The sequence below is a fragment of the Hyla sarda genome, chromosome 7, assembly GCF_029499605.1.
Source record: "Hyla sarda isolate aHylSar1 chromosome 7, aHylSar1.hap1, whole genome shotgun sequence".
Lineage (NCBI taxonomy): Eukaryota > Metazoa > Chordata > Amphibia > Anura > Hylidae > Hyla > Hyla sarda.
Window position 1 is genome coordinate 183,003,358 of NC_079195.1, and position 69,273 is coordinate 183,072,630.

At 43.6% G+C, this 69,273-nt stretch overlaps 2 protein-coding genes across 7 annotated transcripts in view; both read left to right on the plus strand.

Moving 5' to 3' along the window:
- The window catches only part of LOC130282841 (oocyte zinc finger protein XlCOF8.4-like), a 15,590-nt gene extending 5,089 nt beyond the window's left edge, over positions 1-10,501 (plus strand). For all 3 annotated transcript variants that reach the window (XM_056531684.1, XM_056531683.1, XM_056531685.1), the window contains 4 exons: positions 438-555; positions 3,322-3,480; positions 4,277-4,400; positions 9,447-10,501. In XM_056531684.1, coding sequence (XP_056387659.1) covers positions 478-555; positions 3,322-3,480; positions 4,277-4,400; positions 9,447-10,264 — 1,179 coding nt within the window. In that variant the 5' untranslated portion in view covers positions 438-477 and the 3' untranslated portion in view covers positions 10,265-10,501. The remainder of the gene's footprint in view (positions 1-437; positions 556-3,321; positions 3,481-4,276; positions 4,401-9,446) is intronic.
- Positions 10,502-31,033: 20,532 nt separating this feature from the next.
- On the plus strand, positions 31,034-51,711 carry LOC130282790 (zinc finger protein OZF-like). 4 transcript variants are annotated; one of them, XM_056531527.1, is made up of 9 exons: positions 31,310-31,394; positions 31,725-31,865; positions 33,294-33,458; positions 33,530-33,653; positions 39,344-39,453; positions 45,133-45,279; positions 45,353-45,452; positions 50,217-50,601; positions 50,671-51,711. In XM_056531527.1, exons 2-9 carry the CDS (start codon positions 31,788-31,790, stop codon positions 51,632-51,634), a joined length of 2,073 nt encoding a protein of 690 aa, XP_056387502.1. In that variant the 5' UTR covers positions 31,310-31,394; positions 31,725-31,787; the 3' UTR covers positions 51,635-51,711. The 4 variants fall into 4 exon arrangements, with proteins under 4 accessions (XP_056387501.1, XP_056387502.1, XP_056387500.1 ...); XM_056531526.1 differs by lacking the exon at positions 31,310-31,394 and adding an exon at positions 31,034-31,127 and having other exon boundaries at positions 50,217-51,711; XM_056531525.1 differs by having other exon boundaries at positions 50,217-51,711.
- Positions 51,712-69,273: the final 17,562 nt, after the last annotated feature.

Below are 69,273 nucleotides of genomic sequence, written 5' to 3' on the forward strand. Positions count from 1 at the left end.
AGATTTTGCATTTTGTCTTGGCTTTCCATGCCTTTTTGCACCTCCCTTTCTTCACGTGTTAAATACTTTTTCCATATGTCTTTTCACATTATTACACATAACATAATTTCTGAGCTTATTTGCTTTGATTTCTTTGTATGTACTATCTCACCCACTGTATGTACTTCCATCATCTCTATAGTCTATATCAGTGGTCTCCAACCTGCTGACCTTCAGATGTTTCAAAACTACAACTCCCATCATGCCCGGACAGCCGTTGGCTGTCCGGGCATGCTGGGAGTTGTAGTTTTGCAACATCTGGAGGTCCGCAGGTTGGAGACCACTGGTCTATATTATAGCCTATATAATACCTAATATAGAGGTATATGTTATTCCTACCCTAGTATATACTCCCATCATCCAGTCACTGTTTAATAACTATAAAAACTATATTAAAGGTTCATTGATCTGGAGTAAGATCGGACAGAATTACCGAGGATGGAGACTGAGAAGAGTTACATAAGTGCCAGTATATTACAATTCACCCTGGAGATCGTCTACCTGCTGACTGGAGAGGTGAGGGATTCTGGGAATATCTCAGTCACATGACTTCTAGAGATGAGCGAACTTACAGTAAATTTGATTCGTCACGAACTTCTCGGCTCGGCAGTTGATAACTTTTCCTGCATAAATTAGTTCAGCTTTCAGGTGCTCCGGTGGGCTGGAAAAGGTGGATACAGTCCTAGGAAAGAGTCTCCTAGGACTGTATCCACCTTTTCCAGCCCACCGGAGCACCGGAAAGCTGAACTCATTTACGCAGGAAAAGTCATCAACTGCCGAGCCGAGAAGTTTGTGACGAATCGAATTTACTGTAAGTTGGCTCATCTCTAATGGCTTCTATCTATATTTATAATGCATAATCATAGTAGAGAGGTGAGCGGTAGAGATGAGCGAACTTACAGTAAATTTGATTCGTCACGAACTTCTCGGCTCGGCAGTTGATGACTTATCCTGCATAAATGAGTTCAGCTTTCAGGTGCTCCGGTGGGCTGGAAAAGGTGGATACAGTCCTAGGAGACTCTTTCCTAGGACTGTATCCACCTTTTCCAGCCCACCGGAGCACCTGAAAGCTGAACTAATTTATGCAGGATAAGTCATCAACCGCCGAGCCGAGAAGTTCGTGACGAATCAAATTTACTGTTAGTTCGCTCATCTCTAGTGAGCGGCTCTGAAAAGTGAAGGTCTCATGTATTTTATGTTATTGAAGCATATTGCTGCCCGAGAAGTAAGAGCTTCCACCACATTATATAGGGTACATGTTATGTTTTGGTTACATTCATTATTCAGATTCCTCGGTTAAAGTGATCAGAAAGGTGTACACTGAAATTGAAAATAGTCTCATTTTCAGCACTCATACAGTGGGCACAAGGCAAATACCACGTGTGGTTACCACATTGTAGGGGCACCCTTATTGAGGCATGCGCTATAGAACAGGCTATGGGAGACATCTAGTAAAAAAAAATGTTAAAAATAAGAAAGAAGCGGAACAGAGAGGAGATGCTACATGTGCCGTTAACCTGGGTAACACAGGGTCAGTCCGTGGTCAGTATAGATGTACGCTCACCTCAGTGTGTCGTGCTTTGGGCATGACCCAAGCAATGGCCTTGAGTTAAATCAATTATTGGGTGCAGCGAGCACCAGTCTGGAAGGTTCTGAAAAAAAGGCAATGTTTTGTCGCATGAGACTTGAGAGAGACACAGACACATTGAAACGTGTTGTACATTTTTTTGCTTTTAACCCCTTAACGACCACGGACGTATATTTACGTCCTGTGGCCGGCTCCCGATCTGTGAAGCGCGCTCAGAAGCTGAGCGCACTTCTTATCGGCTAATACCAGACACCGCCGATCAGGCTGATGTTCGGTATTAACCTTTTAGATGCCGCAATCTAAGTTAATCACGGCGTCTAAAACGGGAGAATACACTGGCGGGAAGCTCAGTGGAGCTGTTCACCCCCCCCCCCCTTTTCCCATAGAAAAAAAAAAAAGTGTGTAAATAAAAATAAAAACAAACATATGTGGTATCGCCGCGTGCGAAAATGTCCGAACTATGAAAAATATCGTTAATTAAACCGCGCTGTCAATGGCGTACGCGCAAAAAAATTCCAAAGTCCAAAATAGCGAATTTTTGGTCACTTTTTATACCATCAAATTTTTTATACAAAGCGATCAAAAAGTCTGATCAAAACAAAAATGGTACCGATAAAAAGTTCAGATGGCGCAAAAAATGAGCCCTCACTCTGCCCCGTTCATGGAAAAATAAAAAAGTTATAGGGGTCAGAAAATGACAATTTTAAACGTATACATTTTCGTGCAGGTAGTTATGATTTTTTACAGAAGTACAACAAAATCAAACCTATATAAGGCTGGGTTCACACTACGTTTTGTCCCATACGGGAGCGCATACGGCAGGGGGGAGCTAAAACCTCGCGCTCCCGTATGTCACCGTATGCGCTCCCGTATGTCATTCATTTCAATGAGCCGACCGGAGTGAAACGTTCGGTCCGGTCGGCTCATTTTTGCGCCGTATGCGCTTTTACAACCGGACCTAAAACCGTGGTTGACCACAGTTTTAGGTCCGGTTGTAAAAGCGCATACGGCGCAAAAATGAGCCGACCGGACCGAACGTTTCACTCCGGTCGGCTCATTGAAATGAATGACATACGGGAGCGCATACTGTGACATACGGGAGCGCGAGCTTTTAGCTCCCCCCTGCCGTATGCGCTCCCGTATGGGACAAAACGTAGTGTGAACCCAGCCTTAGTAGGGTATCATTTTAATCGTATGGACCTACAGAATAAAGATAAGGTGTAATTTTTACCGAAATATGCACTGTGTAGAAACGGAAGCCCCCAAATTTACAAAATGGTGTTTTTTCTTCAATTTTGTCGCACAATGATTTTTTTTTTCCCGTCTTGCTGTAGAATTTTGGGTAAAATGACTGACATCATTACAAAGTAGAATTGGTGGCGCAAAAAATAAGCCATCATATGGATTTTTAGGTGCAAAATTGAAAGGGTTATGATTTTTAAAATGTAAGGAGGAAAAAACGAAAGTGCAAAAACACTTGGTCCTTAAGGGGTTAAATACTGTCCTTTCTTGTTACTCCCACACTACCTGAGGTATCTGAGGATAGTCTACCCCAGTCAGCCCTATTCTTCTCCCGGGATCCTGGGAATTGACTACTACAAGTTTTTCATCTTCTCCTTCTCTTCTGTAGGAATGCTTGCATTTGTCTTGTTGTGTTACCAAACCAAGAATTTTTACATTATCTCTTTCTGCAGGAGTATATTATGGTAAAGAAAGCCAGGGATATTGTCCAACCAGGGGTGAGAAGGAGCCCCATCATGAATCCTCCACCTCCATCCCTGAACGAAGGGAGAAAAAATGATGATAAGATCCTAGACCTCACCAATAAGATCATTCATCTGCTGACTGGAGAGGTGAGCGCTGCTAAGAGTCCTGAGACATTATATACCGTATTTTTCGCCCTATAGGATGCTCCGGCATATAAGACGCACCCAATTTTAAATGAGGAAAATCTAGAATACAATGTAAAGTATAGGTCACCCTGATCTTCAACCAGCGGACCTCCAGATGTTGCAAAACTACAACTCCCAGCATGCCAGGAGTTGTAGTTTTGCAACATCTGGAGGTCCGCAGGTTGAAGTCCACTGGTATAGGAGGTAATACTCACGTGTCCCCATCACTGCTAGTCACCGCTGCCCTGGATGTCGCCCTCCATCGCTGTCGCCACGTCCCCGGGGAGTCCCCGCTGCTCCGGAACGTCTCTGCTGCCCCGTATCCTCGATCTCCGTCGCCGCCATCACGTCGCTACGCACGCCACTCCTATTGGATGACGGGGCGGCTTGCGCGACGACGTGATGACGACGATGAAGGAAAGCGCCGGCCATGCAGAGGATCCCGGCACAGAGCAGACAAAGAGGGGGCAGGTAAGGTCCCTCCCGATGCAGCCGGGTTACTGTCACTTTCGCTTCAGACGCGGCGGTCAGCTTTGATTGCCACATCTGAAGGGTTAATTCAGGACATCACCGCGATCGGTGATGTCCTGTATTAGCCGCAGGGACCGCCGCGATAGGTGTGTATTCGCCGTATAAGACGTACCAACTTTTCCCCCCTAGTTTTGGGGAACAAAAAGTGTGTCTTATACGGCGAAAAATACGGTAATACCGAGGGATAATTATCAGTCTGGATGATGACTATCATTGTGTCTGTCAGGTTCCTATAAGATATGAGGACATCACGGTCAGTTTCACCATGGAGGAGTGGGATTATGTAGAAGAACACAAGGATCTCTACAAACATATCCTGATGGAGGATCACCAACCCATGAGCTCACAAAGTAAGCGTCTGCTTCATTACTATCTTTATGCCTTATCCGTATACAGCATGGTAAGAGGGAGGACAGACTGTAGGAGGTCAGACTTATTTACAAAAAGAGTTTTAAAGAGGATTTCTAGGAAAATACAAAGTTGTCCGTAGGACAGGATCTGATCCCCAGGATCTCCACTGATCAGCAGAATGAAGGGCTGGTGTTTATCCAGGCATAGCAGCCATTCGGTACAACTGGATGTGCCTGGTACTGAAGCTTAGTCTTATTCAGGTACAGTGGACCCTCCACTTTGCTGATTGTTGTGGGGGGTTTGGCCCCCACCAGTCACACTTTTTTGGCCTTTCAGTCTCATGCTCAACAAGTCCCCACTTACCTCCTCTTCCTGGCCCTGTGTCAATACACAGGAAATGCCCACTTATGCACTGGTTGTAATGGCGACCCATCTGAGCAGGTGATTGGCTTGATCATTTCTTTTCAGTATGTTAAAGGGGTTATCCAGGAATAGAAAAACAGAGCTACTTTCTACAAAAAAACACTCCCGTCTGTCTCCAGGTTGGGTGTGGTTCCGAAGCTCAGTTCCATTGAAGTGAATGGTGCAGAGTTGTAAAACCCCACCCAACCTGGAGACAGACGTGGAGCTGTGCTTGAAAGAAATTAGCTGTGTTTTTCTATTCCTGGATAACCCATTTAAGAGGAAACTAGGAAGCAGGGACTTATGGGGAGATTTATCAAAACCCATCCAGAGGAAAAGTTGCCGAGTTGCCCATAGCAGCCAATCAGATCACTTCTTTCATATTTCACCACCCTTTTTAAAAATGAAAGAACTTTTCCACTGGACAGGTTTTGATAAATCTCCCCCTCAGTGTGGATCAGTACAATAGCAGCAGGGAATTGGTCAGGGTAATAAAGCCTATTTATTTAAGAGCCAGTCTGCCCCTTTAACCCCTTGGGGACGGAGCCCATTATGAGCCTAAGAACGGGAGCATTTTTGCAAATCTGACCACTGTCACTGTAAGCATTAATAACTCTGGGATGCTTTTACTTATAAATGTGATTCCGAGATTGTTTTTTGTGACATATTCTACTTTATGTTACTGGTAAATTTTCGTCGATACTCGCATCATTTCTTGGTGAAAAATTCAAAAATGTTATAAAAAATGTGAAAATTTTGCATTTTTCTAACTTTGAAGCTCTCTGCTTGTAAGGAAAATAGACATTCCAAATAAATTATATATTGATTCACATATACAATATGTCTTCTTTATATTTGCATCATAAAGTTGACAGGTTTTTACTTTTGGAAGACATCAGAGGGCTTCAAAGTTCAGAAGCAATTTTCCAGTTTTTCACAAAATTTTCAAAATCTGTATTTTTCAGGGACCAGTTCAGGTTTGAAGTGGATTTGAAGGGTCTTCATATTAGAAATAACCCATAAATGACCCCATTATAAAAACTGCACCCCCTAAGTATTCAAAATGACATTCAGTAAGTGTGTTAACCCTTTAGGTGTTTCACAGGAATAGCAGCAAAGTGAAGGATAAAATTCAAAATCTTCATTTTTTACACTCGCATGTTCTTGTAGACCCAGTTTTTGAATTTTTACAAGGGGTAAAACTCTCGAGTAAGAAAATACCTCATATGTGTATGTCAAGTGTTCGGCGGGCGCAGTAGAGGGCTCAGAAGGGAAGGAGCAACAATGGGATTTTGGAGAGTGACTTTTTGTGAAATGGTTTTTGGGGGGCATGTCACATTTAGGAAGCCCCTATGGTGCCAGGACAGCAAACCCCCTCCCACATCGCACACTATTATGGAAACTACACCCCACAAGGAACGTAACAAAGGGTACGGTGCGCCTTAACACCCCACAGGTGTTTGACAACTTTTTGTTAAAGTTGGATGTGTAAATGAAAAAAAAAAATTTTTCACAAAAATGCTGCTTTTCCCCAAATTTTACTTTTTTACAAGGGGTAATAGGAGAAAATGCCCCCCAAAATTTGTAACCCCATTGCTTCTGAGTATGGAAATACCCCATGTGTGGATGTCAAGTGCACTGCGAGCAAACTACAATGCTCAGAAGAGAAGGAGCGCCATTGAGCTTTTAGAGAGATAATTTGTTTGGAATGGAAGTCAGGGGCCATGTGCATTTACAAAGCCCCCGTGGTGCCAGAACAGTGGACCCCCCCACATGTGACCCCATTTTGGAAACTACACACCTCACGGAATGTAATAAGGGGTACAGTGAGCATTTACACCCTACTGGCGTTTGACAGATCTTTGGAACAGTGGGCTGTGCAAACAAAAAATTACATTTTTCATTTACACGGACCACTGTTCCAAAAATCTGTCAGACACCTGTGGGGCGTAAATGCTCACTGTACCCCTTATTACATCCCGTCAGGAGTGTAGTTTCTAAAATGGGGTCACATGTGGGGGAGGTTCCTTGTTCTGGCACTATGGGGGCTTTGTAAACATACGTGGCCTTGAATTCCAGACACATTTTCTCTCCAAAATCCCAATTACGCTCTTTCTCTTCTGAGCATTGTAGTTCGCCCGTAGAGCACTTTACATCCTCATCCACTCAGAAGACTTGGGGTTACAAATTTTGGGGGGCTTTTTTCCCTATTTTCCCTTGTGAAAATGAAAAATTTAGGGTAACACAAGCATTTTAGTGAAATTATTTTTATTTTTTTTCCCATTCAACTTTAATGAAAATTCGTCAAACACCTGTGGGGTGTTAAAGTTCACTATACCCCTTGTTACATTCCATGAGGGGTGTAGTTTCCAAAATAGGGTCACATGTGGGTATTTATTTTTTTGCGTTTATGTCAAAACCACTTTAAAATCAGCCACCCCTGTGCAAATCACCAATTTAGGCCTCAAATGTACATGGTGCGCTCTCAATCCTGAGCCATTTTACGCCCACATATGGGGTATTTCCGTACTCAGGAGAATTGCGTTACAAATTTTGGGGGTCTTTTTTTCCTTTTACCTCTTGAGAAAATAAAAAGTAAAGGGCAACACCAGCATGTTAGTGTTTTTACACTAACAGGCTGGTGTAGACCCCAACTTTTCCTTTTCATAAGGGGTAAAAGGAGAAAAAGCCCCCCAAAATTTGTAGTGCACTTTCTCCCGAGTACGGAAATACCCCATATGTGGCACTAAACTGTTTCCTTGAAATACGACAGGGCTCCGAAGTGAGAGAGCGCCATGCGCATTTGAGGACTAAATTAGGGATTGCATAAGGGTGGACATAGGGGTATTCTACGCCAGTGATTTCCAAACAGGGTTCCTCCAGCTGTTGCTAAACTCCCAGCATGCCTGGACAGTCAGTGGCTGTCCGGAAATGCGTGGAGTTGTTGCAGCAGCTGGAGGCTCCGTTTTGGAAACACTGCCATACAATTTTAAGATTTTTATTGGGGGGGCAGTGTAAGGGGGTGTATATGTAGTGTTTTACCCTTTATTATGTGTTAGTGTAGTGTAGTGTTTTTAGGGTACATTTGCACTGGCGTGTTACGGTGAGTTTCCCTCTAGGAATTTGCGGTGCGGCGAAAAATTTGCCGCAGCTCATACTTGAAGCAGGAAACTTACTGTAAACCTGCCTGTGTGAATGTACCCTGTACGTTCACATGGGGGGGATGGGCAAACCTCCAGCTGTTGCAAAACTACAACTCCCAGCATGTACTGACAGACCGTGCATGCTGGGAGTTGTAGTTTTGCAACAGCTGGAGGCACTCTGGTTGAAAAACCTTCTGTTTCTGTTACCTAACTCAGTATTTTCCAACCAGTGTGCCTCCAGCTGTTGCAAAACTACTTCCCATGTACTGATGCTTGGAGATGTAGTTATGCAACAGCTGGAGGTACGCAACTACAACTCCCAGCATGCCGAGACAGCTGTTTGCTGTTTGAGCATGCTAGGATTTGCAGTTTTGCATCATCTGGAGGGCTACAATTTAGAGACCACTGAACAGTGATCTCCAAACTGTGGACCTCCAGATGTTGCAAAACTACAAATCCCAGCATGCCCAGACAGCAAAGAGCTTTGTGGGCATGCTAGGAGTTGTAGTTTTGCAAGATCTAGAGGGCGACAGTATAGTTATCACTGTCCAGTGGTCTCTAAACTGTAGACCTCCAGCTGTTGCAAAACTACAAATCCCAGCATGCCCAAACAGCTGTCTGGGCATGCTGGGAGTTGTAGTTTTGCAACATCTGGAGGGCTGCAGTCTAGAGACCACTATAGTGGTCTCAGACTGTAGCACTCTAGATGTTGCTAGGCAACTTACCGGCTTCCGTTGGATACAGGGAGCCGTCCTCTTCTGCCGCACGCCGATCACCGTCGCTCCGCTGCCTCCGGACGGGTAAGTGGACGTCGGCGCCCGGTCCTCTTCGTTTTCCCTGTTCTGGCCCGCCTATTGTGGGTGGGCAGAACGGGGAAAACGAAAGTAAAGCCCCCCCCCCGCCCCCGATCTGGTATTGGTGGTCGCGTCTAGACCACCAATAGCAGGGATAGAAGGGGTGGCACCCCTGCCACCTCACTCCTATCCCTTCAGGGGGATCGTGGGTGTCTTAGACAACCGCGATTCCCCTTATATTCCGGGTCACCATAGACCCGTATGCCCCGGAATCGGCGCAAATCCTAAGTGTGAATTCACTTGCGATTTGCGCCGATCGCCGACATGGGGGGTCTAATGATATCAGCAGTCACTCCGGTTCGGTCTCCACCCGGCGGGGACCGAAATTCCCACGGGCATATGGATATGCCCTTCGTCCTTAAGTACCAGGACGCAAGGGCGTATGCATACGCCCTTCGTCCCCAACAGGTTAAAAAAAAAATATATATATATTTCCCCACAGACAACCCCTTAAGGGCAAAGTTTTATGGTGACTGGAGCTGTACGCTATTTGAGTCTGTCCCATTAGACACACTGACCTTTAACAGCTTAAAATCCTCATAAAAAGGTCAATTTGATATGTAAAGCACAGTATATCATTATTACTTTTCAGATATTATGCAGTTTTATATCTGTACTATATTAAAGGATTATTTTTTTTGAACAGGTGTGTCACCGGACGAAGTACACATAAGCGACTTTTCTAGCAACTTCGACTCAAACTACAATATAAATGTCCCATCTGATACTATTGAAATGTGTATGAGTATGAACGGAATCGGAGAACCTTGGGGCGTGCCTGATTTCCATATCAAAGAGGAAACCATGTTACACGAGCAAGGAATTCCCGAAGACCTCTTCATGTTCCCTTCTTACCCTTTAGATGTTGCAGCTCAGTTAAGTCTTCTACATGGGAATCCTCACTTACCTGTGGAACCTAGCTTTAGAGAACAAGTCACAAATGACCTGGTCAAACAAAAGACATCAGTCATTTGTACATATTGTGGGAAGGCTTTTAGTAACCAATACAGACTTTGTGTCCACCAGAGAACACACACTGGGGAGAAACCATACCAGTGCGCAGAATGTGGGAAATGTTTTGCTCGACGCTCTGGTCTATTAATGCATCGAAGGATTCATACAAATGAAAAGCCCTTCATTTGTCCAGAGTGTGGTAAATCCTTTAAGCAGCCAACAGCTCTAACTAATCATCTGCGGACTCATACGGGGGAGAAACCATATTCTTGTCCGGAATGTGGTAAATGTTTTTCACTAAATTCTAGCATGGTCATACACATGAGGAGCCACACAGGAGAAAGACCATACATGTGCTCAGAGTGTGGCAAAAGCTTTGGGTATAAAAGTAGTCTTCTCGACCACCAGAGGGGTCACCGGAATGAGAGGTCTTTGTCATGTCAACAGTGCGGTAAATGTTTTATATACAAGACAAACCTTTTTAGGCATCAGAGGAGCCACAGACAATAGGAGCTATTTACTTACAGCAAGAACCAATGAAGGTTTTCCTTAATCTCTGCTTTGACAACCTAATAAAAAAGGGGATATTCTACAGCACCAGAAGGTCGAACAACTTTTCATATCTCCCTTAGGTTCTATTCACACGTAGTTTACATCGAAATCTGCAGCAGTGCATCCTGCACAGGATACTATATGTGTAAATAACCCTTAAAGGGGTACTCCACTGGCCAGCGTTCGGAACATTTAGTTCCGAATGCTGTGAGCGTGCTGCAGTGGTCGGTCACACCCCTAGTGATGTCATGCCACGCCCCCTCAATGCAAGTCTATGGGAGGGGGCATGACTGTCCTCACGCCCCCTCCCAAAGACTTGCATTGAGGGGGCGTGGCATGACTGCAAAAGGGGGCGTGACCAACCCTGCAGTGCGTACACAGCGTTCCGAACCAAACATTCCGAACGCTGCACAGTAGAGTACCCCTTTAAAGGGCAACTGTTATATGAGATTTTACCCCCTAAAACTAAGCCCAGTATGTGAAAGTTGTATAGAAGTGTAATGCAGCCATATATTTGGTTAATTATTGAAGTCTTTATAATCCTAAAGCTCGCTCACTCTCTGCCTCTAGCATAACGCTGGCACACTGCGCTGGGAGGCACTCGCTCAGAGATCGCGCCATAGAAGAGATGGAGGCGCAATCACTGAGGACTTGTGTGTCAATCACACAGCAGTCCTGGTGCTGACGTACAGTACATTTACTACCAAAAAGATAGAGAAACAGAGGGAAAAAAAGATTGTCTTGTCTTGGTTTTAGCTTTTTATATATGATAAACCATATTGTATAGTAGGAGGTAGGACAGATGTGAGGGGCACCGAAGGATGTTCACAAAGGACTCAATACTAAGAAGTTTCTATATTTTAATGCATTTGAATTCAGGAGTTTACAATAGCCGATATCACCCTTACCTGGTAGCTCTTCTTTATGACTGCAGTCTTGTAATCACATAATTTAGGCTATTTATTACCATATGGAATAGTGCAGCTGGCTGCGTTATCCCATAGAGCAGCATGCAGTAAAAAAAAAGTATACCACGGGGTTACGCATTTTGTTAACATTGGTCAACCAAGGAAATCCTGCGCATACAATTTTTAAGGCATTGTCTTATTTTCTGACAATATACCTTGCAGTCTAATCTATGAGGTAGTCCAGGTTGTGCAGCATAGACAAGGCCAACAATGCCGTGCCAACCTTGACAATGTTATCATTTATATTGTTTTTTTATTCTCAAGTCTATACACATGACAGCATCCAGGACTGGACTAAAAGGAGCATATGTTCTTATTTTTAAAATGCAGCAAAGTAACTTGAAGTTCTGGGCTCCCAAATGCTGAATCTACAGTCATGAGAAAATGTTCACGCTCTTTAAATTCTATGGTTTTATGTATCAGGACACAATAAAAAAAACATCTGGCTTTAGAAGGTCTTAGAATTAGGTAAATACAACCTCAGATGAACACATGACAAATTACAGTGTGTCTGTTACGCCTAGCGCTCCGGGTCCCCGCTCCTCCCCGGAGCGCTCACGGCGTCTCTTTCCCTGCAGCTCCCCGGTCAGTCCCGCTGACCGGGAGCGCTGCTCTGTCATGGCCGTTGGGGATGCGATTCGCACAGCGGGACGCGCCCGCTCGCGAATCGCATCCCAGGTCACTTACCCGTTCCCGTCCCCTGCTGTCATGTGCTGGCGCGCGCGGCTCCGCTCTCTAGGGCGCGCGCGCGCCAGCTCCCTGAGACTTAAAGGGCCAGTGCACCAATGATTGGTGCCTGGCCCAATTAGCTTAATTGGTTCCCACCTGTTCCCTGGCTATATCTAGTCTCCTCCCTTGCACTCCCTCGCCGGATCTTGTTGCCTTAGTGCCAGTGAAAGCGTATTGTGTGTTTTATAGCCTGTGTACCAGTACCTTTGCTATCTCCCCTGACTACGAACCTTGCCGCCTGCCCCCGACCTTCTGCTACGTCCGACCTTGCTACTGCCTACTCCCTTGTACCTCGCCTTTTTTCAGTATCTTCAGCAGCCAGAGAGGTGAGCCGTTGCTAGTGGATACGACCTGGTCACTACCGCCGCAGCAAGACCATCCCGCTTTGCGGCGGGCTCTGGTGAAAACCTGTAGTGGCTTAGAACCGGTCCACTAGCGCGGTCCTAGCCAATCCCTCTCTGGCACAGAGGATCCACCTCCTGCCAGCCGGCATCGTGACAGTAGATCCGGCCATGGATCCCGCTGAGGTTCCCCTGCCAGTTGCCTCTGATATCACCACGGTGGTCGCCCAGCAAGCCCGACAGATCGCCCATCTAACCCACCAGATGTCAGAAATGTCCACCATTGTGCACCAACTTCAGTCGCAACTTCATCAGCAATCATCTCCTCCGCCAGCTCCTGCACCCCTTCCGCAGCGAGTGGCCACTCCTAGCCTCCGCCTGTCTTTGCCGGACAAATTTAATGGGGACTCTAAGTTTTGCCGTGGCTTCCTTTCGCAATGTTCTCTGCACTTGGAGATGATGTCGGACCTGTTTCCTACTGAAAGGTCTAAGGTGGCTTTCGTAGTCAGCCTTCTGTCTGGAAAAGCCCTGTCATGGGCCACACCGCTCTGGGACCGCAATGACCCCGTCACTGCCTCTGTACACTCCTTCTTCTCGGAAATTCGAAGTGTCTTTGAGGAACCTGCCCGAGCCTCTTCTGCTGAGACTGCCCTGCTGAACCTGGTCCAGGGTAATTCCTCCGTTGGCGAGTACGCCATACAATTCCGTACTCTTGCTTCTGAACTATCCTGGAATAATGAGGCTCTCTGCGCGACCTTTAAAAAAGGCCTATCCAGCAACATTAAAGATGTTCTGGCCGCACGAGAGACTCCTGCTAGCCTGCATGAACTCATTCATCTAGCCACTCGCATTGACATGCGTTTTTCTGAGAGGCATCAAGAGCTCCGCCAGGAAAAAGACTTAGATCTCTGGCCACCTCTCCCACAGTCTCCACTGCAATCTGCGCCTAGGCCTCCCGCCGAGGAGGCCATGCAAGTGGATCGGTCTCGCCTGACCCTGGAAGAGAGGAATCGCCGTAAGGAAGAGAATCTTTGTCTGTACTGTGCCAGTACTGAACATTTTCTGGTGGATTGCCCAATCCGTCCTCCACGTCTGGGAAACGCACGCTCGCACTCAGCTCTCGTGGGTGTGGCGTCTCTTGATGCCAAGTCGGCTTCTCCACGTCTCACGGTACCTGTTCGGATTTCCACTTCAGCCAGCTCTCCCCTCTCAGCCGTGGCCTGCCTGGACTCTGGAGCTTCTGGGAATTTTATTCGGGACTCCTTTGTGAATAAATTCCGTATTCCGGTGACCCGTCTTGTCAAGCCACTCCACATTTCCGCGGTCAACGGAGCCAGGTTGGACTGTACCATACGTTTCCGCACGGAGCCCCTTCTTATGAGCATCGGATCTCACCACGAGAGGATTGAACTTTTGGTCCTCCCCAATTGCACCTCGGAAATTCTCCTTGGACTTCCCTGGCTTCAACTTCATTCCCCAACCCTGGATTGGTCCACTGGGGAGATCAAGAGTTGGGGGTCCTCTTGTTCCAAGAACTGTCTAAAACCGGTTCCCAGTAACCCTTGCCGTAACTCTGTGGTTCCTCCTGTATTTGGTCCCCCTAAGGTCATTAAGGACTCTGCCTGCCACAGGAAATGCCCCTCCCCCCCTCCCAGTTCCATCAGGCAAGCTTCTGTGTCCCCTCATGGCCCTCGTCCTGGTGTCACACTGCCCCGTGCCAGGTCCCGCCCTCTGCCCTCTCTCCCCATTCCTACTCCTGCGGTTCTGCCTGCCGTTGAGGAATCCCTCCATCCTTTCCCGGTGTCCTCATCCCAGGGGAGGCAGTTACCCGATAAAGAGAAGGGGAGACCTAAGGGGGGGGGTACTGTTACGCCTAGCGCTCCGGGTCCCCGCTCCTCCCCGGAGCGCTCACGGCGTCTCTTTCCCTGCAGCTCCCCGGTCAGTCCCGCTGACCGGGAGCGCTGCTCTGTCATGGCCGTTGGGGATGCGATTCGCACAGCGGGACGCGCCCGCTCGCGAATCGCATCCCAGGTCACTTACCCGTTCCCGTCCCCTGCTGTCATGTGCTGGCGCGCGCGGCTCCGCTCTCTAGGGCGCGCGCGCGCCAGCTCCCTGAGACTTAAAGGGCCAGTGCACCAATGATTGGTGCCTGGCCCAATTAGCTTAATTGGTTCCCACCTGTTCCCTGGCTATATCTAGTCTCCTCCCTTGCACTCCCTCGCCGGATCTTGTTGCCTTAGTGCCAGTGAAAGCGTATTGTGTGTTTTATAGCCTGTGTACCAGTACCTTTGCTATCTCCCCTGACTACGAACCTTGCCGCCTGCCCCCGACCTTCTGCTACGTCCGACCTTGCTACTGCCTACTCCCTTGTACCTCGCCTTTCTTCAGTATCTTCAGCAGCCAGAGAGGTGAGCCGTTGCTAGTGGATACGACCTGGTCACTACCGCCGCAGCAAGACCATCCCGCTTTGCGGCGGGCTCTGGTGAAAACCTGTAGTGGCTTAGAACCGGTCCACTAGCGCGGTCCTAGCCAATCCCTCTCTGGCACAGAGGATCCACCTCCTGCCAGCCGGCATCGTGACAGTGTCGTTATTTAAATAAATAAAAAAAACTAGTTCAGAATGAAAAAGCAACGTGAGCAATTAAGTACACCTGTATTGCAACCACAGGAATTAGGAGGGTAAGTAGCAGCCAGATGCTGCTAATATAATAATCAGCAGCAAGTGTGACCATCTATATTAAGGGTGCGTTCAGACTACGGAATTCCACAAGCGGAACTCCGCAAGCGGAATTCCGCGGTGTGAACTTAACATTAGTGTGAATGGGTCTCCGTGGAATTTCCGTGGTGGACAATTCAGCCGCTGAAATTGTTCCTCGCAAAAAAAGAACTTATTCATTCTTTGCGTGGATTCCGCGAGCACTGCACAGCCGTCAATGGTGACGGCTCAGTGCCCCGCGGCCCTAGCGCCAGGCGGAATCTCTGCTCGTGGAATTCAGCGAGCGGAGATTCCGCAATGTGAACGCACCCTTAAGCAGAAGTTTTTGCAGTTTTCTGTTGTAGAGCACTCAGGTGTTAGGGTACGTTCACACGAGCGGAACCCCAGTGCGTATTACGCTGCGGATCCACAGCTGAAGGACCGCTGTATGCTGCCTTTACAGGTGCCTGCTCGGAGCGGCCACTACGAGCAGACACACTGCGATTTGCGATTTGCCTTGCGGATGTGCAGTATACTTGCACATCCCGGCAGCTCTCGGGCTAGCTCATAGAGCAGGGGGAGCGGCCGTGATGTGTGAGAGTACACCGCGCATGCGCAGCAACTCGCACATCGCCTCAGTGTGTCTGCTTGTAGTGGTGTAAAGGCAGCATACAGGGGTCCTTCAGCGGCGGATCCACAGCATAATATGCACTGAGGTTCCGCTTGTATGAACGTACCCTTAAGGAGGGAAGGCATGAACAATGATCTTATAGAAGCAACTGTTCCTGCCCATCAATCTGAAAAGGGTTAAAAGGTTATTTCTAGGCCTGCACAATTTTATTGCAAAAACAATCAAGTTGTGATTATAAGCCATATGCGAGTAATGTGATTATTACCTTGCATTTACATTTTGGCAGCGGTCTGGCCCCCAGGTCCGACCCTCGTGTGTGTGTAATATGGAGTTGGGGATCTGATGTGTACCTAGCCCTCGTCTGCCACAGATCCCGTTTAACTTTGTTTGGTCCAGGTGTCTTTTGTGCTTCCTTTTCAGAGACAAGCAGATTGCTGTAGAACCTTCCTGCACAGCCAATCACTCGCTGCAGCAGTGTCCTGTCTTGGCCAGTGATTGGCTGAGCGGAAAGGCCCTGAAAGTGCAACCAGCTGCTTGTTTTCAAGAAAGAATAACAGAAGACATTAGGACCGGAGGAGGAGAACAGGATCTGCAAAAATCTACGGGGGGAGCGAGACCCAGAGGTCTCATAAGTGGGCAAAGTAATTGTAGGGGAGACCAATTAGGAAATATTATAGGAATGCTTGAAGGGATGTGTTTTTAGTGCATGTTTAATTTTGAGGGTTCGTGGTATTGTATCCAGAGAACTGGTGCAGCACAAGCAGAGTCCTAGATGCGGGAGTGAGAGGTTCGGTTGTAGAAGATGTTAGTTTTAGATGATTAGCAGAGCGGAGAGCAGGTATAAGATGGTTGACAGAAATGAGGGAGGAGATGTAGGAAGGTGCAGCACTGTGAAGAGCTTCTTCCTGCTATCGCTGAATAACCCCTTTAAGGCATCAAGGTGTTGCATTGGGTCAGTCAAGTCCAAATCACAAACTAGTTAAAATACTGTTGCGGGACTTTAAAGGGTACCTATTAATGTCAGAGGTTTTGAGCAGTAGGGGTCCGGGTGCTGAGACCTCCATCAATGCCTGAAATCAACAGCATCGCTCTGATATGTGAACGGTGTTTGGATTGACAGGAACCCCTAGAAGATCTAGTATCACATATTGAGCAAAACCAAGCGGTGATGATCAGAAATGGATAGGCACAGCTCATCTATGAAGGATTTTTTTTTAATGTTTTTTCCTTTAAAGAGATTATTACCTTTTAAAGGGGTTCTCCACTGGAAAACCTTTTTTTTTTTTTTTTTTTTTTTTTTTTTTTTTAAACCAACTGGTGCCAGAAACTTAAACAGATTTGTGAATTAGCAAAAATTGGTTTATTAGTCCTCAGCTCAATATCAAAAAGATTAAATGGTAGATGTCTGGTGTCAAATAGAACAAAAAAGATAACTGATAAATTATATGTTATTTAATATAAGATGAATAATAAATGCTGAATAATAAATGCGTTACCTGCAGGGCCCTACGGTAGTGCACAAATGGTTAAAAAGATACAATAAAATGCATAAATGGATTTCTTTTCTGTTCGCTATGGGGATTTTCTCCTGCTCTGGACAGTTCCTTACATGGACAGAGGTGTCATCAGAGAGCGCTGTGGGCGTGACAGAAAAGAAATCCAAAAAGAAAAGAATTTCCTCTGTAGTATACAGCCGCTAAAAAGTACTGGAAGGATTAAGATTTTTTTAATAGAAGTAATTTACAAATCTGATTAACTTTCTGGCATCAGTTGATTTAATGAAAAAAGTTTTCCACCAGAGTACCCTTTAAGAAAAGTAGACCAAAATTTCTCCAGAATGATGTGAGACACTAAAGTCATAACTTTAGGTTATTACTGCTAAAGGTAGTTCTCTGAGCTATCAAGTTGTGGGGTGTACTTTGTTTTTCACACATGGCTTTGCGATTTTGGCTTCATTTTTATTAAATAACTAGCTGAGTACCCGGCGTTACCCGGTTTTTCCTTCCTAATCCTTGTTCAGGAGTAAAATCAAGAAAATGGGAAGCTTTTGACTTCATATCCCATCCTCATATATTGTTGCCATATCCCGACCTCCTATCTCGACCACATATCCCATCCTCATATATTGTTGCCATATCCCGACCTCCTATCTCGACCACATATCCTGTCCCCATATCCCGTCCCCATATCGCGACCTCATATGCTATCCTCATATCCCGTCTTCATATCCCATCCTCATATACCATCCTCACATCCTGTCCTCATGTCCCGATCTCATATCCCGACCTCATATCCCATGCTCATATACCATCCTCACATCCCGTCCTCATGTCCCGACCTCATATCCCATCCTCATATACCATCCTCACATCCTGTCCTCATGTCCCGACCTTATATCCCGACCTCATATCCCAACCTCCTATCCCGTCCTCATGTCCCGACCTCATATCCCGTCCTCATGTACCGTCCTTATATCCTGACCTCATATCCCGTCTTCATATACTGTCCTTATGTCCCTTCCTCATATCCTGTCCTCAGGTGGGACTGCTTTGTGATGAAGATATTGTAAGTTGAAAATAGAAGGGGACGTGGCTTTGTGGGATTGGGCTTGATTTGCAAGCCAGACGATGCACAAAAAGGATAGAGAATAAAAGGAGAGGGGCTTAAACAGTGGGCATGTCTTTGTGAGATGGGGTATAGCTTGCAAGCCAGACAGCCACATTCACCAGGAGATGCAGAGCGGAGCTTGTGGAGAAAGGTACTGGAAGTCCCATATACTTGCATGGGACTTGAAACAAAAACCTATCATTTATATAAGGATGTATGTAAGGGTTAATTTAACTGTCATATTTTTTATTTGACATATAAGTAATATGTGTACCAGGTATTATTGAAATTTCTCCAGCCGTATTGGAAGTTATGTGGGAAAATACATTTCCCATTGATTTACATGGGACTTTAAACAAAAACCCTGACCTTCACAAATGGGGGTAGTTAAGGGTTAAATTAACTATCCTTTATTTTAAGTGGACATATAAGTAACATGTGACCAAGTATTGTCGAAATATCTCCAGCCGTTTGGAAGTTATGCAGTAACATATATTTCCCATAGTCTTGATGGGACTTTAAACAAAAACCCCGACCCTGGCAAATGGGGGTGAGTAAGGGTTAAATCACCTATCCTATGTTTGGTGTTGACATATAAGTAACATGTGTGCCAAGTTTCATGTTAATATCTTTAGCCATTTGGACGTGATGCTGGAACATACACACATACACAGATATATATATATACATACATATATACATACATACACACACATATATACATATATACACACATACATACACACATACATATATACATACATACACACACATACACACATACATACACACACATACACACATACATACACACACATACAAACACACACATACATACATACACACATATATACATACATACATACACACACATACATACACACATATATACATACATACATACACACATACAAACACACACACACACACATACATACATACATACATGCACACATTGGCCCTCATTTACTAACAGCAGTCTGACTCTTTTTGTTGGGTTGTGCGCGTAAATTCTGAATGTGGGACAGAAAAAAACCAACAGAATCAGAAACACTCAGAGTGAAAAAAGAACCCTACAAATTGGGCGTGGTTTTCAGGAAAAGAGGCGCGTTCCCTACACTTCATTTTAAATCACTCGTTTTTTCTGAAAATCATGTGAATTTTCTGTTAAGAAACCCCTACACTTTAAAGCATGTATAAAGTTTCCAAAAGCGGAGTAAATTAGTAAATACCATGGAAAAAAGGTCGGAACAGCAAAAAAAACACAACAAAACCTACACTCCACTCTTAGTAAATCAGGGCCATTGCGTTTTATATATATATATATATAGATGACATGGTGGAATCTGTTGTTGTTCATCCAAGGTTGTATTTACCTAATTTTAAGACCTACTAAGGACCACATGTATTTAATATCATGCGCTGATACATAGGAATCAAAGGGAATGTACTTTCTTTTTCTCATGACTGTATTAGAGGTTTCTCTCCTACCGGCTGCCATTTACCCTACTAGGGTCTACTTATGTGACAAAAGGGCCTTCGGGCCTCTTCAGACACCAGGGCTTGGGTGCAACCTGTGCACCACATATAGCTACGCACCTTGTGGTGGGTATATTATTTGAGGGCTCAATATACTTTTACGGTTTTCTATTTCTTAATATGTTTTAATAAACAAAGACTCTAAGTCTGATGTATGTTGTTTTTATTTGAATTCAGGAAAAGTAAAAATGTACCAAGTATTACAAAACTGTAAAAAAAAAAAAAAAAGAATGGAAAAAAAAAACTTATGTATACATATATACCCAGTCACTGAAATGTAATAAAGGACAGAAAATACACACCCACTTCTATTGAACCCAAGTGGCCAAGAATAAGTGATTTACAATGGCTTTCAGGTGGCCATATACCATTAACCCCTTAACGACGAAGGACGTAAATGTACGTCCTGGTGATGCGGTACTTAACGCACCAGGAAGTACATTTACGTCCTGAGCATAACCGTGAGCATCGGAGCGATGTCCGGATCATGCACGGCAGGTCCCGGCTGTTGATCGCAGCCAGGGACCCGCCGGTAATGGCGGACATCCGCGATCCCGCGGATGTCCGCCATTAACCCCTCAGATGTCGTGATCAATACCGATCATGGCATCTGCAGCATCGTGGTCGCTTAATTAGATGATCGGATCGCCCACAGCGCTGCCGCGGTGATCCGATCATCCAGCACGGCAGCCGGAGGTCCCCTCACCTGCCTCCGCTGTCTTCCCGGGAGTCTTCTGCTCTGATCTGCCTTCCCGCAGACCAGAATAGAAGATGACCGATAACCCTGATCAGTGCTGTGTCCTATACATAGCACTGAACAGGATTAGCAATTGAGTGATTGCTATAAATAGTCCCCTATGGGGACTATAAGAGTGTAAAAATAAAAGTAAAAAAAAGCCCCTCCCCCAATAAAAACGTAAATTGCCCCATTTTCCCTATTTCAACCCCAAAAAGTGTTAAATTTTTTTTTATATACATATTTAGTATCGCTGCGTGCGTAAATATCTGAACTATTAAAATAAAATGTTAATGATACTGTATGGTGAACGGCGTGAACGTAAAAAAAAGTCCAAAATAGCTGCTTTTTTATAACATTTTATTCCCCAAAAAATTAATAAAAAATGTATTAACAGTTTTATAAAAGCAAATATGGTATTAATAAAAAGTACAGATTAACAAAATGAGCCCTCCTACCACCGCTTATACGGAAAAATGAAAAAGTTATAGGTCTTCAAAATAGGGGGATCTTAAACGTACTAATTTGGTTAAAAAGTTTGTGATTTTTTTTAAGCACAACAGTAATAGAAAAGTATGTTATCATGGGAATCACTTTAATCGTATTGACCCAAAGAATAAAGAACACATGTCACTTTTACCATAAATTGTACGGGTGTACATTTTATGGTAAAGTGAGTGATGGCATTACAACGGACAACTGGTCGCGCAAAAAACAAACCCTCATACTAGTCTGTGGATGAAAATATAAGAGTTATGATTTTTTTAAGGCGAGGAGGAAAAAATGAAAATGGAAAAATAAAATTTTCTGCGTCCTTAACCTCTTCAGGACGCAGGGCGTATGGATACGCCCTGCATTCCGAGTCCTTGAGGACGCAGGGCGTATCCATACGCCCGTGGGAATTCCGGTCCCCACCGCTAGCTGGTTGGGGACCGGAGCCGGATGCCTGCTGAAATCGTTCAACAGGCATCCCGGCATATCGCCCAGGGGGGTCATTATGCCCCCTCCATGTCGGTGATGGGCGCAGATCGCTGGACAATTCAGTCCAGCGATCTGTGGCGATTCCGGGTCAATCGGGTCTCCAGTGACCCGGAATTACTGGCTGATCTGGGCCGTCTCTGACGGCCCCGAACAGCCAGAGCCAGCAGGGGTGAGGTGGCACTGGTGCCACCTCACAATCGCCCTGATTCGTCGGCCGGTTTACCGGCCGACCAATCAGGGCGCCTGCTACCGGTGTCACTCCCGCAACCCGCTCCGCCCCTCTTCCGGAGGACATGAGCGGGTGCGGGAAGAAGACCCCGGGTGCTGGGGACCCCGATCCCCGGCGTCCCTGTTGGGATCGGGGCCCCAGGAGCGACGACCGCGGCGGGGGACTGTATTGCAGCGGAGCAGCAGCAGGAGGTGAGTGACAGCCTCCTGCTGTTGCTTAGCATGCCCTTTTTGCATGCTGGGAGCTTTAGTTATGCAACAGCAGGAGGCAGACCACCACAACTGCCAGCATTCCCTTATGGGCATGCTGGGACTTATAGTTTTGCAACAGCTGGAGGCACATTTTTTCTATGGAAAAGTGTACCTTCAGCTGTTGTATAACTACAACTCCCAGCTTGCACAGACAGCTAAAGTGCATGCTGGGAGTTGTAGTGGTGCATCTGCTGGTTGCATAACTACAACTCCCAGCATGCCCATTGGCTGTCGGTGACTGCTGAGAGTTGTAGTTTTGCAACAGCTGAAGGCACACTGGTTGGGAAACTTTTTTTTACCTTACTCAGTGTTTCACGACCGGTGTGCCTCCAGCTGTTGCAAACTACAACTCCCAGCAGTCACCTTACACCATGCACCGTATATGCTGGGAGTTGTAGTTTTGCAACAGCTGGAGGCACACTGGTTGTGAAACACCGAGTAAGGTCACAAACTCAGTGATACATAACCAGTGTGCCTACAGCTGTTGCAAAACAAAGACTCTCAGCATGTACAGTCTGTCAGCGCATGCTGGGAGTTGTAGTTTTGCAACAGCTGGATGTTCCCCCCCCCCCCCCCCCCCAATGTGAATGTACAGGGTACACTCACATGGGCGGAGGTTTACAGTAAGTATCCGGCTGCAAGTTTGAGCTGCGGCAAATTTTCTGCCGCAGCTCAAACTGCCAGCGAGAAACTACTGTGAACCCCCGCCCGTGCGACTGTACCCTAAAAACACTACACTACACTAACACAAAATAAAATAAAAAACACTACATATACACATACCCCTATACAGCCCCCTCCCCTCCCCAATAAAAATGAAAAACGTCTGGTACGCCACGGTTTCCAAAACGGAGCCTCCAGCTGTTGCAAAACAACTACTCCCAGTATTACCAGACAGTCACTGACTGTCTAGGCATGCTGGGAGTTTTACAACAGCTGGAGGCACCCTGTTTGGGAATCACTGGCGTAGAATACCCTATGTCCACCCCTATGCAATCCCTTATTTAGGCCTCAAATGTGCATGGCGCTCTCACTTTAAAGCCCTGTCATATTTCAAGGCAACAGTTTAGGGCCACATATGGGGTATCGCCGTACTCGGGAGAAATTGTGTTACAAATTTTGGGGGGTATTTTCTGCTTTTACCCTTTTTAAAAATGTAAAATTTTTGGGAAACCAAGCATTTTAGGTAAATTTTTTATTTTTTTTTACATATGCAAAAGTTGTGAAACCCCTGTGGGGTATTAAGGTTCACTTTACCCCTTGTTATGTTCCCCGAGGGGTCTAGTTTCCAAAATGGTATGCCATGTGGGTTTTTTTTTGCTGTCCTGGCACCATAGGGGCTTCCTAAATGCGGCATGCCCCCAGAGCAAAATTTCCTTCAAAAAAGCCAAATGTGACTCCTTCTATTCTGAGACCTGTAGTGCGCCAGCAGAGCACTTTTCACCCCCATATGGGGTGTTTTCTCAATCGGGAGAAATTGGGCTTCAAATTTTGGGGGGTATTTTCTGCTATTACCCTTTTTAAAAATGTAAAAGTTTTGGGAAACCAAGCATTTTAGGTAAAAAAAATTTATTTTTTTTTTTACATATGCAAAAGTCGTGAATCACCTGTGGGGTATTAAGGTTTACTTTACCCCTTGTTATGTTCCCCGAGGGGTCTAGTTTCCAAAATGGTATGCCATGGTTTTTTTTTTTCTGTTCTGGCACCATAGGGGCTTCCTAAAGGTGACATGCCCCCCAAAAACCATTTGTCGCTCCTTCCCTTCTGAGCCCTCTACTGCGCCCGCCGAACAATTAACATAGACATATGAGGTATGTGCTTACTCGAGAGAAATTGGGTTTCAAATACAAGTAAAAATTTTCTCCTTTTTACCCCTTGCAAAAATTCAAAAATTGAAGATTGTGAATTTTCTCCTTCACTTTGCTGCTATTCCTGTAAAACCCCTAAAGGGTTAAAACACTGACTGAATGTCATTTTGAATACTTTGGGGGGTGCAGTTTTTATAATGGGGAATTTTTGGGGTATTTCTAATATGAAGACCCTTCAAATCCACTTCAAACCTGAACTGGTCCCTGAAAAAAAGCGAGTTTCAAAATTTTGTGAAAAATTGGAAAATTGCTGCTGAACTTTGAAGCCCTCTGGTGTCTTCCAAAAGTAAAAACTCATCAATTTTAGGATGCAAACATAAAGTAGACATATTGTATATGTGAATAAAAAAAAATTATTTGGAATATCCATTTTCCTTACAAGCAGAGAGCTTCAAAGTTAGAAAAATGCTAAATTTTTCATCAAATTTGGGGATTTTTCACCAAGAAAGGATGCAAGTTACCACAAAATTTTACCACTATGTTAAAGTGGAATATGTCACGAAAAAACATTCTCAGAATCAGAATGATAACTAAAAGCATTCCAGAGTTATTAATGTTTAAAGTGACAGTGGTCAGATGTGCAAAAAATGGCCGAGTCCTTAAGGTGAAAAAGGGCTCAGTCCTTAAGGGGTTGAAGGACATCTGCAGCGTTACAAACACTTATCTCCTATCCTCAAGATAGGGGACAAGTGTTTGATCACGGGGGGTCCGAACGCTGGGACCCCCTGTGATCTCCTGTATGGGGCCATGGCTGTCCCATGCAGGGGGCGTACCAGCCACAGCATGACGTTGCGGCCGGCACGCCTCCTCCATACATCTCTATGGGAGAGGCGGGGAGGCAGCATTCGTGCCTTCCCGCATCCCCCATAGAACTGTATGGGGACGGGGAGGAGACGGGGCGTCACCGTCGACCTCTAGATCGACGCTACGCGCCTTAGCGCTCACCATGAGCACTTATGGCGTTAGGGAGATCGGGGGGGTCCCAGCGGTCGGACCCCCCGCGATCAAACACTTATCCCCTACCCTGTGGATAGGGGATAAGTGTAATGCCACTGCAGTTGTCCTTTAAGGCCCAAATGGGCTGCGTCCTTAAGGGGTTAAAGGGGTACTCCCCTGGAAAACTTTTTTTTTTTTTAAATCAACTGGTGCCAGAAAGTTAAACAGATTTGTAAATTACTTCTATTTAAAAAATCTTAATACTTCTACAAGCAGCTTCTATTTGCTCCACAGAAAGTTATTTTCTTTTTGAATTTCCTTTCTGTCTGACTACAGTGCTCTCTGCTGACACCTCTGTCCATGTCAGGAACTGTCTGGAGCAGCAGAGGTTTGCTATGGGGATTTTCTCCTACTCTGGACAGTTCCTAAAATGAACAAAGATGTCAGCAGAGAGCACTGTAGTATGTTAATTATCCCATCCCAACGTCGTAAACATAATTTTTTTTTTTTTAAGTCCAAAATTGCTGCTTTTTTATCACATTTTATTCCCCAAAAAATTTATAAAAAGTAAAACCTAAGCAAAAGTGGTACTGATAAAAACTACAGATCATGGCGCAAAAAATGAGCCTTCGTATCGCCCCATACACGGAAAAATGAGAAAGTTATATGTGGTCAAAATAGGGCAATTTCAAACATATTAATTTTGTTAAAATGGTGTGAGATTTTTTTTAAGCGGTACAATTATAGAAAGCATATAACATGGGTAGCATTTTAATCGTATTGACCCACAGAATCAAGAAAACCTGTCATTTTTACCGGAAATTGTACAGCATGAAAAAAAACCTTCCAAAATTTGCTAAATTGCGGTTTTCTTTTCAATTTTCCCACATAAATAATATTTGTTTGGTTGCGCCGTACATTTTATGGTAAAATAAGTGATGTAATTACAAAGTACAATTGGTGACGGAAAAAACAATCCCTCATATGGGTCTGTGGACGGAAATATAAGAGAGTTATGATTTTTAGAAGGCGAGGAGGAAAAAACGAAAATGCAAAAATAAAATTGGTCTGGTCCTTAAGGCCAAAATGGGCCTGGTCCTTGAGGGGTTAAGATAAAAAAAAAAAAAAGTATGTGTTTTTGTAGTGTTGTTTTCTCACATTCTTCAGTATAAATCATGAAATAACCAGGCTTGTAATAAGAAAAAAGCAACTGAACGCCACAAAAGATGTAAAAAAAAATGACTGTATATGCAAAAAATATGTGTGAAAGAAGCCTAAGGCCTTATTCACACGGCAGAATCTCCACTCATCCGCCCCAATTCCGCTTCCGCTTTTGAGGATTTTCTGCTGAATTAGTGCGGAATCCAAGCAGAAATTCTGCAGAAGTGTGAATGGGAGTGTGGACTCTCATAGAAGTGTATTAAAGGGGCACTCCGCTGCTCAGCGTTTGGAACAAACTGTTCTGAACGCTAGAGTCGGGAGATCGTGATGTCATAGCCCCACCCCCTCATGATGTCACGGCTGTCACGCCCCCTCCCACAGACTTGCATTGAAGGGGCAAGGTGTGAAATAATGAGGGGGCGGGCTATGACATCACGGGTGCCGGCTCCAGCGTTCGATACAGTTTGTTCCAAATGCTGAGCAGCGGAGTACCCCTTTAAGCTTTCATTTGATGTGGAATTCCGCTTGAGGAAATTCTGCCGTGTGAATAGGGCCTCAGGCTATATTCACACAAAATTCCATTGTAGCAGCCCTTGATTTCCATAAGATTCTGCTGTTCTGTGCACAGAAATTCCATGCCAAAGACATCTGGCGTGAAAATTCAAATTTCGGTGTCTGCAGAAAATAGACATGTCAATTCTTTCTGTGGACTCTGCACGGAAATGCATTGCCGTCTATGAGACGGTGCATTTCCAAGTGGTCCTAGTGCCGGCATGTTCTGCTGGAGCTCTGCTGTCAGGGCAATGTTCGCTATGAGATATTCATGGAGCCACTTAGTGTCTCTGTTCAGGACATCTGCGCTATTTTATGCAGACTCAAAAGTACGGACTGCTGTGCTTTTGAGTCCTGTTACAATAGCGCATAGGTCCTGAACACGTTGCAGGTTCAGGACAATATCCTGCATACATACAAGGCCATGGAATCATTTCTTCAGTCCTGCAGGTCTCCCTATACAGTGATCCCTCAACTTACAATGGCCTCAACATACAATAGTTTCAACATACAATGGTCTTTTCTGGACCATTGTAACTTGAAACCAGACTCAACATACAATGCTACTAGAGATGAGCGAACTTACAGTAAATTCGATTCGTCACGAACTTCTCGGCTCGGCAGTTGATGACTTTTCCTGCATAAATTAGTTCAGCTTTCCGGTGCTCCGGTGGGCTGTAAAAGGTGGATACAGTCCTAGGAGACTCTTTCCTAGGAATGTATCCACCTTTTCCAGCCCACCGGAGTACCTGAAAGCTGAACTAATTTACGCAGGAAAAGTCATCAACTGCCGAGCCGAGAAGTTCGTGACGAATCGAATTTACTGTAAGTTCGCTCATCTCTAAATGCTACGGACAGTCCAGATCTGCGAAATGTGTCAATGGCTGGAAGAACTGACCAATCAGAATGGACATTCACAGGTAAAACCTCTGTATTACTGAAGTGCATGCACTGACTGGTCTCTGGTAGCGCCCCCTACAGTACAGGGAGGTATTACATGTTCTGTACTCTTAACCTGTGCCAGGGTTAGCTGCTCCCTTGGACACCAGGTGAGGGCGGTTCCATTTTACATTTTTAGGACATTGCATGTACTGTACAGGACCCTGAAGAAGCTCCTGTCCTCTACATAGACAAGCGTTTCCCAACCAGGGTGCCTCCAGCGGTTGCAAAACTACAACTCCCAGCATGCCCGGACAGCCTTTGGCTGTCCGGGCATGCTGGGAGTTGTAGTTTTGCAACCGCTGGAGGCACCCTGGTTAGGAAATGCTGACATAGACAGTAGAGATGAGCGAACTTACAGTAAATTCGATTCGTCACGAACTTCTCGGCTCGGCAGTTGATGACCTTTCCTGCATAAATGAGTTCAGCTTTCAGGTGCTCCGGTGGGCTGGAAAAGGTGGATACAGTCCTAGGAGACTCTTTCCTAGGACTGTATCCACCTTTTCCAGCCCACCGGAGCACCTGAAGGCTGAACTAATTTACGCAGGAAAAGCCATCAACTGCCGAGCCGAGAAGTTCGTGACGGATCGAATTTACTGTAAGTTCGCTCATCTCTAATAGACAGTGATTACAGCTCCCAGCAGATCCTTCTTACTTTTATATGTAAGGATTTGCTTTATCTAGATTAGTTATCTACTTATTTTTGTTTAATCCTCACTTTTTCCTATTTTTTGGATGACATTTTGGTGGCTTCAGAACCAATTCCCAGGTTTCCATAGAGTTCTGGTCTCAACATACAATGGTCTCAACATACAATGGTCGTCCTGGAACCGATTAATATTGTAACTTGAGGGACCACTGTATTGCAGCTTTCAAGCTGGGGCTAGTTACCCTAAGTGCCTTAAAAATGGCATCTGTGACCCATCAACTAATCAAAGCCAAGATTCCCTGTCCAGAGGAACCAAGTGTGCACAGGCTGTGTAAGTACTTCTGGGGTAGGTTACTAATATTCAGGTATATCATAATCATTATTTATGGTATATAAATGAATTAGAAAATAGCATAAATGTGACCTCCCTAATCTAGTAAAGTCGGTTTAAGGCTAGGTTCACACGTTGTAGCAGAAGCTGCACTGACATACAAGGTGGCGCTGTTGTTCAGCTGACTGCAGGGAAGAGAAGTTTGTTACTGGCTGCCCGGTGTGGGGGGGGTGTGTGTTGTAAGTAAAACAGCTATGTAACTATTAGGCTAGGTTCACATTGCGTCATTGCTTCCGTCAGTTGCTGATGTACACTGGACAGTAGACGGCGGGAATTTTAAGTGCCAAAACCTAGTGTGGACTTAGCCGTGTCCTGGGTTTACACTGCGTTTTTGCTTAAATTAATCGGAAGCTAAAAATGGACTCCAATGACCTACCCGTGCAACAGAGTCAATTGTTTTGCTGTATACAATAGCGCAGCTGACTAGGATTTTGTATACAGCAAGTTAAAGAAATGGCTTCGGTGTGATGCAAACAAAAAGCGCTGTATGAAGCTAGCCTTAACACGCTTTCAGCAGCAGTCAGTTCGAAAATAGCGCCGCTCTGAAATTTACATTGTTTCTGCAAGGTATGTACCCAAATGTTGCCACATTCCAACACCCATAGATTTTTTATTTTTTTTTTATTGATAGAGCTGGGTGGACTTTTTTTTGCAGAAAAGTTTTTGCGGGTACCATTTTCATATACATACAACTTTTACTATTTTTAGGAAGTGGACTGACAAAAATACTGCCTTTGTTACTTTTTTTTTTTTACATTTATTTATGTATTTACAGCGTTCTCTATGCAGGATAAATTATATTTTTTTTATCGTCTGTGCCATTATGGACTTGGCAATACCAAATATGTAAAGGTTTTGTTTTTTTTTTTTTCTGGCCCCAAAAAATGCAAGAAAAAACGCCAGAAAAAAACACCACGTCATTTTCCTGTTTGTCATTTTTATGTTGCTTTTTTTTGCCCCTTTTGGCGTTTTTTTTTTTTTTTTAATTTTTTCCAAAATTTGTTGGGTACCAAAAATAAAAAGCTGCAGTACGGATGGAACAAATTGTATTTAACAAAATGTATATTTTTTTTATAACAAAACTTTTACTCATTTTTAAACGGAGATGAATTTATGTTGGTGGGCAGGGACCTAAGAGTGTAGCCAACAATAATAAAAATGTAGAAAGGTACCATTTAATTTTAAAAATATTTTTTATAATTTTGTTAAACTTTTGTTTAGTAATGTATTCTAATAGTGTTTTATTTTTTTTAATCATTTTTTAAGGTAGTACTACTACTACTACTCCCAGCATGGAACAGACTGTTCCATGCTGGGAGTTGTACTACCTGTACTAATAGACAGATCGCCCCGTTGCGATCCTCCTATATAATGGCTGCTTCTCCCCTCCCCTGCACTGTACTCTGTGATGTGAAGTTCTCGTCACATCACAGATTCATATTTCCCGCAGAGAGCTCTGATTGGCCAGCTGCTCCTATAGCCATGTTTTCTGTATGTATCCTCCATGTCTGCCGTATGTATCCTCCATGTCTGCCGTATGTATCCTCCATGTCTGCCGTATGTATCCTCCATGTCTGCCGTATGTATCCTCCATGTCTGCCGTATGTATCCACACTCTGCTCCATGCTGGGAGCAGTAGCACCTGCATTAATAGACAGATCACAGCCGGTGTCACTCCTGCAATTGTCCTGTATAAGCTATATACATAGCACTATACTGTATATATAAAGGAGACATGGAGGATACATATAGGAGACATGGCTATAGAACGTCCGGCCGCTCTTCTCTGGTCACCTGCACTGTAATCTGTCATGTGAAGTTATCTTCACATCACAGATTCGTATATGCTGCTGAGAGTTGTGATTGGCTGGAACCATCCGGCCAATCACAGCTCTCTGCGGTAAATATGAATCTGTGATGTGAAGAGAACTTCACATCGCAGAATACAGTGCAGGGGACCAGAGAAGAGCGGCCGTGCTGCCCGCTTCTATACATTATATAGGAGGATCGCAGAAGGTGTCAGAATGGCGTTTTTCTTGGCATTTTTCCCCCCCTCTTATAGACTTCTATAGGTAAAAACGCCATAATCTCAACATGCTGAAATTATGAAAAACTGCCAAGGGACAGGAAAATGCCAAAAGGATTTAAAAAAATGCCAAACTAAAAAAATTCCTAGTGGAAAAGGAATTTTGCGATTACTCATTGATTTACAGCTAACCTCTGGCCGCAGTGTTTTTTCACTGAAAAAACGCCATTGAACAGATTTGGCGTTTTTCTTTGTGTTTTTGCTATAAAAATAAATAAATAAATAAATAAAAATGAAAACTTAGCCTAAAGGGGGACTTTGGTACAGAACATCTTTTTCCCTATCCACAGATAGCCGGATGCTGTATCTCCCATAGAGCTACATGGAGAGGCGTGAGAGACGCTGCTTTGTGCCGTGGTCAACTGTAATCTGTGCACGGAGTGGAGGTTGCTCTGTGCATGGGGAGAAACTGGGTGCTCCGCGGGGGAGGACCCCCAGCAGCCGAACCCCAAGCGATCAGACACTTCTCCCCTACCCTGTGGCTAGGGGGATAACATGTTCTGTACCGGAGTTCCCCTTTTTCCCTTTAAGGGTAGGGTCACAGTTAACGGATATACAGCGTATCTTACGCTGTGGATCGACCAGTGACCAGACCCATAGTGTGTCTCTAGCTGTGGCCACCCACCCTGCCCCCCTGGCCTGCTCGCAGGGGCAATTCGCCACTCTGAGCAGCCACACCGGGGCCTGCGAGTCACCGCGCGCATGCGCAGTGTACTCAGACATTGCAGCTGCTCTACGATGTCTGAGTGCACTGGGCTACTCCCAGGCTCCTGTGTGGCTGCTTGTGGCAGGCCAAGGGGTGAGGCAGGGTGGTGGGGGCACTGGCAATAGCTGGAAGCACACTATGGGTCGGGTCAACGGCGGATCCCCAGCGTAAAATATGTCTTTTATATAGGGAATTCATGCATTTTTTTTATTTTGGTGGGGGATATAAAAAAATTAAAAAACTTTAACTATTCCTAATAGGGGGGGCTTCCACCAATGATCTTTTGATCACTTTCATAATACACTGTACTACTACGGCTCTGTGCAGGCATGTCCATGGCATACCTGGGGGCCTTTATAAGACCCCTGGCTGCCATGGAAACCCCTTGGCAAATTGAGTTTATGTATTTGTTTTATATTTCAGCTTTAGGATACAATACATACAGAGGCCTCAAGTCCATATAAAGTGCATTCAGCATCTCTGAAGATGGACGGGGATGTGGTTTCCAAAGCTGATCAAATAATGAACTTCACCTTGGAGATCATCAGCCTGCTGAGTGGAGAGGTGAATGGGAAATTAATTAGGACTTATCTACTGTGTATTACTAAAGAATAGGAACAGCAAAAAATGTACGCGTCCATTATATGGACAAAAGTATTGGGACCCCTGCACATCACACCTACAGGAGCTTTTAGGACATCGTACTCAAAATCCATAGGCAATAGAGGGCACTCAACTTCATCATGGTACTTAGGATGTTGTGTCCTGTACTGCAGGCTACTTAGTGGTAGTCACTCGGGGAGGTAGATGATAATGTTCAGGAGTGTACCTAGAATATTTGGCAAACGGAGCAGATCCAGTATTTGGCATCTGCCCTTCCATGCATCTTAAAAAAAACACAATGCGTGCTTTTATGTTTGCTTTTTTTCTGATGGCCCCCCCCCCAATTTTCATTAGATCTCATGCCAAAAAAACGTATCCCCTATCCGAAAAATGTATCCCCTCTCCACAGATAGTTTTAGGGACTCCCTCCCCGGTGACCTCCTGTATGGAGCCAAGGCTCTCTACTGAAGCGGCACGTCACAACCCACACCCAGAGCGGGGGCTGCCACCCATTTCCATGGCAGAGCCTGTAGAGATACATATAGAGAGGACATGGTGGCCCTGCTTCGTGTGGGAGCTGTAATGCCCCGCTCCAGAGAGAGCCGGGGCTGCATAGAGGAAATCGTGGGGGGACCCTGCAGTTGAACACCCCCCCCCCCCCCCATCTAAAACTTATACGTTGTCCAGCATGAGACTACTCCTTTGAGATGTTTCCCAATACTTCTGTCCAAAAAGTGTATATGAACATATACCTGCTCAAAGGAGGCCAACCAAAAGTGAATGAAGGTCAGGTGAATGAAGCCCTATAGATACATTTGATGTACAGAACAAATACAGAGCTCAGACAAAATGTGAACATAGCATAACATTTACTACACATAACACATTGTGTTATGTCACATTCGCACTTAAATGGGCACTCTCATTAAAACTAATTTTTGCTATTGCACTCCTTATGGTAAATGAAAAATATTTCTAATATACTTTGTTTAAATTTTTTTTCGTTTTCTATGTTTTATTTGTGCTTAAAAAAGCTCAAGAGCACATTTTCCCCCCAACTGATACACAGACTTTGGACCAAAGTCCGAACACAGGAAGTGCCGCCTGGAGTGCTGAGGGGGGGGGGGGGGGGGGGGGGGACACCACCCCCCCCCTCAGCACTCCAGGCGGCACTTCCTGTGTTCGGACTTTGGTCCAAAGTCTGTGTATCAGTTGGGGAAAAATGTGCTCTTGAGCTTTTTTTAAGCACAAATAAAACATAGAAAACTTCATTTTTTTTTAAACAAAGTATATTAGAAATATTTTTCATTTACCATAAGGAGTGCAATAGCAAAATTAGTTTTAATGAGAGTGACCCTTTAACTGAGGTAGTCTTATCCCATGATTTAGGAACCTGTAAAAAGGAAAAGGCCTGGTCATGTCTCACGCAAAAGTAATACCAGGGTAAGCAGGAGCCAGAGCCTCATCACAGTGCCACAACTTCTACCTGAGACACAGAATGAAGCGAAGATCTTAGAACTCACCAACAAGATCACCGAGCTGCTAACTGGAGAGGTGAGCACATGGGGCTTTATACAGTAACTCCAAGAGGTGTTTGGATGAGGACTGTATCATTGTTTTGGCAGGTTCCTATAAGAGATGAGGACATCATGGTTAGTTTCACCATGAATGAGTGGGAGTATGTAGAAGGACACAAGGCACTTTACAAGAATGTCATTATGAAGGGACACCAGGTCCATGAATCATCAGGTAAGTGAAACAAACATTTTACATTGTATTGGTGAATAGTTAGTGTGGTGAGCTTGAGGGGTAATGGTGTCTAGGGTGTTGCGGAGTGGTAGTATAGGGTATAGGATTAACAAGTAATTGTCGTGACGCCAGGGTGAGCGTTCCTCAAAGCAACAGTCCTACTGCCACCTGTCCCACAAACGATAGGGAGGAATAAAGCAATGTCCACAGCAGAAGTTGAAGTAAACCAGGAATAACTTTACTACATATTTTATGCAACTTCAGATAACAGACAGTCTTTTGTAGGAGGACTATGGTACAGGCTCTTCACAGGTTTGCTGGGACTTTTGAGTTGAATGAGCTTGGATTTTGCTAGCCACTGTGCTACTGAATTTAGGGGTAATTTGGGTTCAGTAGTCACACAGGATTTGTAGGTTTTTAGCTGGAGTAACTCACGTTTTGTGGCTGCTGAAGAATAGGCTCCAGGCCTAGCTTGAATTGTGGTAGATGATACCGATCTGCTTGCTTTGAAGTGCAGGAACTGAAAGAGATGTTACTGCTTTTGAGTTCAGCACGAAGAGAGAATTTTGTGGCAGCAGCCCCTTATATAAGGAGGGGGCAGGTACAAAGCTCACTGGTTCTGCAAACCGGTCAGTCCTGACCTAAGGAACTATGGGTATGTCACATGACCCAAAGGTCCTTGAACCAAAGCATTACATAATTTATTTAAAGTCACATGACCCAAAGGTCCTGTACATGAACACACTATAATACAATATAATAAATATATACATTTCTAGACCTTATTGAGAGGCGACTAGGGGTTAGCCCTCTAGGAGAGCCCTACTAGCATGGAGGGACTCTGGCTGAGGGAACTACTGACAAAGGGACAGGACCAAGTCCTGTATGGGACACCACAATTGGTATTGGATTTACCAATTACCTGTTAAAGGGGTTCTCCACTGCCTTAACCTACTTTTGGCAGTTAGTTAGCTCTGGGGCTATATGTTATTATGGCTTTTTTTCATGTTGCTAACAGTTCTGTATGTGGTGTTTTACTTACCTTTTTTCCAGACCCAGAAGCTGGTTTCTTAATTTGCTTCCTGCCTTGCCTCGACCACTTTGTTTCTTTTCTTCCGCCGCCATCTTGCCATCGGGACGTCACCGTGGAGGGTGGTGTGTGGGAGGCCGGCCTGCCCCTCGCTCCGTACGTGCCCACCATGGAATCCGTACGTGCCCGCGACGGAATCCTCTGTCGTCATCAGCGTGCACCCTCCTTACTTTCAGCTTCTTCTAAGCTGAATGCGGATTGGGCTGCTTTCAGCGAATCTGATGCCGTGATGGGCACATGCGCAGGTGGTCCTCGCTCCGGAGGATCATCTGCGCATGTGCCATAGTGATGTCAGCATCGGGCCTGACGCACTGGGGGTTAGTTAACCCTAACCTGGCCAGAGCTGAGTTCCGGAGCGTTGGACAGCTCCTGAAGGTTTGCTATGGCAGTGTTTCCCAACCAGGGTGCCTCCAGCTGTTGCAAAACTACAACTCCCAGCATGCCCAGACATCGGAAGGCCCAATCCATATTCAGCTTAGAAGAAGCTAAAAGTAAGGAGGGTGCGTGCTGATGACGACAGAGGATTCCGTCGCGCGGGAGGCGGGCACGTACAACACACCACCCTCCACGGTGACGTCCCGATGGCAAGATGGCGGCAGAAGAAAAGAAAAAAAGGCAAGGCAGGAAGCAAATGAAGAAACCAGCTTCCGGGTCTGGAAAAAAGGTAAGCAAAACACCACATACAGAACCGTTAGCAACATGAAAAAAAGCCATAATAACATATAGCCACAGAACGAACTAACTGCCAGAAGTAGGTTAAGGAAGTGGAGAACCCCTTTAAGGCGTTAGAGAGGATTTTTCCCATAACTTGGTGATCTTGCTGCATCCTGGTGATCAAATCATAGACATTCCTTTTTGTTGGCCTATCTCTGGGTTCTGACCACAACAGAAGTCTTTTGGAGAGATGAATCAAAACTGGCACAACAAAAAGTGCAAAATTATGGCCCATGAAAACAACTAGGTTGCTTATTTCATTTTCCTCTGGGATATCCCCCTTTTCACCAGTTTTGATAAATCTCCCCTGTTTTTGTTGGAATATAGAAAGGAACACAGTCCTATATTGTACCTATATTATCCATAATGCAGACCCCCCCCCCCCCTTCTTGCTGGTTTGGGGGTCCATAGAAGTTATCTCTACAGCAGGGTAGGAAAGATTTTTGGGGTTCCTTCATAATTAAAACATTTGTGGGGAAAATAAAACTAAACTATCTGCCAGTTCACGATAAAACTGGCAGCAAGTTTACTATAGAAATTTCTGAAAAGACAGATGGACAGACTTTTAATGATTTAAGCCATACTATGAATGGACCCCCTAAATTCCAGCCCCTTGTGTAACTTATTGAATACAGACTTTAAAAAAAAAAGGGAGTTTTGTGCTGCTAAAAGAAAATTAAATTAGCTTTCTAAATTGTAAACTCCCCTTATGTCCTATCAGGAGCACAAATAGCGGGGGATGTAGATAGAAGAATCGTCTAGGGAGGTATCTCCTAGATCTTTAAAAAAAAAAACAAAAAAAAAAAAAACATAAGGTGGAATTATGGGGGCTCATTTTACAGTATGGCTTAATCCATTAAATGTTTCATCTGTCCTATGAGTCCACAGGATGGAGAAATCCCCACTATTTGCACTACTGATAGAACGTATCTCCTCAACCTAAATTCTCATTGACAAAACTATACAGACAGAATTGAATGTCGGCAAGGACTTTTTAAGCAGAAGAAACAGCGGGCACTTCTTTGACACAAAATCCCATGTACTGTTGACAGAACATTTGACAGGAGATTTTTGTTCAAACAGATTTGGGGAGCTTTATGAAAGCCTGTCCAGAAGAAGAGTTGGAGACTTCTGACGGGAGCTGCAGGTTTGAGGTACGGCGCTGAAAGGAACAACCAACAGGTATGATGTATTGATTTAATCTAAAACAGTGTAACGATGCAACGAGTTTCACCGCGCATGCGCGGCTTCATCAGGCATATCAGTACAAGGTGAGAGTCTTGTTAAAGAACAGCAGTTTAACACTTTAATTTCCAGGCAGAATCAGATGTTCTATATCAAAAAGAACCTATATATACAAACATAAATCCTACACTCCAAAGCTTTGGACCCATGTGCAAATATGCAAAGGTAATGAACTAATAAGAATTTATACTATCTTAACAAACATGACTATGCAGTAAAAAACAAACCTCATTAGGTGTAATGAAAGTCATGAAAATCATGAAAGTGCAGTGCGTTAATCAAACTGGCGAATCATATGAAAAGGTTTTTATATGTATGTGGGCGATACTATATAACTCTCAAGACTGGTGTTTTAACCAATATACGGATTATATATATATATATATATATATATATATATATATATATATATATATATATATATATATAATTTTTTTTTTTTTTTTTTTTTACAGTGAAGGTAGTAGAAGGATGCACTCACCCGGTAAACTTGCTTGGAGGAATATTTATTCACAAACAGCAAATAAACGTACAGCGGGTAGAAACAGAAGCGGCCTCACAGCGACACTTTCCTGCGTGTATCAATTTATAAAATTGTTCCATCTTTTTACCCAATTAAATGTAAAAAATCTTGTTTCTTTCTAGTCTACATATCCGTATTTTTGTAAATAACAGTTTTGCTTTAATATCTCCACCTGCCCGCAGCTGTTTGAATTCAGTCTAATTTTCCATGTAAAAAGCCAAACCCTTTATTATTTTTTTTTATGTCCTATAAATAGCAAGGTGTGGCTGAATTATCTAACCCTTTGACAAAGAAGAATTGCTGTGTTGCCCTTAGTGTTTTCTGATTTTAGATTGTGGTGTCCATTTAAAAAAAAAATGTTCTGTGGAAAATGCCTGTGCTTTTTGGCAGCTCAAAGTGCTTTCTGAGGTAATAAAAAGATATGCAATATTTATCAAGTCTGTGCGCCTTTTTTTGTAAATCAGGCGCACGATCATCAAAAAGAACGCAAAAAAAAAAGGAAAAAAAAAAGCTGCTTCTCACAGATAACATTGATAAATCTCCCCCAGTCTGTTCACTAGTCACATCACATTATTATTATTTTTATAATATTCACAAATAAAAAAATCCCATGCATTGGATGTTATTCACTTGATTTATATTGTTCATTCGTATAATTTTCATACAAAAGAATATGTAGACGTATTTATTGTATATATTATTCACATATCGTGTGTATGTATATATTATATAATATATATATATATATATATATATATATATATATATATATATATATATATATATATATGTGTGTGTGTTCAGTTACATTGTTTTAGTGATTCCTTTTTAATTATAATTAGATAAAATATATTTATATTATCTGTATATTGGTTATAATACCAGTCTTGAGTTACCATATAGTATCGCCCACATACATATAAAAACTTTTCATATGATTCCCATTCAGTCTGATTTAACGTACACTGCACTTTCTGCGCAATGTGCTCTAACACCTAATGGTGTGTTTTTATTTTTTACTGCATAGTCATGTTTATTATATACATATATTTTTTGTTTAGATAGTATAAATTATTATTAATGCATTACCTTTGCATATTTGCACACTGGTCCAAAGCAGGTTTTGTGTGTGTGTGTGTATATATGTGTATATGTGTGTGTGTATATGTATATATATATATATATATATATATATATATATATATATATATATATATATATATATATATATATATATATATATATATATATATATATATTATATTGTGTGTATTTCATTTATTTTTGAGGTTCCTTTTTGATATGGAACATCTGATTCTGCCCGGAAATGAAAGTGTTTAACTGCTCTTCTTTAACGAGACTCTCGCCTGGTACTGATATGCCTGATGAAGCCGCGCATGCATGGTGAAACGCTTTGCATTGTTACTTTGTTTTAGATTAAATCCTACCTCTTACCTGTTGGTGGTTCCTGATAGCGCCGTACTTCAAACCTGCAGCTCCCATCAGAAGTCTCAGATTTGTCTGTTCATGTTGAGCAGGAGGGCCGCAGATCGAACCTTTTCATCCCACTCACTCAGTACATCGTTGTATATGTGTGTTCACACAACCACCTCCGGTAAGCAAAAACCTTCCCCGTATTGGGCCTTTCCACTGGTGGTATTTCACTATGGAGCGCCTTTTTATGCTTTTATTTTCAGAAGAAAAGTTGCCCATAGCAACCAATTTAAATTGCTACTTTTATTTTTCATAGGCTGCTTCTTGCATTTCTTAAAAAAAATAAAAAAAAATATCTGGTTGCTATGGGCAACTGCACCTCTCTTCCTCTACACAGGTTTTGATAAATTTCCCTAAAAGCTATGTGTTATGGGGCATCAGGGCTCCCTTTTTTTTTTTTTTTAGGCTAAAGGCAGCTTTCTCAAAAATTGCATGAGATCCTGCGTCAAAGTATTGCCCCTGTTTAAGGTTATCACCAACCAACCATTTGTGTCATCTGTAAGACCTATAAGGCCCTGTTGCTCTTTTTAGTTGGCTATTCTGCATAATTGACAAAACCATGTCATATGCCATTTATGTACTTGTAAATTGTTCTGATTTCTTAAATGTTTTTTTTTTTTTCAGGTTTTAATCTCCATCGATGGTATTTCCCAAAGACTGTACATAGAAAGGGTCCTTTGAATAATGAAGTGTTAAGTCTTTCTCAGGAAATTCTACATCAACTTACTGGAAAGGTGAACATTTTTAGACTATCCTATTGGTTAAGTTCATAATACTTAATAGATTTTTTTGGAAAACCAGTTAGAGACAGATACTAAAACTTCTTCGTAATTGGTTTCTGTTTTCCAATTAATTTTTTCATTTATAGTAGTTTTTTTTTTTTTTTTTTAAGTGGGCAGCCATTTTTCCTCATGTTTTTTTTTTTTACAGCATTTAGAGAAATGCTTTACAGCAAGCCCCATGGACATAGACACAGTGGTCTGGGGCAGAGCCTAGTCTTTTTAGGGTAGGGTCACATGCAGCACATCTGCAGTGTCAAATGTGCTGATGATCATCCCTAGAGTGAGCCTCCTGCTGTTCCCTACTGTGGTGTGCCACTGCGGTGAATGGCGGGACCACGGGTGTTGTGGTGGGATCAGATGTTATTAATCCCGGGGGTCGGATGGTATTAACCCCTGTGTGTTTGTGATGCCAGTGTGGTTTTTGGGTTTTGGAACACCACCCGCCCAAATTCTCCGCTATCCCACGGGCTAGTATTGAATAAAGAGTCCACAACCAGGCTTTACTGAATAGAAAACAGGTGTAATTATCTTCACAGCTATGGCCAGAATTCCCAGAGAGGTGACCAGTACCCAGCCGACCTCGCAGCTCGCTGGACCAATATACTTGTAACTAACTTGACTTTGACTTGTAATTAGACTTGACTTGACTATGTTCAGGACTTGACTAGATGTAGTGACAGCAGACATAGACTTGTAGACTTACTGTATAGACTTGTAGCTTTGTGGCCTCCAGATGCTGAACACTTGTCCTGAGATCTCTGGTAGCTGCTTCAGCAAAGACTTCGATGTTACAGCTATGAGCACATAACTCAAAGAGACTGAATTAATATGGCCGCCCCTTTATATAGTGGTGGGGCTGGACTATAGCCCATTGGTCAAGCTGTGGGTCATAGGTTAAGATGGTGCTCTCTGGGAGTACATGTTACAACAAATCATGTAACTACATAACATAACATGTGACAGGCTTACTCACAGGTCCTTGAGACCTCCCACAGGTCCTGTATACTATCTAGACATGACATTCCGTCTATGCATTAAAGGAACAAACACACATTTTATTAAACCAACAGGAGAACAAGGGGAGACCCTGCAGGGAAGCCCCCAGGTCACTTGACAGGGCCTACAGGTAGTACAGGACCATGTACCTGTACTGGGACATCACACTACGTTATCTGCTCGTAGCAGCAATCCAACGCTACCAGTAGACACATGGGGATCTGCGAGTTGCCGCAAGCATGCGCAGTTTACTTTACATTGCGGACACTCTCGGCCAAGCTCAGGAAGCAGGGAGGAGTGGTCGCGATGTATGCTAGTACACTGTTAATGCACGCGGCTCCCAGATCCCTGTGTGTCTGCAGTGGGTTCACTCTAGGGATGGTCAGCAGCATCAATTATGCTGCGGATGCGCTAGGTGTGACCCTACCCTTCATGGAAGGGTTTTCTAGGCATGCTCTGCAGGGAGGGGAGGCTAAACTCTGATCATCACGCAGGCCCGTCGCTACAGGACAGGCAAACCAAGCAATTGCTTGGGGCCCCGAGCTGGCTGGGGGCCCCCAAGCACAGCCAGTGCTTGCCCGTCCTGTAGTGATTAACAATCGTGCTCTTGGAGTTTGTGCTCCGGGCCCCAGGCACCCAGTCAAACAAGAGGGCCCCCCGCTACACTTGGTATCTTCCCTCAGCCCGAACTCTTCTCTCAGCCGTCTGAGCAGGAGGAGGGGGAGGGGGGAGGAGAGAGATGTGAGGAAAGGAGACCGCAGGGGCTGTTCAACATGGAGCCTGACTAACGTAGGTGTCCCTGCATGTATTTGTGTATAAGCGTGTGTGTGTGTGTGCAGATATATATATATATATATATATATATATATATATATATATATATATATATATATATATATATATATATGTGTGTGTATATGTACTGTGTGTGTGTGTTACTACTGTGGATGACTATATGTAAAGTGCATGTGTGTATCTATACCAGTGTTTCCCAACCAGGGTGCCTCCAGTTGTTGCAAAACTACAACTCCTAGCATGCCCAGACAGCCAAAGGCTGTCTGGGCATGCTGGGAGTTGTAGTTTTGCAACCTCTGTAGGCATCCTTGTTGGGAAACACTAATCTATTCTATCTGTGTGTGCATGAAGCATGTATAGTATGTAATGTGTACAGTATGTGTGTGTATAATGCATGTACAGTGTGTTGTGTGTATAATGCATGTACAGTATGTAATGTGTATAATGTGTGTGTGTGTGAAGCATGTATAGTATGTAATGTGTACAGTGTGTATATATGATGCATGTACAGTATGTCTGTATGATGCATGTACAGTCTGTAATGTGTACAGTATGTTGTGTGTATGATACATGTAGTCTGTAATCTGTACAGTATCTGTGTATGAAGCATGTACAGTATGTAATGTGAACAGTATCTGTGTGTATGATGTGTGTATGATGCATGCACAGTATGTAATGTGTACAGTGTGTGTGTATGATGCATGTACAGTGTGTGTGTGTATATAATGCATGCAGTGGCAGATCCAGGGGGGGGGGGGGGGGGGGGGGGAAGCGGGGCATTTGCCCCATCCCTTGCGTGTGCCCATTGGAAAGCAACGCGGAGGAGCGGAGCAGCGAACAGGACATGCGCTGGCCAGCATGGTAAGTGACCAGCGGCACATCCAGCTTCAGTGCTCCGACCACCGCTCCTCCAGTCCCGGGACCTACTGCTATGGTGGCCGGACCAGAGGAGCAGTGGTCGGAGCACTGAAGTAGGGCAGTAATCGGGCATACAGCCTCCAGCCATACACTGTAGAGCTGGATGCTGTATGTCTGTGGGGGAACATACTACACCTAATGTGGGGAACTATACTGCATCTAATGTGAGGAGAACTCTGCCGCACCCAACGTGGGGAGAACTCTGCCGCACCTAACGTGGGGAGAACTCTGCCGCACCTAACGTGGGGAGAACTCTGCCGCACCTAACGTGGGGAGAACTCTGCCGCACCTAACGTGGGGAGAACTCTGCCGCACCTAACGTGGGGAGAACTCTGCCGCACCTAATGTGTGTGTGTGTGTGTGTGTGTGTGTGTGTGGGGGGGGGAAACTGTGCCGCACCTTGGGGTTGGGGGGGGCACTCCATGTCCATTTTGCTTGGGGCCCCCAAATTCCTTCAAATGGCCCAGAGCATCAGCATTTATTAATGGTGTCTTGTCTAGAAACTGTTGTCACCTTTCCCTGTCTGTGATAAAAAGGAGCAGGAATGCTGTAAAGTGATCTGTATGAAACTGGAATGGTCAGCTTGTTATCAGGCCTAGTGGTTAGAAAAAAGATTTTTGGATTATCTTAAAATATAGATAGTAAAAAGCTAAATTTGAAAAAATCACCAAAAATGGAGAGGTGGTTTGTAGGAAAAAACAGTGTGGGAGATTATTAAAACTGTCTGCACTAAAAACCCTAGTTTTGGGGTTTAGACACTTTGGGGGAGATTTATCAAAACCGGTCCAGATAACTATCAGCAGCAAACATCTGACGGTAATGACGGACATTACAGATCACGATGTTATTCTGGTAAATGGTAAAATGCAGCGATCTATACAGATCACGGCATTTGGTGTCTAAGGGTCCCACCGGCAACCCAGCAATGTGCGGATGGGTTGTTGGGGAAGCCTGGGGCCTTACCTGCCCCTCAGTGTCTTTTTCTGGCTCAGAGATTGTTATAGTAGGTGATAGCAAAAGCACAAAGAACATAATCTATGTAATGCAAAAATTAGTTTATTTATTTTTTTAAAGTTTTTAAAAAGTATTTGGAAAAAAAAAAAAAATCCCCCCTCATAGTTAAGTCACCCCCCCCCCTTCCCATTTTTTTCCAGAGAGAAACACTGTAAAAAAAGAAATAAATAAATAAATAAATTATAAAAACTTATTTGATATTACCAAACTATTAAATTCCTAATCCGGGCACTGTCTACTGATCCATGGAGTAAAAGTTATCATGTACGTTTTACTGTATTGTAAACTCCGAAAAATGAGTGCCCCACAAAATTGCGCAACGGTCACTCTGACCATTTCGTTTCGGGAGGGATTAGTCTGCATCAGAGCAGTGTGGCTGTGGCTTACCCCTCCCTATAGACAACACAACTCAGCTGTGCCAAACATTTGTGTGGGGAGGGCAAAATAGAGAACTATCAGCGAAAGATTCATTCAACTCACTTTTATTAAGAATGAAGGCCCACCTTAAAATTTTACTAAAATATATATAATCTTCCACAGTATGTTTAAAAAGAAATGTTGGGTAGTAAAAATTTTGTTTCCCTTTATGGGTAAGGCTTGGTCCTTAATTTGGCATAATCATATATGTTATTATTTACAATAGGGTAGGTTTGGCACATGTATTTGGAGTTTAAAAAAAGAAATATGAGGCACTCCAACTGGGGAAGAAAGGAGACCTTTTCGGTGATATGATATACCTTGCAGTCAGTTTCTATGGATTTACTTGCATAAGATGAAATCATATGGGAAGAGAATTGACCTAAAGTACATACCGTGTTTCTCCGAAAATAAGACCGGGTCTTATATTCCTTTTAGTCACAAAAAACACACTAGGGCTTTTTTTCAGGGTAGGGCTTATTTATTTATGTACCTTGAACAACATGGGGGCTGTAGCAGTGTGGAGGATGGGGGGGGGGGGCTGTAGCAGTGTGGAGGATGCGGCACCCCCCCATCTTCCACACTGCTACAGCCCCCCATCCTCCACACTGCTACAGCCCCCCCATCCTCCACACTCCTACAGCCCCCCCCATCCTCCACACTCCTACAGCCCCCCCCATCCTCCACACTCCTACAGCCCCCCCCATCCTCCACACTGCTACAGCCCCCCCCATCCTCCACACTGCTACAGCCCCCCCCATCCTCCACACTGCTACAGCCCCCCCATCCTCCACACTGCTACAGCCCCCCATCCTCCCCTTCTCCTGTCCTCCACACTCCTACAGTGCCCCCCAACCCTCTGCCATAGTAAACTACGGTACACATTTCATCCCCAGCGGAGACCAGCCCTTCCCCACCTTCATACGGTAGCTTCCGTAACTTGTACTGTACGGAAGCTGCAGCTCTCGGCGGCGGCGGGATCTCCTTCTGTTGCTTAGCAGCCGGGGGCAGGGACACGTCCGTGACGTCGGCCGTGCATACGTGCGGACGTTTTAAAGCGATGGGGGGGGTTTGTGGGCATTACTGGCGGCCGCGGTCTGGATCTGGACCGCCATCTGCCAGTTGATTGCCCCTGGCCTAGGTCTTATTTTCGGGGTAGGGCTTATATTGCAGCCCACCCTGATAATCCTGCTTGGGCTTACTTTCGGGGTAGGGTTTATTTCCGGGGAAACGGGGTAGATCCGATCTTCTTTGACCAGTATGAAAGTGGGGATGGCACCTACATATAAGAGCATGGTAAGAATGGAGAGAAGGAGCTATCATGGGAGCACAGTTTGTAAATAACGTAGAGAAACCTGGATATGGCACTGAGGGATGGACTGTGTATTAGGAGTTGAGGATTAATCGGTGATGTGTATTGCAGAAATGGCTAATTTTGTGTGATTTGAGATTTTACAGTGTTTTTGTATCACAATATTATTTTATATGTAGGATTACATGGCTGTGAAGAAGACGGGTGATAAGGGTAGAGCTCAAATCTCCATAGTGGATTCTTGGCCTCCCTCACAGATACTTGATGGAAATAATGAGAACATCCTGGATCTTACCAACAAGATAAGACGGCTGCTGACTGGAGAGGTGAATGCTGCTGGGAATGCTGGGACATTAGGTTATCAATGGAATACCTCACGACTGTTTCTTTGCATGTCAGGTTCCTATAAGGTATGAAGACATCACAATCTGTTTCTCCATGGAGGAGTGGAAGTTTGTAGAAGAACATAAGAATTCTTATAATATATTGTTTTTGCCAGGTAAGATCTATCATTACATTATGTATGTCAAGTATAGAATTTCTTTTTCTGATCCAGTAAGACCCCCATTAGTCTGCACAGTGTATGATTCCAACAATAGCCCTCCACAGGTAGAGGTTCTGGTTTCAACTTACAATGGTCCAGAAAATATATTGTATATCTTGTATATCTATTGTATGTTGAAGCCATTGTAAGTTGAGGGATCACTGTATTGTATTATACAGATGCCTGAAAATACCTGGTGATGTTTTATATCTGCTGCACTGTTATCTATCCAGTGTTTAATATGGTAGGAAATCACTGATTCTGATGTCTAGGAAGTCATAAATAGATTTTTCAAAACTCCACCTATTTTTTTTTTTTTTTTTTTTTTTTTTTTTATAAGTAAGACAGTATATAATGTGTAAGTAATTTGAAGGAAATACCAGTATAACACCACATGATTTGGTTTTATCAACAGGGAGATATCAAATGCTTACAGTAGCTGGAAGTGACCAAGAATAAACATTTAAAGCAATATTGACAGAATATCCCCCCAAAAAATAGTTCAAAGTTTAGAGTTGTCTGGGAATATATACATTTATTTCTTGTGAATTTTCGGTTCCTCTGTGCAACACAGACCTATTCTATTCATACGCCCCTCACCACCAGTAGATGTGAGACCTACAGAGACCTTTAACTAGTAAGCGCCTTTGGGACCCTTCCCCTTAGTAATTGGAGGACCAAAGTCAATGTAAATCTCTTCCCTCTATGACTTCAAATTAGTTTTTCCTCTAAACAAATAAAACAAGGGCGGCTGAGTTCTGCATTTGAACTTTTTTAGTAGCTGCATAGTGATATACAAAATTACCCGCAGTGGCCCACATTTAGAAAGACTGGCACATTTTGTCAGTCTAACAAAAGATGTAGTTGTTGTTCTAAAATTTTTGAAAATGGAATCTATGCCTGTTATAAAAAATAGTTTGAACCAAAAATATATACCTAATTTTCAGGCTTTCATCTTAAAGGGTACCTCTCATCAAATAAACTTTTGATATAGTATAGATTAATGTATGCAGAATAACTTTCCAATTGCAGGTTAATGAAAAATATGCTTCTTTCTCTTGTATTTTTCCCGATCAGTCCTGTCGGCAAGCATTTCTGACTCATTCTGGAATCCTAAACACTCAGAGCTGCCAGCCTGCTTTGTTCACAGCCAAACAGGCTGTGAACAAAGCAGGCTGGCAGCTCTGAGTGTTCTCCTTTGTGAACAAAGCAGACTGGCAGCTCGTAGTGTTTAGGACTCCAGCATGAGTCTGAAATGCTTGCTGCCAGGACTGGTAGGGAGACCCCTAGTGGTCATTTCTTCAAAGTGGAAAATTAAATAGAAAGAAGCATATTTTTTTATAACATGCAATTGTAAAGTTATTCTGCGTACATTAATCTATAATATATCAAAAGTTTTTTTTGATGAGAGGTACCCTTTAAAGGGATTATCTCTAGATTTAAACTTCTATGCAAAGGATAGGGCATAGGTATCTGATCCGTGCCAGTCCAGTTGCTGAAACCCTTACCAATTGTGTTAAAGGGGTACTCCTGTGGAATTTTTTTTTTTTTTTAATTAACTGGTGCCAGAAAGTTAAACAGATTTGTAAATTACTTCTATTTAAAAATGTTAATCCTTCCAGTTCTTTATCAGCTGCTGTATGCTCTACAGAAAGTTCCTTTCTTTTTGAATTTCTTTTCCGACCGCAGTGCTCTTTGCTGACACATCTGTCCATGTCAGGAACTGTCCAGAGCAAGATAGGTTTGCTATAAGGATTTGCTTGTGCTCTGTACAGTTCCAGACATGGACAGAGGTGTCAACAGAGAGCACTGTGGTTAGACAGAAAAGAAAATAACTTCCTGTGGACCATACAGCAGCTAAGTACTAGGAGGGTTACATTTTTTAAATAGAAGTAATTAATTTACAAATCTCAAAAAATTTTTTTTTCAAATCAACTATAATCAAGTTATAGTTTTCCACCAGAGTACCCCTTTAAGGGTGAATGGATCCACAGTGCATATGCATCCATCCCAATCACCGGATATGAGACTACTGAAGGTAGCACCATACAGTGCCAAGCAGTTTGGAACTCCACTGATGAAAATAAATCTTTGGATAACCCCTTTACGTTGACTACATTGCTGACTACGCCTACCTCTCCCATTGCTTCGAAAAGTTTGTCAAAATTCATAATTTTGTTTTAACAGCTTATACTACAGACTGGCATAACCTGCATAGTAAATGTGGGACGATGCGCTGTGTGGATTTTTTCACATCTGTTGGGACATTGGTCCCCAGTGACCTCACTACAGAATTTATTTTGTGTGGTAAAGTGACTATAAGGCCATGTTCACACGGATGATTAGGTGTTAAATGACGGCCGGCATTAGGTCCACTGGAAAATGCCCCATCTTCATAGACGGCAATGCATTTCCAAGTGGAATCACAGAAACCTTAAACGGGTTCAATGTTTCTGCGGATGCTGGAATTGGGATTTCCGTGGCAGGAACATCTCACAGGGCGGCAGAATCTCACTGACATTAATGGGATGCGGAATTTTCGAGCGGAATATTCCTGTGGAATTCAGCTTAGAAATTCTGCTGTGTGAACATAACCTAACTGTACATATCATAGTAACATAGTTCTTAAGGTTGAAAAAAGACCAGAGTCCATCAAGTTCAACCTACAGTGACCCCCTCGACCTACGATGGCCCCGACATACGATCATTTCAACATGCGATGGCCTCTCAGAGGCCATCGCATGTTGAAGGCAGCATCAACATACGATGCTTTTGTATGTCGGGGCCATCGCATAAACGGCTATCCGGCAGCGCAGACTGCTTCAGCTGCCGTCGGATAGCCGTTTACGGTGCCCCGTTCGGTCCGGTGATGATCACTTAACTGTCCTCGGGGCTCCGGCGCGTCCTCTTCAGGATCCCCTCCATCGTTGGCGCTCTCCATTGTTGTCATCACGTCGCTGCGCACGCCGTCCCGTCATCCAATAGGAGCGGCGTGTGTAGCGACGTGATGGCGGCGACGGAGAGTGCGGATGCCGAGGAAGCAGAGACCTTGCCGGAGCGTCGGTGACACCTCGGGGACGCGGCGACAGCGGTGGACGGCGACATCCAGGGCAGCGGTGACAGGGGAGTACAACTTCCTGTAACAGTCGTCTACAACCTGCGGACCTCCAGATATTGCAAAACTACAACACCCAGCATGCCCGGACAGCCAACGGCTGTCTGGGCATGCTGGGTGTTGTAGTTTTGCAACATCTGGAGGTCCGCAGGTTGTAGACCACTGTCCTATACTTTACATTGCACGGATCCCTCAACATACGATGTTTTCAACAAACGATGGTCCATTTGGAACGGATTACCATTGTATGTTGAGGGACCACTGTATATTCCTAATGAGTCCCTACTGAGTTGATCCAGAGGAAGGCAAAAAAACCCTCATACTAAAGGTAAAAATTCCTTCCCGTCTCCAAATATGGCATCAGAATAAATCCCTGGATCAATGTCATGTCTCTATAAATCTAATATACATAACCAGCAATGTTCTTACTCTCCAAAAATGCATCCAGACCCCTTTTTTATATTTTTACTGAGTCCACCATGACCACCTCCTCCGGGAGAGAATTCCACAGTCTCACTGCTCTTACAGTAAAGAACCCCCGTCTGTGCTGGAGTAGAAACCTTCTTTCCTCTAGACGTAGAGGATGCCCCCTTGTTATAGATACAGTCCTGGGTATAAATAGATCATGGGAGAGATCTCTGTACAGTCCCCTGATATATTTATACATTAGTTATTAGGTCTCCCCCCTAAGCCTTCTATCCTACTCCTACAGTACCAAGTAGAAAGCTGAGCGAACATGAGAAAGGAAGGTTCAGGGAACATGATGCTGCAATCACCCAAGTGGGAAACTGCAATGCAACTGCATGAGATATCAAGTTTGGTCTTGAAAGACTATATATTGATAGATCTAATAGAGCTACGAAATACTTTGCTCTGTAGACAAACTCTTACTAGTCATGAGAATTTCAGAACAACATAAAATTTGGAGGTACACTGATAACTTGCCTATTTTCTAAGCATTCATCGTAGATACATGCAGAAAAAACTCCTTTATTGTCTATGGCCTATATACCAGCCCATGAACAAGAATCGTTCCTTACATAGAATAAAAATGTAGAAATTTTAAAGGGGTACTCAGGCCCCAAGACAGCTGGGGACCCCCGCAATCTAGCATGCAGCACCCACCTGTAAGTACTGACAGAAGCGCTGGAGGTTCTCAGTCTTTTGCCTCCTGACCACGGGGCCAGAGTATCGTGATGTCACGACTCCGCCCCTGTGTGACGTCATGCCCTGCCCCCTCAATGCATGTCTATGGGAGTGGGCGTGACGCCCCCTCACATAGACTTGCATTGAGGGGGCGGAGAGTGATGTCACACGGGGGCGGAGTCTTGACGTCACGATACTCCTGCCCCATGGTCAGGAGGCAAAAGATTGAGAAACCTCCAGCGCTTCCGTCAGTACTTACAGGTGGGTGCTGCATGCTAGATTGCGGGGGTACCCAGCGGTGGGACCCCCGTGATCAGTCATCTTATCCCCCTATCCTTTGGATAGGGGACAAGATGTCTTGGGGCCGGAGTACCCCTTTAATAATCCCAGATATCTGTTTTTAATGCCTCTTGATGTTCTACTCCGGAATGTAGAGTAACTAATTTCTTCCCTTACAGAAATCTCAATTTCTCACAAGTCTCCTCAAATAATTTCTTGGCCTTCGCTCGGAGACAAAGTTACTTTCAATGCAAAGAGTACAAAGCAGGACAGCAGTGTCCAAGAAAATAAAGCCTCGATAAAAATGAGGACAACAAAAGACACTAAACAGTCAACTAAAAGTGTGGACTCTTACAACAGTAAACCGTATAAACCTTCTGATATTAGAATGTATCTCAGAGACCTCACACCAACTAAAGGCAGCTATAAAGATGTCAACTCTGCCCAAAAAATGGGAAAATGCTCGATATGTGCCGAATATCTCAGCCGTGAATCAGAAGTCAGGAACCAGGATCGTACCATCTGCAGAAAGTGTCTCATGGAGACTTCGAACAAACATGGCAGGTGGGTGGAAAAGAAGTTTTCATGTAACTTTTGTGATAAAATATTTACATGCAAGTCCTCTCTTGTTAGGCATGAGCACGCTCACTCCGGAGAGAGACCATTCTCGTGCTCTCAGTGTGGGAAAAACTATAAGCTGAGGCATCATTATACCCGTCACAAGAAAAGCCATGTGTTAGATGAACCAGTTCTGTGTACTTTTGAGGATTCACCGTTGGGCACGGGGAAAGATATGACCCTTCACAATCCCACAGTTCACCAGGATCTTCATACATGTGTACAATGTGGAGCAACCTTTCCTAACCTCTCCCAATTCATCAGTCATCAGAAAGTCCACAAAACAATAAAACCATTCGCTTGTGTGGAATGTGGGAAGACGTTCAGTGGGAAAGGCAGTCGTGATGCCCACTTGAGAACCCATACTGGGGAAAGGCCCTTTCCATGCAAGGAGTGTGGGAAAGAGTTTAGATATAAGTCCCATCTGGTGGAACATGAAAGAAGCCACACAGGTGAGAATGTGCTGGTTTGCAGTGAATGTGGCAAATGGTTCTACAATAAAAGTAGCTTTGAGACTCACTTGAGAATCCACACAGGGGTGAAGCCATTTCCTTGCTCTGAATGTGGAAAGTGTTACAGGAGACGTCATCATCTTGTTTGCCACCAAAGGACTCACACGGGGGAGAAACCCTATGGCTGCACAGAGTGCGGTAAAACTTATAGGGATAGGAAACAGTTAATAAGGCATCAGATGAGACACGCTGGCGTGAAGCCATATTGTTGCGATTCCTGTGGACTAGGATTTATCACACACGCGGATCTTGTTGCACATAAGAAGATTCACACTGGGCATAAACCACACCATTGCTCAGACTGTGGCCGAGGGTTTATCAAGAAGTCCCATCTTGTGGTACATTACAGGAGTCACACGGGGGAGAAGCCGTTCCCTTGTTTAGATTGTGATAAGCGTTTTACCACTAACTCACATCTTTGTAGGCATGTAAAGCGTTGTCATAGCGGGGATGAGACGGCCAGGTAATCTGTTTGTGGTAGGAGGAAATCCCAAAATCTTAATGAACATTAACCCACAAATGTATTGTTAAGAAACATATGTTAATTATATGAATAAAGTTGTTTTATTTTCTTGTCTTAATAAATATTTGAGAATCGTGAGCATTTAGGGTCTACGCAGAAGACAAATCCGACTTGTACAGGCCCCGTAATGAATCTTATGGAGATCCAGAAGATTCATATTACAAAGTTGTTACGTTATTAAATTATAGTGGATCAAACCTCCTTCCATGGTCATATTATAGAGGAGGGGAATGCAAGGAAATGTTTTCAGTCTCAACATGCAGCGATTTAAAAAAATAAATAAATAAAAAAAAATTTTTTTAAAAAAATGCAACGGAGCCGAATAACGCTAATTCAGAGAAAATAATGCTAAAGGAAAGAAAGTGCAAAGTGGGTTTAATGTTTAAAGAAGTACTCTGGTGAAAGTGTCCAGAACAGGAGCAAATCCCCATAGCAAACCTCTCCTGCTCTGGGCAGTTCCTGACATGGACAGAGGTGTCAGCAGAGAGCGCTGTGGTCAGACAGAAAAGAAATTCAAACAGAAAAGAACTTCCTGTGGAGCATACAGCAGCTAAGTACTGGAATGATTAAGATTTTTAAATAGAAGTAATTTACAAATCTGTTTAACTTTCTGGCACCAGTTGTTTTAAAAAATTTTTTTAAATAAAAAATGTTTCCACTGGAGTACCCCTTTAACGACACAGGACATAAATGTACGTCCTGGTAATTAACGCACCAGGACGTACATTTTACGTCCTATTCACGACGCGAGAATCGGAACGCCAGGGACCGGTAATGGCGGACATCGGCGATCGCGCTGATTAATCCCTCAGATTAATCTGCCATTAATCCCTCAGATGCCGTGATCAATACAGATCAAGGAATCTGTGGCTATGCGGCAGTTATATTGGATGTTCAAATCACCTGCGGCACTGCAGTGGGGATTCGATTATCTAAAATGGCAGACAGAGGTCCCTTCACCTGCCTCCATCCGTCTCCTGGGGTCTTCTGCTCTGGTGTGAGATCGAGCAGACCAGAACAGAAGACCGCTTATAACACTGATCAGTGCTATGCCCTATGCATAGCACTGAACAGTATTAGCAATCAAACAATTGCTATAAATAGTCCCTAATGGGGACATCAAAAGTAAAAAATAAAAAAAGTTAATGTGAAAAATCCTCTCCCTTAAGCCCTCTTCCGTTTTTGCATTTTCATTTTTTTCCTCATCACCTTCTAAAAATCATAACGCTTTCAATTTTGCACATAAAATTCCATATGATGGCTTATTTTTTTGCGCCACCAATTCTACTTTGCAGTGACATTAGTCATTTTACCTAAAAAATTCATGGCGAAACGGAAAAAAAATGTAATTGTTCGACAAAATTGAAGAAAAAATGCAATTTAGTAACTTTTGGGGGCTTCCCTTTTCTACGCAGTTCATTTTTCGGTAAAAATTACACCTTTTATAATATAATTAAAATGATCCCCTACTTATATAGGTTTGATTTTGTCGGACTTCTGAAAAAAATCATAACTACATGCAGGAAAATGTATACGTTTAAAATTGTCATCTTCTGAGCAAATTGTGACTATCTGAAGTTTTTATCGGTACCATTTTTGTTTTAATTGGACTTTTTGATTGCTTTTCATTCATTTTTTTTGTGCTATAAAAAGTGACCAAAAATACGCTATTTTGGGCTTTGGATTTTTTTGCGTGTACGCCATTGACCGTGCGGTTCAATTAACTATATATTTTTATAGTTTGGACATTTTCGCATGCAGCAATACCACATGTTCATTTTTATTTACAGTTTTTTTCTTTAAAATGGGAAAAGGGGGGTGATTCTTACTTTTATTAGGGAAGGGGTTAATTCATAATTAGTAACTTTATTTTTTTTTTGCTATGTTTATAGCCACCTCTAGTGGCTATATTATACATTACATTGATTCCTAACACTGTTCATCAGCATAGAAATATATGCAGATGATCAGTGTTTATCGGGGCTTGACTTCTCCTGCCTAGATTTCAGGCATGGAGAAGTCAATTGCTGATCGGACCCTCCGCTTGTGTCCTAGCTGATCGGGACATCGCGATTTTACTGCGATGGTCCCGATCAGCCCGACTGAGCTGCTGGAATGCAGTTTCTTCAACTTTAGATGCGGTGATCAACTTTGATCCCTGCGTCTAAAGGGTTAATAGCGCACGGCACAACGATCGGTGCTGCACTCTATTAGCCCAGGGCCCTGGCTTTCATTAGCTGCCGGGACAGACCTGCTATGACGCAGATTCATGGCGTGAACCCGCGTTAGACCGGGTGCAGGGCGTACAGGCATGCCCTGCGTCCTTAAGGGGTTAATAAAAATGTAAATGGTCCCTTTTTCCCATTTTACCCCCAAAAAGCGTAAAAAGTCCAAAATTGCTGCTTTTTTGTCACATCATATTCCCCCAAAAATTTTTTTATAATCAATATCACATGTACACAATCGTGATCGTGATTCTGATAAAAATCGTGATCACGGCGTAAAAATGTATATCCTTGTATACAAAAAAATTAGACCGTTATAGGTGGTCAAAATAGGGCAGTTTTAAACATACATTTTTTTTTTCCAAAAAATATATAAATTTTAAAAGCAGTATAGTAATAATGTATGTAATCATGGGTATCATTTTAATCGTATTGACCCACAGAATAAAGAAAACATGTCATTTTTACCGTGAAGTGTACAGCGTAAAAACGAAACCCTCTAAAATGTGCAAAATTGCAGTTTTCATTTCAATTTCCCCACACAAATATTTTTTGTTTTTACAAAGTACAATTGGTCACGTAAAAAATAAGCCCTTATATGGGTCTGTGGATGGAAATATAAAAGTTTATGATTTTTAGAATGCGAGGATGAAAAAACGAAAATGCAAAAATAAAACTTCTTGTGTCCTCAAGGCCAAAATGGTCTGTGTCCTGTTAAAGGAGTACTCCGGTGCACACTTTTTTCATGTTATCCCGTCCGGGCTGCAAAATAAAAGAAAACGCACTTTATGTTACCTGCCAACGAGCCCCCGGAGCTCCGGTACAGGTTTTCGGTCCCCGGGCTGTATTCTTCTTACTTCCGGTTAGCCCGGCACGTCACATGGAGCTTCAGCCTATCACTGGCCGAGGCGGGACATCGCTGCGGCCAGTGATAGGCTGAAGCTCCGTGTGACGTGCCGGGCTAACAGGAAGTAAGAAGAATACAGCCCGGGGACCGAACACCTGTACTGGAGCTCCGGGGGCTCGTTGGCAGGTAAGATAAAGTGCGTTTTCTTTTATTTTGCAGCCCGGACGGGATAACATGAAAAAAGTGCGCGCTGGACTACTCCTTTAAGGGGTTAATATTTTCATATTGACCGCTGACATGCAACAGATTTTTGCCAAAAGCAAACCAGAAAAAGCCAATGGGGGAGATTTATCATTGCTTTTAGACCATTTTTATCGTCTGTTTTGGCGCAGTTCAGGCGCAAGCAGCATATTTTTAGACTTTTATGCGCCTTTTGATATACAGTTTTACTCTTTTTGGCTACCCGTAGAACTTTTTCTTTTTGACCATGCAGCGGTCCCGTATTTATCATTGGCGACTTTTGTCTAAAGTCGCTATTTTGTGCGCAAAGGTACTTTTTTAGGCGCAAAGCTACACCCCCTACCAGTAGGCGTGAGAATCACTTCTACCTTCTGCAATTCAACCTTTAACCTCTTGTGGATGACGGCGTCCCACTCCCCTTCAATGACCCCTCCTGAGAGTGGGTCATAGCTGGGTGGTCCTGGTGGTTATCTGCCAACAGGACCCATCTCTAATGCCAGACATCACCGATCACGCCGATGGACGGCTTTAACCCCTTAGACACCGCAATCAAATTTCATTGTAGCGTCTAAAATGCAAGTAAAAATGTCCCGGCAGCTTTGTGAAAGTAAGTAAAAAACCTAACCTTCCAAATTCAGGACCCGGGAAAGTGTCTACTTCTCTCCCTCACAAGCGTCTAGATAAAGTGTATGTGGTAGAGCTTTTCCCACTACAGCAGAGCAAAATTCATCATCCTGCTGCACCTTCTTGATAATTAAGATGCACGCTAGTCAAACCCACCACCCAAATAAACGTGGGAAAATAGCTCTACCGTAGACATTCTTTGATAAATTTGGGCCAATGTGTGAGAAATAATAGGTGTCTCTTCTCTCATTGCATTCTATGGACCAGTAACTAAATAAAATGCAAAACATACAAATGTATTTGCGCAGCCCAATTCATAGACAGATCTAAGCACAAGGTTTCCCAGATTTTAATCTTGCTCTCTGCTAAAAATAAATAAAATAAAAGGTGGTAAAACCTGTTCCCCTGTAACAAGGAGAACATTGATTGTACATTCATTATAAGTAAATGACCTCTCCCTTCAGTTCAGTATTACGTAGATTCCCTCTGGCACAATTACAGTCTTGGAGTTTACCATTTGGAAAAGTTAGGCCCGATAGCTGTGAATAGAGATGAGCGAACTTACAGTAAATTCGATTCGTCACGAACTTCTCGGCTCGGCAGTTGATGACTTTTCCTGCATAAATTAGTTCAGCTTTCCGGTGCTCCGGTGGGCTGGAAAAGGTGGATACAGTCCTAGGAGACTCTTTCCTAGGACTGTATCCACCTTTTCCAGCCCACCGGAGCACCGGAAAGCTGAACTAATTTATGCAGGAAAAGTCAGCAACCTCCGAGCCGAGAAGTTCGTGACGAATCAAATTTACTGTAAGTTCGCTCATCTCTAGCTGTGAAGTATAAAAAAATCTACCACTTTAGTAAATAATGTTATAAAATATATATTATAACCGCTCTAATTTAGAATTTAGCCATCCTGGAAACATGAAATGAAACAATCAGAAATAAAAAAGAAAATAGGGCACTATTTATAGGTCCATGGGATTGTGATCCGTTACACGTGACCAATCAGTCTTATGGGAACGTTCATAGAAAAAAAAAAGTTAACTGGCAGATCACTGGTTTTTCGGTAAAACTGAGCTTGTCAAATGATTGGTCAAATTGGGCCAATCACATCATACACTGTTTTTATTTCAGCTGGACGAACAAATCCGGCATGGCTTAAGTTTTTGACAGCCTGCCATCAGCCACAATTGTTCACGCATAATATACAGATGATGGTTGGCCAAAATTGACCATTTCCGCCTACAATTCTTATTGTATGGGCCTTGGTTATTCTGCTACAGACTAAATGGTGCAGGCTTCAGAAGGATCAGCAGGATCAGCGGGGTGCTGACGGGACCAAGGCTCACACCACAAGATAGGTGAAGTAAGATGCGCAGCGAAACGCGTTGCATCTTGGTCAAATCTTACTTCACCTATCTTCTGATGTAAACCTTGGTCCCATCAGTGCCGCGCTGATCCTGCTGATTCTTGAAGCCTGCACCATTTATCTTGTTACTGTAAAGCTGGAGGGCAGCAGACGGTGATCCGGTCATTACCTTTTAAAGGCGTACTCGGGTGGAAAACTTTTTTTTTTTTATTAACTGTTGCCAGAAAGTTAAACAGATTTGTAATTCTTAAGTTCTGGAAGGATTATCAGCTGCTGTTTGCTCCACAGGAAGTTCTTTTCTTTTTAAATTTCCTTTCTGTCTGACCACAGAGCTCTCTGCCGACACCTCTGTCAATGGCAGAAATTGTCCAGAGCAGGATAGGTTTGCTATGGGGATTGGCTACTGCTCTTGACAGTTCCTAAAACAGACAGAGGTGTCAGCAGAGCGCACTGGGGTTAGACAGAAAAGAAATTCAAAAAGAAAAGAACTTTCTCTGTAGCATACATTGGCTGATAAGTACTGAAAAGATTACGATTTTAAATAGAAGTCATTTAAAAATCTGTTTAACTTTCTGGCACCAATTGATATAAAAAAATAAATAAAAATAAAATGTTTTCCACCGGAGTACCCCTTTAACTCCTTAACAACCACGGACGTAAATGTACATCCTGGTGCAGAGGTACTTAGAGCACCAGGACGTACATTTACATCCTGTGTATGACCGCGAGCATACACTGCAGGTCCTGGCTGCTGTCAGCAGCCGAAGACCCACCGGTAATGGCCGACATCCGCGATTGCGCGGATGTCCGCCATTAACCCCTCAGATGCTGTGAACAATACAGATCGTGGCATCTGCGGCAATGCGCATGTTAAAATAGATGATCGGATCGCCCGCAGCGCTGCCGCGGGGATCTAATCATCTGTAATGGCGGCCGGAGGTCTCCTCACCTGCCTCCAACCGTCTGCAGGGGTCTTCTGTTGTGGTCTGAGATCGAGCAGACCAGAGCAGAAGATCACCGATAATACTGATCAGTGCTATGTCCTATGCATAGCACTGAACAGTATTAGCAATCAAATGATTGCTATTAATAGTTCCCTATGGGGACATAAAAAGTATAAAAAAAATATATAAAAATAAAATAAAGTGAAAAATCCCCTCCCTCAAAAACGAAAATTGTCTCTTTTTCCCATTTTACCCTCAAAAAGCGTAATTTTTTTAAAAATATATTTGGTATCGCCGTGTGAGTAAATATCCGAGCTATCAAAATATGTTAATGATCTTGTACGGTGAACAACGTAAACGTAAAAAATAAAGTCCAAAAATGTTGCTTTTTTGTAACATGTTATTCCATTTTTTAAATTTTTTTTATAAAAAGTGATCTAAAAGTTTTATACATATGCAAATGTGGTATCAATAAAAAGTACAGATGACGGCACAAAAAAGGGCTAACGATAGCCGGGACCCTGGGCTAACAGCATGCGGCACCGATCGTTGTGCTGCGCGCTGTTAACCCTTCAGTTGTGGTGATCAAAGTTGACCGGTGCGTCTGAAAACAAAAGTAAATGCTTCCCGGCATAAAATCGCGATGTTCTGATCAGCTGGGACGCAGGCGGAGGTCTCCTTACCAGACTCCGCGGGGTCCGATCGTCGATTGATTGTTCCAAGCCTGAGCAATCAAGCCCCTATCTGACTGATCCATGCAAAGCTATAGATTTGCAGGGATCAGCATAGGAGATCAGTGTGTGCAGTGTTATAGGTCCCTATGGGAGCTATAACACTGCAAAAAAAAAAGTGAAAAAAAAGTTAACAAAGGTCATTTAACCCCTTCCCTAATAAAAGTTTGAATCATCCCCCTTTTCCCATAAAAAAAACTGTAAATAAAAATTAACATATGTGGTATCGCCGTGTGCGTAAATGTCCGAACTATAAAATTATATCATTAATTAAATCGCACGGTCAATGGCGTACGTGCAAAAAAATAGCGTATTTTGGTCACTTTTTATATCATAAAAAATGATAAAAACCGATCAAAAAGTCCGATCAACACAAACATGGTACTGATGAAAACTTCAGAACACGGCGCAAAAAATTAGCCCTCATACCGGCCCGTACGCGGAAAAAAAAAAAAGTTACAGGGGTCAGAAGATGACAATTTTAAACATATAAATTTTCCTACATGTAGTTATGATTTTTTTCAGAAGTGCAACAAAATCAAACCTATATAAGTAGGGTATCATTTTAACCGTATGGACCTACAGAATAAAGATAAGGTGTCTTTTTGACCAAAAAATGCACTGCATAGAAACGGAAGCCCCCAATGAAATTTTTTTCTTCAATTTTGTCACACAATGATTTTTTTTTCCCTTTCGCCGTGGATTTTTTGGTAAAATGATTAATGCCATTGCAAAGTAGAATTGGTGGCGCAAAAAATAAGCCATCATATGGATTTTTAGGTGCAAAATTGAAAGCGTTATGATTTTTAGAAGGTGATGAGGAAAAAATGAAAATGGAAAAACGCTGAGTCCTTAAGGGGTTAATTGCATTGACCCACAGAATAAAGAACACATTTCATTTTTACCGTAAAGTGTACAGTGGGAAAACAAAACCCTCCAAAATGTGCAAAATTGTGGTTTTCATTTAAATTACAAAGTACAATTGGTCACACAAAAAACAAGCCCTTATATGGGTCTGTAGATGGAAATATGAAAGAGTTATGTATTTTAGAAGGCGAGGAGGAAAAAACAAAAACGCTAAAATAAAATTGGCCTGGTCCTTTAAGGTCAAAATGGGCTTGGTCCTTAAGGGGTTAAAACGCTAACCATTGTTGTGTATGATGGTACACAAGCACCCAGGGTAAGCGGCCTTGGTTCATTACAACCTTACCCACCCTCCAGTGTGATTGACCCTATGGAGCGCCTTTCCTATTCTTTTGAGACAAACTACAGAAGGTTTTCTTCTAGGAATTAATTGCATTAATTTGACCCTTTCCCATTGCAAACCTTTTATGACCTGCCTTATGGTGGTCATGTATGAACTTTTCTCCCCTCCAATTTTTGATCAGGACCTTCTTAGACTTCTCTTCTTCCCTAAAGATTTTTGGGGTACATAGGGGGAGATTTATCAAACCCTGTGCAGAGGGAAAACTCTCTTCTTTCATTTTTAGTAGAGATGGGCGAATTTACAGTAAATTCGATTCGTCGCAAACTTCTCGGCTCGGCGGTTGATGACTTTTTCTGCATAAATTAGTTCAGCTTTCAGGTGCTCCCGTGGGCTGGAAAAGGTGGATAAAGTCCTAGGAGACTCTTTCCTAGTATTGTATCCACCTTTTCCAGCCTACCGGAGCACCTGAAAGCTGAACTAATTTATGCAGGAAAAGTCATCAACTGCCGAGCCGAGAAGTTCGCGACGAATCGAATTTACTGTAAATTCGCTCATCTCTCATTTTTAAGAAGGCCTGTGAAAGAAGCGATCTGATTGGTTGCTATGGGCAACTGGACAACTTTTACTCTGCACAGGTTTTGATAATCTCCCCCTTAGTTTTTCCACTGCATCCGCCTTCAAGACAGAATCATGATGGGGGATGTTTCTCCTATCTCCGTAGGAACAGGACACAGAAGATGTTAAAAAGCTCCAGGGTTTCTTGTCTGGTGTTTCCTCAAGATGTAGAAGACTCCAGATCTTCTTGAGTAAATAACTTGTTGGAATCAGGTACCTCTGGTCTCGGGGCTTTATTTTCCCAGTACTTTTCAGGGCATTGGTCCCCTAGATTAACCTTCCTCCAGGGAATCCCTAGGTGACACCAGAGGCCAACTGAGGCACGACAGCATTGACGCTTGTGTGCAGGTATGGATGCCATGCTTGGCACAGTTGGATGATGCCAGCCACGCTTACTTCTCGTAAGTGACATGACACTAGCCTTGTACTTGTACGGCATACGAAGTGCCAAAATTCTTAATGGGGTTAAAGATGGTCTCCTTTTTTCATGTTTCAGGGAGAGAAAGAAAAGCTTATGGCTAAAAAGGACAGAATGTATCATTGTTTGTTTTTGCCCATTTTGGCTGGTGTTTTTTAGTGATTTTCCAGCTTGGAAGGCTGTGTGCTTTTATTTGAGATTTCTTTTTTTTGTGCTTGCTTCATATTTGTATTTTTCCATTTAGGAATATAAAGGCAAGGGCAAGATGGGAAGGTAGAGTTATCCCCAGCCTGTCATTGTTTGGAGGAGTGTGAAGTTGCCCAAAGGGTGCTACCCCAGCTCTTACAATCAACGATGGGCCCTTGGTTGGTGGAATGCTTTTCAATTTCCACTATTGTTGGTTATAAATAACATCAAAGCCATGGGGTCTACAGATTGTGGAATTGGGTACAAGGGGGAATTCAGAAGCCTTCCTTCAACCAAATATCTGACCAACGAAGGTTCTGTGTCTTAAAAACACAAAAGCCAGAGGGGTGTTCTGGAATTTATTGCTTCTGGATCAGTAATTCCAGATTCCCATAAGGAGGAGAGAGAAAGATTTTATTCAGATCTATAAAACAAATAAGAATTGGAACCTTTTTCGGATGCTCATCTGAAGACCTTAAACATTTGGATTGTTCATTGCAAATTCAAGATGGAAACTGTCAAAAATATTGTACCTATTGTAAATATTGTACCATGTAAAACATGATAAAAGGCAAAATTACAGTAGAATCTCCCAGTGCCTTTTAATCACCTCTTATCACCCCACTGTACCCCTTTATTCCCCCATGCCTTGTGCAAAATTATCCCCCCCCTTACCCCCTGTGCCACATCACTTCCCCTGGTCCCCCTTTGTGCAAATTCATCACCTCCCTCTTCACCAAACCATGTGCCATTTTATTCCCCCTTTATTACCCTCTGTGCAAATTCATCACCCCTCTCTTTACCTCTTTACCACCCCCAGTGGGAAATGATGTGGCACAAAGGATAATAAAAGGGGGGGGGGGGGTGATTTGGCACAGGGGAAAATTATGTGGCCAGTGGACGTACAGAAGCAGGAGACCGCTGTTTAAACAGCAGTCTTCTGCTTCTGTGCTAGGACTGCTGCAGGGGGTACTGCGGTGGTCTGGGAGCCTGGGCCCCTTACCGGGGTATTGACTGTATCCCCCTGATGGCGGCCCTGTGTACAAGGTAGGGCTGGCACATGAGCCTGGTTGTCCCCTTTTGGGAGTGTTTTGTCCCCTATTAGGAGTGTTTTGTCCCCTTTTGGGTGTGCCCGCATCCGCTATTAGGAGTGTCCCCTATTTGGAGGGTGCAAATACATTAAGTCTTATGGGACTCTGCCGAGGATTTAAAAACTGTCCGCTATTGGGAGGTGTCCGCTAAGGGAGATTTTACTGTATTCCTCTTTACTAGAGATATCAAAGGTTTGCTATCAGAATGGAGGAGGAAAAAACTGAATATCCAGTTCTAGTGCTTAATGTTTGGAATATCCTCTGCCCCGAAGATATTCACAAAGGTAGTCGTGTATTCCCACACTTAGATGACTTCCTCTTGGTGGCCCAAATAGAGCAGAGTACTGACAGGATATCTTTGGTCAGTGTCGATTTTATTTCTTAGGGTGCGTTCCCACAGGGCGTATACGCAGCGTATTTGACGCTGCGCAAAATGTATGGCAGCAGCGGGAAATACGCTGCGTATCCCTTGCTCACTATACACACAGGGCTTTCCGGCGACAGCCCTATGTGTGTAGTGAGTTTTGGAGGCGGAGCCGCGCGTCACAGATACGCCGGCACACGGCCCCGCCTCCGAAACTCACTACACACATAGGGCTGTCGCCGGAAAGCCCTGTGTGTATAGTGAGCAAGGGATACGCAGCGTATTTCCCGCTGCTGCCATACATTTTGCGCAGCGTCAAATACGCTGCGTATACGCCCTGTGGGAACGCACCCTAAATCTGGGGGAATTTTTCCTCCGGGAAGGCAGAAGGTGATTCTGGGAGTCCTTTTAGACTCACAGAATCAGAGTTAGCACCTTGTAGGCCACAAAAATAATGGAATGTTAAAAAAAAAAGCTGTGGCAATTCTGGGCAGGTGCATGATGCCCAGACACCAGAGGAATGGAGGAAGAAAAGGGTGCTGGCAGGACAGAGTACTTGTGTGTAGGGCTATGCAGAGGCTGCCCCTCTAGCCATTACTAATAAACAGTGCCAGGCAGCCCTGCTGGAGTACTGCACATGGCATCCTACTACTTATAGAAAGGCTATAATCACACAGAAGAATTTCTGCATGGATTTCCTCATTCAAAACCGCATGGAAATTCTGCATGTGTTTCAAGCTTATTCATTTCTAAATGAGGATGTGGTGCGAATTTTGTGTGGCATTCGTGCAAACTGAATTTAATTGAATACAGGCACTTTTTAACGTGCACTGTGTATCCATGCAGAAATTCTTTTTGGAACACTGATGACATCACGAGCACAGTGCTCTCTGCTGACATCTCTGTCCATTTTAGCAACCATGCATAGCAGATGTATGCTAAGGGCAGCATGGTGGCTCAGTGGTTAGCACTACTGCCTTGCAGTGCTGGGGACTTGGGTTCAAATCCCACTAAGGACAACAATAAATAAAGCGTTATTATAATAACGTCAACAGAGAGAACTGTGCTCGTGATGTCATCAGTGTTCCAAAAAGAAAGGAATTTCCTCTGTAGTATTCAGCAGCTAATAAGTACAGGAAGGATTAAGATTTTTTAATAGAAGTAATTTACAAATATGTTTAACTTTCTGCCACCAGTTGATTTAAAAGAAAAAAAGTTTTCACCGGAGTACCCCTTTAACGACGCAGGACGTATATTTACGTCCTGCGCCGGTGCATTGCCGTGGAATGAGATTTGCCATAGAATGAGATGGTCCGCCTCCATCACATCCTATTGGCTCTCGCTTGTCACGTGACATATTTAAACGTCACGCATCGATGCGCACAGCAGTGTCAGTTTGGCTATCACAGGGAGAGGATCTCCTCACCCTGTGATAGCTGAAGCTGTACGGAGCTCTCATGGCCTCTGTGGCCCGACAGAAGTTCACACATGTACGCAGCTCATACGGCTGCTTCATATACATTTACTGTTGATCCACAGCACTATCGGGATCCCGATGGCGCTGTCATCAATGTGCGTCCCCGCGAGCGCCCCATGCCCGCAGCGCTACTCCCCGTCCTCCGCCCCCCGCAGCTCTACTCCCCGTCCCGTTAACGCTCAGGGAGCGGGGAACAGAAAGTAGAGCATCGGGCGCAGGTCAAGTTATTCGCGTAGTGCTGCGCATGCGCAGTACTACTTTACCTGCGCCCGATGCTCTACTTTCTGTTCCCCGCTCCCTGAGCGTTAACGGGACGGGGAGTAGAGCTACGGAGGGACGGGGAGTACAGCTGCGGGCATGGGGCGCTCGCGGGGACGCACACTGATGACAGCGCCATCGGGCGTAGGAATCCCCATAGCGCTGTGGATCGCTCCCTGAGCGTTCAGAGGGGACGGGGAGTAGAGCTGCGTAGGACGGGGAGTAGAGCTGCGGGGGACGGGGAGTAGAGATGCGGGGGACGGGGAGTAGAGATGCGGGGGACGGGGAGTAGAGCTGCGGGGGACGGGGAGTAGAGATGCGGGGGACGGGGAGTAGAGATGCGGGGGACGGGGAGTAGAGATGCGGGGGACGGGGAGTACAGCTGCGGGGGACGGGGTGTAGAGCTGCGGGCGTGGGGATCCTGATGACAGCGCCATCGGGCATCGGGATCCCGATAGTGCTGTGGATCAACAGTAAATGTATATGAGGCAGCCGTATGAGCTGCGTACATGTGTGAACTTCTGTCGGGCCACAGAGGCCATGAGAGCTCCGTACAGCTTCAGCTATCACAGGGTGAGGAGATCCTCTCCCTGTGATAGCCAAACTGACACTACTGTGCGCATCGATGCGTAAGGTTTAAATATGTCACGTGACAAGAGAGAGCCAATAGGCTGTGATGGAGGCGGACCATCTCATTCTATGGCAAATCTCATTCCACGGCAATGCACCGGCTCTCGCGATATGAAGCGGGATCGCGCCGCGATCCTGCATCATATCGCGTCGGTCCCGTCGCTCATCAACGGCCGGGACCCGCGGCTAATACCACACATCGCCGATCGCGGCGATGTGCGGTATTAACCCTTTAGAAGCGGTGGTGTTAATACACGCCAGTGATCAGCATAGGAGATCAGTGTGTGCAGTGTTATAGGTCCCTATGGGACCTATAACACTGCAAAAAAAATGTTAAAAAAAAAGTGTTAATAAAGGTCATTTAACCCCTTCCCTAATAAAAGTTTGAATCACCCCCCTTTTCCCATAAAAAAAAAATAAAAGTGTAAAAAAAAAAATAAACATATGTGGTATCGCCGCGTGTGTAAATGTCCGAACTATGAAAATATATCATTAATTAAACCGCACGGTCAATGGCGTACGCGCAAAAAAATTCCAAAGTCCAAGAAAGCGTATTTTGGTCACTTTTTATACCATTAAAAAAATGAATAAAAAGTGATCAAAAAGTACGATCAAAACAAAAATAATACCGATAAAAACTTCAGATCACGGCGCAAAAAATGAGTCCTCATACCGCCCTGTACATGGAAAAATAAAAAAGTTATAGGGGTCAGAAGATGACATTTTTAAACGTATACATTTTCCTGCATGTAGTTATGATTTTTTCCAGAAGTACGACAAAATCAAACCTATATAAGTAGGGTATCATTTTAACCGTATGGACCTACAGAATAATGATAAGGTGTAATTTTTACCGAAATATGCACTGCGTAGAAACGGAAGCCCCAAAAAGTTACAAAATGGCGTTTTTTTTCCGATTTTTGTCGCACAATGATTTTTTTTTCGTTTCGCCGTGCATTTTTCGGTAAAATGACTAATGTCACTGCAAAGTAGAATTGGCGACGCAAAAAATAAGCCATAATATGGATTTTTAGGTGGAAAATTTAAAGGGTTATGATTTTTAAAAGGTAAGGAGGAAAAAACGAAAGTGCAAAAACGGAAAAACCCTGAGTCCTTAAGGGGTTAACTGAGCCTCTAGTGTCTGTGGTGGCTCACCTTAATTCACTGGGTCTTGAATATGAATTTCTTTAGGGGTCTTGGGTCAGAATTCCTTTAGGGGCCTGGGATATAAATTAATTTTAAGGTTTGGGGTGTGAATTTATTTAGGAGTCTGGTGTCTTTGATGGTAAACTGTACCAGTCACCAGGAGATATCATTGGGGGAGATTTCAAAACCTAAAGAGGCCTATGGAAAATGAAAGAAGCGATCTGATTGGTTGCTATGGGCAACTGCACCACTCTTCCTCTGCACAGGTTTTGATAAATCTCCCCATTTGTGATCTGGACCAGATAAAGAAGAAAAGGGAAGTAGAACAACTATGATGAGAGAAGACATCACCTAGTTTGAGTTGCTGTCACCTCTCCTGACATGTCTGTCATAGTAAATAAGTATATTTGCCCATGGGATAATTTTGGTTTATCATAGAACTCTGTTTTCTGCCATTCCTCCATGTATCCCAAGCCTGATTGACATCTTTGCCAATCCTTATATAGTCTGAGAACTACTAAAAAAATGCCTAAAAAATGTACCAATAGCCATTTGGGACATTATTTAAGATGTTTTGTTTTTTCCGCTTTTGGTTCATTTGTCATCTATTTTTTCAGCCACAGAACACGTGTTTTACAGCTCATAAACAGCCTAAAATACTGTTCGGCGACATTCTTCAGTGTGTAGGGTGAGGTAAATTGTAATCACACATCAATGGGAAAATAAAGTTTGGGTCTTGGGAATAAGGGAACCAAAAGCAATAACTAAATGTGTATTTGAAATATGTAAAAGCAAGAAAAAAAAAAATACTTTTAAATCCCGAACTGACCTGAATACTTTCCTTTCTCCTCTATTGTGGTTTCTTTCACATACTATTTCTCAGTTTGCGTGCCTGGGAGGTTTTCCCTCTCCTTGCTTGTGCCTATGCCTCACCTTGCTCCCTATCTTTCCTCAAACCCTCTTGCCCTGGCGCCTAGAAGTTTTTTTGGTAACCAAATGTTTTTGGTTCTATTGCAGTTTCAATATGTTGTTCATACTGCTTTGCATAGTCAGACTCTCTGTCTTACTTCTTTGATTGCTATTTTGGCCTACCAGGCTATTGTTCGATGTACTGTTCGCCTACATCTGTTTTACATTCACTTGGTTTTTCAATAAACTTTCTTGAATTTGAAAAAACACTTTAAAAAATGTGCCTAATTTGTTGTTGGTCACACAAAATTTTTCAAAACCTTTCCAATATATTATATGGTACATTAACTCCTTTAGGACAATGGATGTCCTGGTGTGTTGTACTTAACCCCTTAAAGGAGTACTCTAGAGCTGACTATTAGTACTCTGTTGTGCCTGGGCTGAAAAAAAAATGAAAATAAACTTTCACTCGCCTTCCTGCGTCTCACGGTGCTCAGCCTATCACCGGCTACAGCGCTGTCCCACCTCGGCTTTTGATAGGCTGAGTGCTGTGTGATGATTGGTACACAGGAAGAAGGCAAAAGACGGGACCGGAGGACCCATCAGCTGTAGCAGCACTCTGGGGGAACGCAGGAAGGAGAATGAAAGTTTATTTCAATTTTTTTATTCAGCCTGGGCACAATGGAGGACTAATAGTCGGCACTAGAGTACTCCTTTTTAAGGACCACATGTTTTTTCATTTTTGCACTTTCGCATTTTCTACCTCACCTTTTAAAAATGAGAACTCTTTCAATTTTGACCCTACAGACCCATATGAGGGCATGTTTTTAGCGCTACCAATTGAAATTTGTAATGATATCAATCATTTTACCACAAAATCTACGGCGAAACCAGAAAAAAAAAATTTTGTGGGACAAAATTTGAAAAAATAAAAAAAAGTGCCATTGTGTAACTTTTGGGGGCTTCCAATTCTACGCAGTGAACTTTAGGTAAAAATGAAACCATATCTTTATTCTATAGGTCCACAGTTACAAGGATACCTAATTTATATAGGTTTTATTTTATTTGACTACTTTAAAAAAAATTATAACTACATGCACCAAAATTTGTATGTTTAACCCCTTAAGGACCAAGCGTTTTTCTGTTTTTACACTTTCATTTTTTCCTCCTTACCTTTTAAAAATCATAACCCTTTCAATTTTGCACCTAGCAAATCCATATGATTGCTTATTTTTTTGCACCACCAATTCTACTTTGTAATGACATCAGTCATTTTACCCAAAAATCTACGGCGAAACGGGGGAAAAAATCATTGTGCGACAAAATTGAAGAAAAAACACCATTTTGTAAATTTTGGGGGCTTCCCTTTTTTTTTTTTCACTGTAAATTTTTATTAAATTTTTATATAACAACAAAACAGAGAAGTGATCGACAACCCCCAAAGCAGGTACAGTGACAAATCGCTGTGCATAACAAAATCTCATGGTAGCATAAGACATCAACTTCCGACTAGCAGAAGAATAGCAAAGAAAAATACTTAAACAAATCAAATTAATCAGCATCTGACAAAGGAGCCGCTAAAAGTGGTCACAAGGGGAGGGAGGAATGGAGGGGGGGAATCAAAGACACACAGGGGGACAGATGGCACAATGACAAGGAGGGGAGAGGAGGAGGGGGAGAGAGAAAGGAGAAAGAAAAAAAGAAAGCAGAAGTCAAAGTCCAGAAAAAAGGGGAAAGGGAGTCGGGGGGGGGCTGCTGCCTATCAGTGAATCTGTCCCAGGGGTCCCAGATAGAGAGAAACTTGGGGATGGCGTTATTGAGGGAGGCAGTAAGGGATTCAAGACTAAGCCCTGGACCTGCTGCCAGAAAGGCACTACAAGGGGACAGGTCCAAAATATATGGTAAACGTCACCCAAACCCACACCACAGTGCCAGCATTGGGGAGGGATATCAGGGTTCAGGCAATTAAGTAGAACAGGCACGTGGTATCAACCCATTAGCATTTTGTATTGGGTCTCCTTGTAAGCCGTGCAAATAGATGCCTTGGCAGGGCGCTCCCAGATAAATCGCCACTGAGGGATGGAAATGAGGGCGTTAAGGGCTGTTTCCCAACGAGCCATGTAGCGATTCGGGGGAGATAGCAAGAAAGTCCATAGGCAAGGACACAGTCAGTGAGCTCTGTGAGGATTACAAATAACGTCTAAGCTATGTATAATGTACTATCTCAGGGGGGGGGTGCTCCATCGGGTAACCAACTCGGCAAAGGGCAAAAGCGAACGGGAAACAGGGTTCACCATATCAGCCC

Coding starts and splice junctions, on each gene's coding strand:
- LOC130282790 (XM_056531526.1), top strand. CDS start 31,788: ATGGACGGGGATGTGGTTTCCAAAGCTGATCAAATAATGAACTTCACC. Junction 33,459..33,529: donor CCGAGCTGCTAACTGGAGAG/GTGAGCACATGG, acceptor TTGTTTTGGCAG/GTTCCTATAAGAGATGAGGA. Junction 39,454..45,132: donor TACATCAACTTACTGGAAAG/GTGAACATTTTT, acceptor TTTTATATGTAG/GATTACATGGCTGTGAAGAA.